This window comes from Cibotium barometz, chromosome 18 (genome assembly GCF_041138505.1).
Source record: "Cibotium barometz isolate CiBa-2024 chromosome 18, ASM4113850v1, whole genome shotgun sequence".
In the NCBI taxonomy this organism is placed as follows: Eukaryota; Viridiplantae; Streptophyta; class Polypodiopsida; order Cyatheales; family Cibotiaceae; genus Cibotium; species Cibotium barometz.
In genome coordinates this window covers 2771351-2843439 of record NC_141063.1, presented here as the reverse complement: position 1 = coordinate 2843439, position 72089 = coordinate 2771351, and the positions used below count along the sequence as shown (strand labels likewise).

At 39.1% G+C, this 72089-nt stretch overlaps 2 protein-coding genes and 1 long non-coding RNA gene across 8 annotated transcripts; all 3 read right to left on the bottom strand.

Moving 5' to 3' along the window:
* Nucleotides 1-18162: 18162 nt before the first annotated feature.
* On the bottom strand, nucleotides 18163-21574 carry LOC147628828 (uncharacterized). The gene is made up of 3 exons (XR_015267824.1): nucleotides 21463-21574; nucleotides 18734-18846; nucleotides 18163-18389 (listed from the first exon to the last, which is right to left on the bottom strand). It is a non-coding gene; the product is annotated as an uncharacterized LOC147628828 (long non-coding RNA).
* On the bottom strand, nucleotides 21468-23759 carry LOC147628827 (uncharacterized). 6 transcript variants are annotated; one of them, XR_015267823.1, is made up of 3 exons: nucleotides 22460-23759; nucleotides 22126-22231; nucleotides 21468-21914 (listed from the first exon to the last, which is right to left on the bottom strand). XR_015267823.1 is itself a non-coding variant. In XM_086811985.1 (2 exons), exon 1 carries the CDS (start codon nucleotides 23387-23389, stop codon nucleotides 22475-22477), a length of 915 nt encoding a protein of 304 aa, XP_086668111.1. In that variant the 5' UTR covers nucleotides 23390-23759; the 3' UTR covers nucleotides 21468-22231; nucleotides 22460-22474. The 6 variants fall into 6 exon arrangements, 4 of the variants coding, with proteins under 4 accessions (XP_086668111.1, XP_086668112.1, XP_086668110.1 ...); XR_015267822.1 differs by having other exon boundaries at nucleotides 22464-23759; XM_086811985.1 differs by having other exon boundaries at nucleotides 21468-22231.
* Nucleotides 23760-38459: 14700 nt separating this feature from the next.
* On the bottom strand, nucleotides 38460-39036 carry TOM6 (translocase of the outer mitochondrial membrane 6). The gene has a single exon (XM_086811982.1). It carries the CDS (start codon nucleotides 38899-38901, stop codon nucleotides 38731-38733), a length of 171 nt encoding a protein of 56 aa, XP_086668108.1. The 5' UTR covers nucleotides 38902-39036; the 3' UTR covers nucleotides 38460-38730.
* Between the last annotated feature and the right edge of the window lie 33053 nt (nucleotides 39037-72089).

Sequence of the window (72089 nt, the reverse complement as noted above, 5' to 3'; positions counted from 1 at the left end):
TCTTCTAAAATGGTGTTCGGCCATCTCATTGTGACATATCTTTCTGAATGTGTTTATCTCTTCCCTAGGCATTTCTAGTTGACTTGAGCTCATAGGAGTTTATTACTCCCTTCCTAATGTCTTACTCTATAAGTTATAGCCTGCAAACACCAATGCATTGACCTCCTCCAGATTAGTGCCTTCAGTCCCACTGGCCATATAGTAGGGACACTGTGTGGGGGATGGTGAATGTTTTTATCCATAGCCCATGTATGCATGATGTCATTATTGCAAAACCACATCATTTGACTAGTCTTCCTCCCTGTATCATGGGACCTTGTTGAAAAAAAGGATGATGCAAGTAATCGTTTTTCACATCCTACAATCACCTACATGCGGTCACATTTACTAGTACCTTATATGACCCAAACACTTTACTCAGCTATCCATTGGAGTTCTCCTAATTGCTCAAAATTTCTTGTGTGTGGGTGATTCCAGTATGATTTTGTCACTTGATTCATATCTTATGTCCACATCTTCATCCATAAAATTTATTTTCCTACAATGCCTACTAATAGACTTCCTATCCCTCACATGCACATTGTCCTTAGGTCTATGACTAGCATCATCATCCACATCAATCACATTTGATTATCATCTCTCGACCTGATTCTTGATCACCAGCCAAAGGAGTTAGGGCCTTGTACATGGGTGTACCTGTAGGTGCTCTTTACTATCCTTACTTGTATTAGGCTTGGAGTATGTGCATTTACTCTCTAAATCATATTTTCAAGACTTGGACCTACTCCAATATGCTTGCCCATCATGTATGAATTTTGCTTTGCACTCCGCAACAACAACAAAGAATTAGCCATGTTTGATCTACATGCACTGTTGTAGAGTGTTATTTTTTGTTTGAAACCCTCTCCAGCTAACCAAATCCCATGTTTAGACTCTAACAAGTTTGTTTGTGGCATACATGATAAGGCATTGCTCTTCTCCACCTATTCAATAGTTTGAGACATAATAGAAACATCATAAAGATGCTATTTTTTAAGACAATGAATCTTACACATAGCGAAATCATTACATTGCCCTAATGTGCAATGTGAACTTCCCACTAACTTAGCCAAAGTTCCATGGCATGTATAGCTAAATCTCTTACATTTCCACTATGCCACCTTGTTGAGGATAAGTCGACCTTTTGAGCTAGTGTAACATTTTTTGTTAACTCGGTCCGCCATTTCTCACATATGCTCTTATGTACATCTTGGAAAGCCTTTATAACATACTTTTTGGTATGTATATTTAGGCTTTGTGCCCAATTAAATAAACAAGACTATTCCCAACCTTTCATTTCTTGTCCTTAATTCTAGATTTCTCAAATGGCGTTCCAATTTTTTGGGTCTTCATCTACCACAAAACCAAAAAAGTCTTCCTTTTCAAATCCATGGCACCATAACATTATTTATGCACTCCCAAAATAATACTTGGAAAGTCTTATCCTCTTCTTTCATCTCACAAGTTGCAATAGTTAGAAGCTTCTTCAGGCCCAAGTCAGTGTGCTAAAAGAGATAATAACAAAGAACTACTTTTTCAAAAGCCATTATTACTAGCAATACCTTGGATTACTAGCACTACCTTAGATCTTCTAGCACATTATTGAATTCTTTATCTCCAAGGTCCTTGATCTCCCTCTCGAAATAATGAAGTTAGCACCAACTCCTTGGCAATATGCATCTGCACCTTCCTTGGACTAGCACTTGTATCAACTTTAATTGCTCTTTCAACCATTGCTTTACTCTTATCAAGCAATATCTTTGATGTTCCAACCTAGACACAATGTGAATGAATTTTAGTGTGTATTAGAAGGTGTGTTAGTGTATCATCACTAGGAATGACATAGTACGCAACATGCACAAGATGCCTTGCAATTAGCAGCTTTTTGCAAACAATAGTGACAATTGAACTTTCCATCATTAATGGCTAGACACCAACTGCACAAGTTTTCTTTATGCACCCTTTGAAACTAATGTCATTATGGGAGACATTGTTCAAATACCAAGGGCATGTGGTGTGTAAACAATGCATTTCACCAATACAATGGCTTATCCTACACATCCCTAGAAAGTTGACATTCGATGTAGCTACCTTTGCCCACATATGGCCATCGTACTTTTGATCCATGTCATCCATTCTTGCTCCAGAACCCATGGTGGCAGGAAACTCAAATATTACATCCCTATCATAGAATCTAGGAATCTCATTCACCTCTAACACCCATGGTAGATGTCTCACCAACTTTGTCAAAGTGTTCTCCTTCCTTATATTCAACAAGACTCCATGGCGCTTTTGGATTTCAAAGGAGAAAGTACTTGGTTAGGAAATTGGGTGCATAGAGGCATTGCATCTAATACAAATATCTTTTGTAACAAACTATCATCAAAATTGGTATAACTTTTAAGGTTTACATAATTAGGGGCACCAATTGATTTATTGTATGTGAGGTTACACATACCTCATATGTAAGAGAGATTAGGTCATCAATATGATATAGAGGTCCTTACCTTATATATCTTGTAGTGGAACAAGGGCAACACATGACTCTTCATCTGCTATGATTGTGACCACGTCTAAACCCTTGAACTGTGATGGAGCACATTTTCAAATAAGAAAATTCTTGTTTACAAAGCCCTTGCCATTGCTCAAAGGAACCCTCATCTCACATGTTTCATTGTGGGGGGAAATAAGCTTGGCATCCATAAGTGTAATGGTGTGAAGATGTGTGTGTGTGTGTGTGTGTGTGTGTGTCAGAGAGAGAGAGAGAGAGAGAGAGAGAGAGAATCACTAATACAAGAAAAAGAACCAAAACTTGTTAGGAGGTCCTAAATAAATGATTCTCAAATAGCATTTATGTTAGCGTTTACATTAGCTTTAGGGTTAGCATTTACATTAGCTTTAGGGTTAGTGTTAAAAATTTTAACTTTAGTGTAAAAAATAGGAAAAAAATAAAAATGTATATTTTTACCAAAAATTTTATATTTTTCATAAGTATTTTAATTATATTTTTGGTATTTTTTTAATTTTTCTTTTGAATGTTCTTGTAATTATTCGTTGTGGTTATGATGTCGTCCTTCCTCTCCCTCCCTCTCTCTCTCTCTCTCTCTCTCTCTCTCTCTCTCTCACACACACACACACACACACACACCCCTCTCTCTCTCCCCCTCTCTCTCTCTCTCTCAAACACAAACATACCTAACCTCTCTCTCTCTCTCTCTCAACACATCATGGAGTTGTTATTCAACACGTCTTGTGTTCGAATCTCACTCCCGTCGAATAGATCATATTTGGTCTCTTGGGATTGTTCCTACGACGTTAAAAGAGCTTCTTCTTCTTCTTCTTCTCCCTCTCTCTCTCTCTCACACACACACACACATACACACACATGCCTAACCTCTCTCTCTCTCTCTCTCTCTCTCTCTCTCTCTCTCAAATGCATACACATACCTCTCTCTCTCTCCCCCCCCCACTCTATCAAACGCACATACACACACCTCACCTCTCTCTCTCTCTCTCTCTCTCTCTCTCTCTCTCTCTCTCTCTCTCTCTCTCTCTCTCTCTCTCTCTCTCTCTCTCTCTCTCTCTCTCTCTCTACAATCTCTCAAACACACACACACACACACACACCCCACCTCTCCCTCTCTCTTAATCTCTCAAACACACACACACCTCACTCTCTCACACACACAGACAACCCTCACCTCTCTCTCTCTCTCTCTCTCTCTCTCTCTCTCTCTCTCTCTCTCTCTCCCTCCTGACGTGGTAACTGAAATGGCGGGCCACGTGGGAGCATGGTCGATGTGACAGGATGATGTGGGTGACATTACAGCTGATGTGTTAAATGGTTTAACGTGGCACATACATGACATTTAACGTGGCACATTAATAGCCACCTCATGTTGTTGAAGCTCGACAATATGACGTGGTTGTACATGTGTTATAGACAAGTGTGTTATAGCACATGTACAACAATATTAGGTGGCTATTAATGTGCCACGTCAAATGTCATGTATGTTGTAATGTATGTGCCACGTCAAACCATTTAATACATTAGCTATAATGTCACCCACATCATCTCCCACATCGACCATGCTCCCACGTGGACTGCCATTTCAGTTGCCACGTTAGGAGAGAGAGAGAGAGAGAGAGAGAGAGAGAGAGAGAGAGAGAGAGAGAGGTGAGGGTTGTCTGTGTGTGTGTGTTTGAGATATTAAGAGAGAGGGAGAGGTGGGGTGTGTGTGTGTGTGTGTGTGTGTGTGTGTGTGTGTGTGTGTGTGTGTGTTTGAGAGATTGTAGAGAGAGAGAGAGAGAGAGAGAGAGAGGTGAGGTGTGTGTATGTGTGTTTGATAGAGTGGGAGAGAGAGAGAGAGAGAGGCATGTGTATGCGTTTGAGAGAGAGAGAGGTTAGGTATATGTGTGTGTGTGTGTGTGTGAGAGAGAGAGAGAGAGAGGTTAGGTATGTGTGTGTTTGAGAGAGGTTAGGTATGTGTGTGTTTGAGAGAGAGAGAGGGGTGTGTGTGTGTGTGTGTGTGTGTGTGAGAGAGAGAGAGAGAGAAGTGAGATGTGTGTGAGAGAGAGAAACACACTTGTCTATAACACGCAAACACACGCACAAAAAAACTGACACCTCTCCTTTTGACCTTTAAAAGGAAGTTGGCAATATAATCATTTTTTTAGGTGTCCAAAATCTAGTTTAGTGGTTATTATGTTTAAAACTCTATCCTTCTCTCTCTCTCTCTCTCTCTCTCTCTCTCTCTCTCTCTCTCTCTCTCTCTCTCTCTCTCTCTCTCTCTCTCTCTCATTTGTAATGTTGTATGTTGTAGAATGGCTTCATTAACTTGATCTTAAAAAGCTCAAAAACTCAAGGTCATTAACATTTCTCAACCCACAATATCTAAGAGCATTGAGAATATAGGCCAAGTGAGATTGTGTCAAATTTGGTTCAAGAAACTTTTGTAGCATGCTCCTCCATCCCACAAAGCTCTCGAAAATGGGTTATAAGCTAATCAATAGACAAAGATAATGAGAACTTGCCCTTTGCTACTTAAAAACAGGCTGGTGCAAACTGAGATGTTGCAGGACTGGTTGTCTTCACACTTTGTGGATAATGAGAGACTTCCACCGACACCATTGAATAAGCTTTGTGTGAATCTAGCCATTCAAACTACAAATGAACATCTTTTGAAACTTGAAGAGAGCTTCAACAAGGGACGGTTATGTGCCATCAATGGGAGAGTTCATTGTTTTAGAGAGTTTTCATGGGGAAGGCCCCTAGGTCATAACCCTAAAGACCCAAGATAGAAAAGTGGGTTTTGGTGGCAACAAATGAGCATGTTTGATGAGAAGCTCAAAGAAACACGGAAGTGGACCCACCTTGTGTGAGGAAGAATTTGATTGTTAGGGGACGGAAACCAGAAACTTGTGTCATGGCTATAGTGCATGCAAAAAAGTAAGATAAATCTATACTTCTTTCTTTGAAATGTTTTCTAATTTGCTTTGAGAGCTTAAATATAATTTTCTTTATTTTCTTGGGATATGTAGAATGGTTACATTAAAAGGATATGTATCCTCAAGTTCAATGTTGCTTCATTTCCTTCACAAAAGAAGAAGAGACATAGTTATTAATGAACCTTGCAAACCTCAACACGTATATAAATATTTCGTAAGCTTAACAAGAGGTTCAATGTCTCGCATATGCAAGTATTCGTGAATAGGATAATTTATTTTTTTTGCATTAGGGTGACTCGTGTACCACACACACTAGGATTTTGATATTTTTCTTATGCAACGTTTCAGTCTTGCAAATCCAAATACTCTACTAGAGAAGCTAACAAAGGAGGAACACAAGTGGGTGACCACAATAGTTGCCAACCACCCGAGCAATAATAAAAAAGCTGACAAACTAAGTTTTTCAGTGTCCCAATGGCAATGTTGTCGCAATTTGTTTTTCAAGGTAATATTTGTGCATGCCTCTAGTATTTATGTCAAAGACTTAGCTTCTTTAGCTCCATTTTTCTTAAATTTTTTCATTTTGAATTGTAACTACAAGATGACTTCAAAAAGATGATCTAAATGAAAACAAGAGGATTACCTAAGGAAGGGGAACACTGAAGATGAGAAGTGTACCAAAATTACTTGAAGGAAACTAAGCTAATTTTTACAAAAAGGGCTACACATTTGCAGCCATCACAAATCTAGCTGGAAAGGACTTCTTTAATGTTATATTCAAGTATCATGATTGGCATGAGAAGAAATAACAATTCACAAATAGAGAAGTTGCAACTCATAGCTCGCTCCACTTGCCTCCAAATAAGTAAGTCCAATTTGCTGTGTAAAACATTGTATTTGCATGTACGAGAGTGTAATGTTTGGTTGCTCTATTTATGTAGAAAGAGCAAGTTGGTTCAAATAATTTGCTAAAAAAAGAGAATGCCATGAATACCACACACATGTACAATACAAGGAACTTGCATTCTGTGTATTCGTGTATTGGTCACTTAATAAGCACATCACTCGATATGAAGCACAAAATGGAAGAAGAGAAGTTGATCTTACGAGAGGTTCACCAAGAAGGAGAATCAAAGAGAATAATTCCCTTAAAAGATTACTTAAAGGATTTCATGTCAAAACACTTCGACACCACATTTGTATCATGGCACAAAGAAATGTAGTCCTCATTAGCATTGCCTCAACCCCACACCTCATGTGTAGGACCAGATAACTATATATAACTATGCTTAGAAAAAATGCTTTATTCCATGAGCTTGTGCACCATGTATAGGTATGCTAAAAGACTACAGTTGAGTTGTCCTATTTACTACCAGGTGGTGGGTATTAACGAAAGACATAGTTTTGTTCCCTGAGATTCACCGTCTCGCCAGTAGATAACTAGGTGTTGAGTGAGGTTGAGGATACTATAATATATCCAAAAGGCTGGATAGAAGAAATTGTCAAAAAAAGGGTTTAGGATTTGTGCCCATGGTGGTTAGATTATTCCAATGAGACATATCCCCCTAACCAGGAGGCCTTCTAGTGGAAAGGTATAGCCACTCCTTGCTCCATATGATATATTGCATGCACTGCATAATTTAGAATTTCTTTAACGTGATTATGTGATGCAGATTTACACAACCTAAGCAGTCTGGAGCCAAAGGATTAAAACAACCTACTGGCCATGACAAAAAAGGTCCAACAAGCGAAATATTGCATGTAAATGTTACAAGCAAGACAAAGATTACCACAATTACGAGATCAAAAGAAGCAAGTGGATAAATCAAAGGTACAACAAATACATGCATGAAAAACAAAGGTGGGAAGTCAACTGTAGAGAGAATTTCTTCCCAAAAAAAAGAAGAAAGTCATAGAAAAATAAAGGTTATCAACAATGAAGACAAGGAGGATAATGAGAAGGAAGAGAACAAGAGGACGAAGACGATGATGTTTTAATAAAGCATAATAGCACATCGAACACAACCTATGACACAGCTAGTTTAGACGTTTCTCCAACTTGTGATTGTTACTGACATTCTTTTAAGGCTATTATAATCGTTTCCTTTAATGCATACGTCCAATTGTGTAACCATGTTTTATTCTTGTATACTAGTGTTTCAAAACATATCACCAAAACACATGGCTATTTTGGAAACCATTAGTAATATAGCTGACAATATAATTGGGAAAAACAGATCAAGTAAGTGTATGTGAAACCTAACTTGTATTTTGAACATAACTATTTTTAGTTCCAACAAGATACATTCTAATGTTGACTTGTCACCCATAGGCATTATACTAGGTTGGCAAGGCTTAAACAAGACAAGAAATATAGGAAGCCAAAGGATATTCAATGATGTGGGTAAATTTCCCAATAGAGTTTCCTATAGAGAGAAACAATACTTTACACCCTCACTCGAATGTTTGGAAAAAAGAACTTATTGAAGGTGCATATGTACTTGCATGTGTTTCAATGAGTTTTTAAGAGAGAATGAAACCTTTGCTACCATTTATATTGGTCATCATTTTAGTGACATCGTGGAGACAACAAGAGCACATGATGTAGCTCTTCCACGCACTTTTTATCTTGAGTTGCAGGAGAGTTACCATCGCTTTAACGAGGTAGCTTTTGAAGAGGTATGAATCAACACCGAGGCACGAAAGATTCAGTTGAAGAATGAGCGTCATACTGTGGAGAAGAAAAATATGTATGTGAATGATTATGCCTTGAAGATCAAGGGAATTGTAGAATCTCGTGCATCTATTGGTGTTTCTATTGATGATTATGATAAGGTGGAAGTGTGTCTACGTGGTCTCAAGCCACAATAATACAAGGTGTTCAAGACATCTATTCAGACTCGAGAGAACATTCCCAACACAGATTTGGTGGTGTCAATGTTGATTATTAATAAAGAGAAAAATTTAGGTGAAGACCAACAGTCTTCACAAAACAAAAACAGTTCAAAGTAGCAGGCCTTCTACACAAGTTTAGGTAGAGGATGAGGTAAAGGTCGTAGATGTGGCCAAGGTGGTGGCCGAACAAGTAATCATAATTATGGTCAGCAGCAGTCCCAGGATTCGCGACAACAACACACACCAATTTAGAGGCAGGGGGAGTTAAAGAGGTCATGGTAATTGGCAAAGATAGCATAATGATACACGAGGCTATTTTTACTGTGGGGGTAAGCCTGGAGATGGAGGGGGAGAATACTTCTCCAATGACTTCTTTGAATTCTTGCAAAAGAATGGCATTCAGAGACAATTTACATGTAGATACACTCCGTAGATAGTAAAATGGAGTTGCTAAGCGAAAAAATAGACACATTGCAGAGAAGAATATGCTGCATAGCTATTGGGCTGAGGCTGTGCTATGTCTACAGTAGTTTATATCATGAATAGGACTCCTACTGTAGCCATACATGATGTAACGCCAGAGGAGAATTTTACTGGCAAGAAACCTGATTTGTCTCACTTGGATGTATTGCATATGTGCATCTACCAGATGAGTTGCGTACTAAGCTAGATCCAAAGGCAGAAAAATGTGTTTATTGGGTATTCCCTTGAGCAAAAGGGCTATAAATGCTATAATCATACTACATGTGAATTGAGGGTAGCAGGGATGTATTTGATGAGATGAGTAGCTGGTATGCTACTGAAAAAGATGTTGGGACTGATGTAATTGGAAATGTGGTTGCACAAAATTCAGTCAACAATCACAGTCATCATTGAGTGGACCAGGAGAGTCCTCATCCAGCGGTTCTGTTGATAGACCATGGAGTGGCAGGCTACATCATAATACTAGTCCTGGAAATGTAGCTGGTACATCATATAAAGGCAAAGAGAAAGTGGTTAAGGATTGGTGTGCCTAATATTTCTGCAGGGCATTCTCTTGATGGTGGAGAGTCTAGTGGCTCAGAGATGAGCCTTGATGAGAAGCTTGGGATTCCAGTAATGAGGACACCTGGTGTGAAGAAGCTATGGAAGCCATGAATGCAAAGTTACGAAGATCTGGAAGAGTCAAAAACCCTGTGCAGAGGTTGCCTGATGATGGTTATGTGGCCCATCACTATGCTTATATGGCAAAAGTTGTGCAGGTTGTAGATCCCACATGTTTTGATGAGGCTATTGGAAATGTGTGTTGGGATAAAGCTATGGATGAGGAGATGGATGCATTGTATGGAAATGAGACTTGGGATTTGGTGCCATTTCCTAAAGGCAAGAAAGCTACTGGTTTGTAAGTGGGTGTATAAGGTGAAACATAACAGTGCTTCTTGCTGCTCCATGTCACAACAACACTCCCCAATGAAAACATAAATCCACTGGTAGATCTCATGCCTGAGATGCTACCTGCCCAATGTGCATCTGTGTACCCATATAGCTCTAATGGTACACCTGCTGCATAAAACAATGCATAATCAATAGTGGCCCTCAAATACCAAAGTGTAAGCCGCACTGTTAAGATGTGGTTTGTGCGAAACCCGTATAAACTGGCTCTCTAAGCCAACACTGTAACTCAAATCTGGCCTGCTCATCGTGACATAGATCAAACTCCCCACAATCTTCATGTACATAGTGGGATCCTCCAACACATAACCTGCATCCGCACTAAGCTTGCCATTTTGATCTAATGGCATCGAGATTGACTTGCAATTAGCCATCCCATACTTGGACAACATGTCCAATACATACTGTCTTTGTGAGACAACCAAACACCATCAGGCGTACGAATGACCTCAATTTCCAAATAGTAGCGCAATCCTTCATCTCAAACTTTCTTTTGAGAAGACTTTTCACATGCTCAATCTCATCCAAGTTATCACCCCCAACAATAAGATCATCTACATAGATGGTGATGATCACAATACCTTTATCAATCTTGCACACATACAAAGAGTGATGCATCTGCAATATAAAAACCAATAGTGACAAGATACTCAGCAATCTTGTCATGCCATGCTTGTGGAGCTTGCTTTAGCCCATATAAAGCCTTACGAAGCTTACATACATACTTTGGGTGACCTGTATCCTCAAAACTAGGTGGTTGATCCATATACACTTCTTCTTGCAAGTCACCATGCAAGAACGTATTTTTTACATTCATCTGATATAAAAACCAACTTTAGCTGCAGCCCCTACAATCACAACTCTCACAGTGCCTTCTTTGCAACCGAGGCAAATGTCTCCTCATAATCAATCCCATGTTTCTTCGCATATCCTTTGGCTACCAATCTAGCCTTATACCTGCTTATGCTACTATAGCATCCCTCACAGTTGCCTTGTCGAGTACAGAGGTAGAGTACAGAGCAGCTATACGGTGGCAGCGTGTGAGGTAGTTTGGTTATGCAAGCTACTTTTGCTGATTTGGGGTTGCATGTGGAGAGAAAGGTTGTTATATATTGTGACAATCTTCAAGGTAATTTTAGAGCTAATGAAGCATGGTTTCACACACTGGTAGTAATAATCCGTTCCCATCCTAGAACTAAATCATCTTCCACAACAACAAGAACTTGCAAATTAAGGGGGTTAGTTTGCATGTAGATTGTTACCCCAAGCATGGCATATTTATATCTTATATTAAAGGAATCCACTCAAGATGAGCTTGTAACGTAAGTTGACCTAATAATTTCCATAGTTCTCAAGGATCATAAGATTATGTTCCCACCGTGGATAAAGTTGGACTTGAATTATGGTCATATTTCCAAATACTATAAAGCCTTTATTATCAAATCTTCAAAGATTTAGAGTAGAGTCAAGTTCAAGTTTTGGGGTTTCAAGATCCATGGGTTTAGTTGGTAAAGGTTCCATTTTTGGCAACAGCTTCTCCTAAGAGCATTGTGAATGTACTCATCTCACTGGGTGTTCCAAGGTGACAATTTGCATTGCTTGGTCAATAGAGTACTAAGAACTATTTATCCAAAGGCCATCCAAGATGATTTCTCCAAGGTCGGCAACCCCCTCAATGAGAATAGTGAAATAAGCCCATATTTCTATGTATTCCCCATTAGCATCTATCACATCAATGTTTCTAGGGGATGAGTGTGGGTTTTTTTCCCAAGGATACCAAAGTTTCCCCAAATATGGTGTTGTAACTGGCTTCAGGACTAATCACTGCCCTTTTATGTCAACATTCTTTCCATAGGAGATTCTAGCCAAACTTTGATAGGCTCCTTAATTGGAATCATGGATGTCTCAAATTCACTATCAGTTTCAGTTTCCCATTCCTAGATGTATTCCCAAAGAGTTTTTCTAAAGCGTAGTTTTCCTCATTTTGGCTCTCAACATTTTCTAGAGTAATGTGGTGCTTATAAAGTTGCACAATACGGAAGAAAACCTAGGAGAGGGGGAGAGACAAAGAGAGAGAGAGAGAGAGAGAGAGAGAGAGAGAGAGAGAGAGAGAGAGAGAGAGAGAGAGAGAGAGAGAGAGAGAGAGATCAGACAATGAACATTTTATTATGTAGCAAGAGGCTTTTACAATGGCAATAACAGCCAACAGCAATGGTGTAAAGAACAAGTGCTTGTGAATGAATGAACTGAATTAACAAGTGAGAAGGGAAGAGCCCTTTATATATTGAGAAGTGAAGCTGGCCAACAACGCAAAAATACCCATGACTAGACAAACATGAGAAAATACATGTGTCCAAATAAAAGGTCCAAATCCCAAAACATTGAGATAAACAAATTCTAACACCCCCTCTGAAACTCATAGTGTGCAAAAGTCTAAAGAAGATAAGCTGATAAAGATGCAACCATAGACACTCTAGTACTGCAGATAGCAGATACACCTCGGAAAGAGCACCTACCAATCTGAATCCTCGAAACAAAATGCCACCCTGAACAACAAGAAAATTTGCTTGGCTCCTGGTATAGAACTATGAGTCTACAAAAAACACCACTCCCATCATCCCCCAACAGTAGTAGGTAGTGAACACATCACGTCTCAAAAGACCTCGAACAATGAACTTGGAATGCATCCAATCCATAATCTCTGCTACATGAAGCAATAAACTTGGAACACATCCAGTCCATAGCTCCAGCTACCAAAATAAACTCGTCTTGTCAGATATTTTTCATGCTTGGAACTTCGACTCATGGTTCCCTTGCACTGGAAATGAGCAGTTTATTGGTAGTCCCCTCTCCCGCCCACAAACCTCCTCTTGCTACTAGAAGCACATGGGGAAAAACTATTTGTATACCATCCAAGTCCTCCCTAGCTTTTGCGGCATTCGGGACACGAAGTATCATCCTAGCCTGGACTTTACTGTTGTTCTTGCAATCCTTGGCCAAATGACCCTCCTTTCGACAAGAGTAGCAATGACATCGTCTTGTCTCTTGCACTATAGCAAGTTCCCGATTCTGTCACTAGGAGAGAATCTTACTTGCCCATGAGGAAACAAGGACAGATTCCTCCTCCAAAAGCGGGAACCCATATCCACAGCAATAGCACACCTCTGCAAAGCAAGCCTTTGTGCCACCGTGATGATCTCAACAATCCACCACCAATCTCCAAAACTTCTTCAACAAAACAAGTCACAAGGATCAATCAACCCCCTCTCAAAACTTAGAGAGAAAGGGGCTAAACAGCAGCAAATAGTCCACCAAAACACATCAGAAAGCATCCTCTAGAGGGGGAAAGAAGACGGGGAAGAAGAGGATCAGTCGAAGCCACTTGTTGGGCTGCACCATATGCAAACACCCCACCCTCCATTGTTGTCCAGGGCTACAAAAGATCATACCAAAAACCACCAACCGTCACATAAAATGCTCAAAGAAGATAAAAATGCAACCAAGAAGGGTTTAACGCAAGGGCTAGAGCACCACTCGAGGCAAAACGTTAATGAAGAAGAGGCTCCTAATAAAGCGAAATGCAGCCAACAACAAAACACACCCCACCAATCACCAACCAATGCAACCCCCAGATTGTACCTAGACTCCGGCGAGGAAACGCAGGGCAGGCGCAGTAGGAGATGAAAATGATGATCAAGAAAGGAGTGTAGGAGAAGAAAACGCAACCACTGTCAAAAATGCAGCAATGTCTTCGTCCACCAAAAACCACAAAAGAGGGAGTAAAAATGCACAAGTGGGAAGAAGGGACCTAGTCATCTAATACCATGATAAAGTTGCACAAAGCGGAACAAAAGATAGGAGAGAGAGAGAGAGAGAGAGAGAGAGAGAGAGAGATAGATCAGATAATAAACATCTTTATTATGTACCAAGAGAACTTTTACAATGGCAAAACCAACTAGCAGCAGATGGTGTAGAGAACAAGTGCGTGTGAATGAATGAACTGAATTAACAAGTGAGAAGGGAAGAGCCCTTTATATAGTGAGAAAAGAAGCTAGCCAATTTTCCTTAAGGAGCTCGCTGTCAAAACAGCAAAAATACCCATGACAAACATGACAAAATACATGTGTCCAAATAAAAGGTCCAGATCCCAAAACACTGAGATGCACAAATTCTAACACTCAGTGTGAACAATGGCACTATAGGTCTCAGTATGTTTATAGACTTGTTTAAAAGAAAGATCATGGAGGATCAGCTATGGCATTGGAATACCCTTTGATGTAAGCTTTTAGATCCTCGTACAAGTCACGATTAGATTGGAGGGGTGTAAAGATGGAAGCTACATCATCATAAAATAAGGTTGCATCTCCTAATGCAGATCTAAAATGAGGTGTAGCAACATCCTTCCTAACAAACTCTCTAGATCTTTCAATCTCATTGTCAATTGAATACTCATTTGTAGTATCATCTAAAGAATCCTCTTCTAAAGAATCCTCTTCTAATTTATCCTCATCATGGTTCGATGGATCTGTTTTGGTAGATAGTGTGTCCTCCTCTTGAAAAGAAAATTGGTCCTCCTCTTCCTATTGGTTTTGGGGATTACTAGTTTGAGCATGGTCCCTTGAGATTGTTGTTTGCTAAGGCTCTTTTAAAGAGCCTTGTTCTCATCTAGGGGTGGTGGATCGAGACTTAGTGCCTTGATTTGACTTTAAATTGCACTAGATAGGGTGCTAGACCTCATTTCTTCACCTGATATTTCTTGGATCACTAGCAAGTTCCTATTGTTCTTTTCCATGCGACAAGAAGGAATCTTCTTTTGAGCTCTTGTATAGCAATGTTCACATACATTGGGTCCTTGGTGTCAATGCTTGTACATTGTGTTGCTTTTACCTCCCATGGGTTTATGCTTTCTTCAGGTCTTTCCCTTGTCTTGACCTTTAGTCTTAACCTCTTCAATTTGTGTAGCTTTGGCTTTCTTGGTTTTAGGAAGTTGTGAATCTTTTTTGGTTATTGTTTCAAGATATTTCCCTCTACCCCTTGTGTAGAGTGTTCTTTTTTAGGCTTTTTTCTTTAGTTCACACCTTGGCATGCAAATGTGTAATCATATTTAGTGAAACCATAGATAAGTGTCCATTCTGACAAATTGAAGATATTGAGGGTTGGGTAATAAAAGGCAGCCTGTAATAAAGCATCTCTCCTTGAGAAGTCTTTGAACATGTCATCGATGGCACATCGTTCACACGTGGGTTATGTGGCATCAAGAACTATAGGTGCATTCCACACTAGGGAGTATGCAACCTTGTATGGTCCACGATAATAGAAACACTACACTATTTGTCTAACTACCTCCTTATAGTTTTTATCCCTAGTTTTGTATCTATTTGAGTCAAGAAGACTAAATGTGTGCATGGGGCTCCTTGATTTTAACGTGATTACTGTGCAATTGGTGCATGTGAATACATACAATGTGGGATATCATGACTGAAGCCTTGCAATCACTACTACAGTATAGAAAGCTTGGCTTAGGATACATGAAATGTGAATTGGGATGATGGTTCCCACAATGTACGCAACACATTAGGTCCATAAGAGAGAGATCATAAGGGGTTGCTAATAATTTAGCTCATACCCTTTCTTATAGTGACTTTCTAAGCTTTCAAGCAAGGCATTACATAATTGTGCTATGAACATCTCAAAGATTAATGTCTCTTTGATTCTTACTTTCACTGGTTTAGACAAGGAAGAGTTCATATTTAATGGTATCTTCCATCATGTTGTCGTCTAAATGGATTTGTTCTTTGCAACATTGATTAAAAGAATCTAGATTTAAGACTATAATCAAATTGTGCAAAGTGTTTTACTTTAGTCCCATAAGGAAACATCGCTTCATTAGTGTATCATTGAGTTTCTCCCAGTCCTCACTTTATGAATTCATGGTTTTCATGCATAAGATGTCATCGTGTACAGTTTCCTTAGGTATCCACTCTATCACGTAGAGCTTTGTTGCAGTACTCCACCTAGGGCCTTGCCTAGAGAATCCGTAGATAAAGGCAATCTCTTCAGAGTTTTGAAATTTACCTTAATCGTATGCATCAACATGATGAACCATCTACCTATTGGCCTTATCCACTAAGCATAAAGTTTGAGTGCATGCACCATAGTATGGCAATCTAGGTTTACAAATGTGCTACACATCACTGCTCAGACCTTTGCATGAATTAAACAAGATCATTAGACCCATCATATTTGCACATTGACTTGGAAATTTCTATGGACACAACTCTAGATGACTCTTTTGGGTCATGTGCAGGTCATTTGGTTAAAGCACCATGCAATCCTTATGGAATCCCCCATCCTAAATTGTTCAATATTTCTAGATCTTGGGCATCTAGGAGTTGTGAGGTTTCTAGGGTACCAGATTTTCTATGATTTGCAAGAAAGTCAAACCAATTGTTGTATTTGGCATAGGACTAGTCACCATGGGAATTGGCATCACCAAGGGTTTGAAACCTGGTGGCATACTTGGAGGCGTAAGATTGATCCAATGCATGGCAGACATGATTGAGAGTTGTACTTGAGATGTGGGTCTCAAGGGCTATTAGGTTTCAGCTATTGGATTAAGTTTCAATATTAGCACATTTAACTCCTTATATAGGTTAGCCATTATATTACGACCAGCATTCTCCTTTTTTTGTTTTTGCTTTTGCTTTTTGGTTTCCTTATAGCCCAAAACAACCTTTGTATACTTGGTCTACCCTCTATCAAGCTTGTTTTTACTTATTTTAGCACTTTTTTTTCTCGATTTTCGAGTTGACTTTTGCGATAGTTGGTCAAGGCTAAAACGATGAAAATCGACTTGGTCTATCTCGTAAACCTTGAGGCCAGTAAACTTGTTCTAGTGCTCATCTCCAAGATCTTTCAAGGCTCTTTAAATCTACAAACCTGTGAGAACAAGACTACTTTTTATACTCTCTTTTTTACAAGTACCCCATAGTTTTTCAGAGTGATTATGCAAGCTGTGATCACGCTTCGTGATTACATAACCATGATTTTTCAAACATGATCGTGATTTTTTTACCGTGGTCGTGCGTGATTTCTTGATTGTGATTTTTTTACCATGACTATAATCTTCTAGCCGCGATTTTTCAATGTGATTATGGAGCCGTGATCACACTCCGCGATTATACAACCATGATTTTTTGACGTGATTATGTAGCTATAATCACGCTCCATGATTTTTTCAACGTGATTATGCAAGTCGCATTCTATTATTATATTTTTTTAATGTGTGTGTGTGTGTGTGTGTGTGTGTGTGTGTGTGTGTGTATTTTAGGACCACCTGGCAAACACAGCTCACCTAGGCATCAATGGTTTTCATTTTGACTAGGTGCTTTTTTTAAAGGATGGATTTCAAAAAGGTATGAGTGAGAAACGTCAACACCCCACTTACACCCTCTTTAAAGCTTATGGCGCATTCCCTCTTTATTCATTACACATGCATTGAAGGTCTCTTACACATGCCATTCCAAAAGAGAGAAGATTCAAACCAACTAGTCTGCTTTAATTAACTCTGATAAGTTCTAAAAAATTATAAGTCATGAAGAATTAATCAAGGATTAACTTCCTTACTATTTTTTTTCTTTGTGGCTAACTCTTGGGCTCAAATTAATCATTAATTATGAATTAATTTAACACAACCAAACATATCATTAGACTACTTATGTGATTCCTAAACCATGTAATCAATTTACTAATCTAAGATTAATTATAATTTAATTTATTGCTATTTACTCTTGTGTGCAATGAAAAAAGAAAGCAAGAATCTCCAAATTGATGGAGTAATTGGATGTTCTGATGCACCCAAACACACTTAAAATACTTAAATAAGACTCATGAAAAATATTTTTTTCTTAAATAAAAATTATTCTTGATAATTATTAATCATCCCAAAGTCAATCCATTAAGAAAAATTAATGAAAATCAAGAGTTTTTTTATAAATCGTAGATTAAGCTACCTAAGATATATGTTAACACTAAATCACTAACATACAACACAAAATTTATCTAAGGAGCCAAAGCTAAGCAAAATAACTCTATATTAAATAGAGCAAAAAAATAAACTAATATTTATATTTTGATAGAAATGATGCAATCTAAACCTAACATCATATACTATGTGCATGCTATATGAACACTAAAAACTACTCTACACGCAATCAAAATAACAAATAAAGCAAAAAATTAAGCTACCAAATATTTTTTATGCACAAAAAGAGAGCAAAAAATCACCAAAACTTACACAAATCTCTATTAAAACCACTTCTTTTTTGTGAAAATGCACTATTGGGCGATGAGTTATATGTAGATTTGAAGAACGACATAAAAAGCCAAAGGATTGCTCCTCGGTAGTAACGCCAAAAATGTTTTGGCCCATTCTAATCACTCCTAAAAACACCTTTACAAGAGCTTACCTTTGTAAGAAATAACTATCATTGAGAATCTTTCCAATGGCTGAACTCGAGCACGCTACTTTGAGAGCTCTACACCTCCTTGGGTAGCAATTTCTGTCACTTTCTCTCCTACAAGTATTGTCACACCCTCACATTAGAATACGGGTCCTTATTCCTTCTTTTACTTCAAAGCACTTAGACACACTCACTAGCATATATTAGAGAAGACAATTAACAAGAGGATTAACAAGAGAGCAAGACTCTATTGCACAATGAGAGAGTATATTATAAAGCCATAAGTGTTCAGACACACTTAAACTATGCTCAATTAGGTGTCCCCAAGGTTCATAAGTGACCTATTACTTATACAATGTTTATCTCATAATTCATGCGTGAAATACATTCATAGGGAACTCATCTACCTTGTTGCCACACATCTTGGAGTGAGAATCACCATAAATATTCTGTCATACCATTTTCAGATACCCATCCAAGTTGTAAATTTAAACACCATTTCTTCATAGAGTGATCATGCATGCTTTTGGTATCTCCGTCTTTGCTATTTGATGTAGAATTATAGTAGCACCTATTGTTAACCCCAAAATCAGTCAACACCTAATGTAAAGAAATAAGATGTTACGAGTTACAAAAGACCTGAACACAAAATCAAGTTTCACCCCAAAAAAAAAGTGAGAAACTAAACATTACGAAAACACTCAAGATAAATTTAAAAGAAACTTTACAAAAGACTCTAAAAGCAATTAAAAACAAGTTTAAAAATCAAATTCTACTTGACAAAGTTTCACTTAATTTACGATAAAAACACAAAATGCTCAAATCCACGTCATAGCGATGAAAATGGGCGGAGAAAAACATAGAAGGTAAACGTAGGACTTCCACAGAGTAACTAGGATGGCAACAATGCTCAACGTAGAACTCTTTTGAAGCCGGGCAAATATGCATGATGTCTCATTGACCTTCAATGGTTCAAGTAGTAGTATTAACCCGTTGGCGCCCATCGCATATCTTTTACCATATCATGACCTTTTCCCACACCCCCTCCCTATTCCCCCATATATCTCCACCACCAGCATCCACTACAGCATAATATGATCTCGTGTGCACTTATACCAACATGCGACAAGACTTGATCTTTCAACACCTCATCTCTCATAGCTTCTTACTTCCACTATTTATGAGTCAGCTTTTTCATACACCATTTGTTCCACTGGAGTGGAAAGCCACACGTCTCCAACCTATAGGAAAAGACAAAAGGTTAAGGATCTTTGCATGAGAAATGTAGAAATCATTTCAGCATATTACCCGTTGAAAGAAAGGAGTATTCCTCACTAAGCACGAGTTGAATCTATACCTACTCTTTCGTAATGCAAAGAGCTCAAATGATTGGCGCAATCTTGAAGAAAAGAGATCACTTAACACCACCCATCATAGACCCCAACATATGGGAGACCCATGCACATGATATCTCTAATTAGGTCTCACTTTATATATCACACATCCCACTCCACCACAACCAACGCTTCAAAAGCCCTATTGAATCTACATAAATGAAAAGACCATCAAAATCCCCAGACAGAGAACTTTGCCCATGGATGGAGCCTTTGGCCTCTACCTTACTTAGCCAGCATCTTTGATAGGGCTTTGTGTAAGGGTTTCCCTCCCTCGTGGACCACCAACACCACTGTACCAGTCCCCTCTGGATCCTGGTAGCTAGTGTATTATCATGATTGGTCATAGTTTGGCCAAAGTTCATGGGGCATTGTTTGAGGCTAAGGAGAGAGAGAGAGAGAGAGAGAGAGAGAGAGAGAGAGAGGATAGGGGGAAATATTCGACCCTAATCATATCTTTCCTCTCATCAAGGGAGATAAGAGCACACAGACATTGAGTCTACTGCCACGCTATGGACTTTCTTAAGGCTTTTGATTCAGTGCCAAGAGTGGAGCTTTATCAATACCTGTGGGAGCCTAATTTTCCATCAAAAATGATATGGGTTGGCACAATTGCGGTCAAACAAGTCCGTCCACTCCCTCCAACTCTATTTGGATTGTACATAGAAAAAATAAACACTGTCAATTGCTAATCATTGGATAAGACAGCATCATCAATGTAAGCCTCATATTTGTTCTTGTGGTGGCCAGGGAGCTTTGGATGCTGCCCAACTCAGAGAATACTACTCTGCATTTTCGTATGCTCAGACAAGCCAAAGAAGGCAAATGGGCCAAAAACAGGAAAACATCACAGCAAAACCAGATCTTTATGCTTCTAAAAGGATCAACAAATATTGAGAATATATTGAGCAAGAGTCTGGAGGACAAACCACAATGACTTGGCTCAAGCACCAAGAGAACAGATGCATAAAGGAGATCTACTTTTCGAGTAAAGATTTTGGCTAAACTTCACTATAACATCAGATGTGGAGGCTGCTTATAATGCACTTGTAAAGGCTGCTTATAATCCCAATCAAATGCACTTGACAATCTTAACTAACCTTCAAAGTGTTGAGTACTGTAATCGATAGACCGTTTTCACCCGCACAGGTCTGCCACAATATAGCTAGCAGTTCCCTGCAAGGGTTGGCCTTCAAGGGCAACCAATTACATGCCTTTACTGCCAACCTCTTATCTGCCAGCTTGCATGCTGCCCCCACAACCCCCAAACAAAACACCCAACTCCCGATGCAGTATATGTGACTAAAAACCTTGTTAACTCTAGAGCTTTTAGCTTTATGTTCTGCATGTAGCTGCACGGACGAGAGGATTTCATGCACACCTACAGTGTCATTTCCACACCCTTGCTTAAAAACAAGTTCCACCAGTCCAACCACTTTGATGTAACAAAGTAGCTGTGAATCTAGGTGGAGAACGTATAGTCAGGTTCAGCTCCTACAAGAATGGAAGTGCAAAACCTGCACATTAACTATAATATGCAGCATAAGACAAGTCATTCTTCATCATTCCTTAGACATACATACTGGCGGGAAACAATCAAGATGCTGTCAGCATGTAAGATGCAATATTTTATGTTTTCAGTGAGGTTGGTTCTCTTTGGTGGACTCTTCATATCATCAATTATCACTAAGGAAGTAAAGGGAGAGGATCAGATTCTGTTTCATGCAACTCACTACAATGCAATCCAGTTTTATTTATGTACGCAATAATCATGCACTCGGATTTAATTGCACCTGAAAGTTGTAATCAATATCTGAATTTCAGTAGGATCTGCCAGAACCTCAACTTCCATGGAGAGAATCCAGTTAAGCATTGATACACTTGCTAGAAACAAACACGTGAAGGAAATTACAGCTCTTGAATCAGAAAGCAAGACCAACACGACAGGACAGGTTGCCTCAAGCCTCTCTCTAACAATTTGTTGCAGCAGCAAGGTGTGTCATTCTGTAGCATTCCTTGCAGCTTGTGAACTTCAATCTGCCTGTGAAAATAGGGCTCTCCAAAGACTTCCAACCATTCTCCTACAGCAAGGTGTGTCGTTCTGTAGGATTCCTTGCAGCTTGTGAACTTCAATCCGCCTGTGAAAATAGGGCTCTCCAATGACTTCCAACCATTCTCCTAGCTCCTGCTTTAACACGTAACAACACTGCGAGCATGTATGCTAACCTTGACAATCCTTGGGCGCCTGCCACATAACTAAAAGAATAAAAGAAGCATCCATCGAACACACCAGCATCGTTGACCAAAAGTCACTTCTAATCTACGGTTTACATCAATAATGGAGTCCATAAATAATCAACTCACAATTTCTAGCCTAAATTGACAGCAATAGCATAATAAACAAGTTTGTAAATTTAAGCGATTGTGGCTTGACAAGCGGTCTACATTAACGTTACCATCGAAAAGTTGGCAGGCAATAGCTCTCCACTGGGAAAACTTCTTGCTACTACGAGAGCAAGAGTCGTCTTGAAATGCAAGATGATTGTCAAAAGCAAAAAGTGGCTGTTGGAGGCAAAACATCCATAATAAGCAATAAATAGCTAGCACTTCTCACATTACGATAGCCAGTTTTTTTTCCTCTCGGCTTATGCCCTTTTATGGCCATATCTGATCTATCACGAAATGAAGTGGATGGATGCACACGATCAGTTCACAAACATAACTGAAAGAATTACAGGAAGAAGAACAGCTGCAAAAGACAAAATGTGTACAAATGCGTTAAAGGAAGACCTACGTCCTAGTTGATTAATCCTCGGGTGATTGAGCTTTCTTGCTCTTCTTGCTGCTAATTAGAGCCTTGCTGAACAAGTCCGCTATCTGTTTCTGTGAGTCCAGAACCATCTCCGTGCGCCTCAGGTCCATGTCGGCTCGGAACCGCTCGGTCTCTCTGTGCATCTGGATCTTCATCTGTTCCATCCGAAGGAAACCCTGTCCCAGGGAGCGGATAACCGACACCAGTTCCGCAAACGGGGCAGCCTCAGCCTGCCTGCGAAGGCCCGTGCTGCCAGGCTTTTCGGGGTTTCTGTGGTCATCCCTCTTGTTGAAGGCACTAGGGGCCTCACAGAGGCCGTGCTTCCTGTTGAGGGAGGAGTAAGAGCCATCGTTGTCGTCCAGGAGTGCGTCCTGATGATGATTATGATGATGACGACGTCGCTTGCGGTTGGAGAAGACCTTCGGAGGGGGCTGGTCCGAGTCCTCTCCATCTTCGTCCAAGCTCATGGCGGACTCGGCCTTCTGTAACTCCAGATCTGCAAATGGCAGGACGGCCTTGATGCCCCCGGCCGCTTCTGCAGCGGCGGCAGGGCCCCTCTCCATGAGGTCCATCCGCTCGAAGAAGGGCCAGCGAGAAGATCTGGGACCCTTGCGGAGGAAGAGTTGGCGCTCTGCTCTGTACTTCCGCCGGAGCTTCTCCACCTTGTGGCGGCACTGCACAGAGGACTTCTCGGTGGCGTCAGGGTGGCCTGCGCAGCGGGCGGCGAGCGACTCCGCGACCTCCTCCCAGTGGCTCGTGCGGAGCTGACCGCGCTTGAGGGCGTACCACTTCTGCTGGTAGGCGTCGATGAGGTTCAAGGTCTCCATGGGGGTCCATGTGCCTGGGGGCTTCTTGGCCAACTGCTCCTGCTGCTGTTCATCCTGCGGCTCAGCGTCATCGGACGCCATGGCTGACAAGAGAGAAGGTGCGTGGATGAAGGGGTAAAGAGCAGGGCGGGTAGATTGAAGGGGTGGTGAGCCGGCGTTAAGGCGGTGGCGCGTCCTTCAACCCCCATTGCCTCAGGGTGCTGCACACACACCGGGCCGGCCGCGTCCGCCCGAAGGAGCCAGTCAGTTTGGCTGATGGGCGGCCGCCGTCAGGTCATGTCCGCTTCTTGATGGGCGGAAAGGCACCATTAATTCTTACGTGGTGGACGTACTCCATAGTCTTCTTGATGGACCATTAATTCTTATTCACAGCCACGACATCTAAGGGCCAAATTCCCTCAATTCTATATGTGCCTCTCGTGTTCTTCCTCAGTTTCTCAGCCTCCCACGATTTGAGAGAGAGAGAGAGAGAGATGCATGTAGACTCTAATAAAGAGAGAGAGAGAGAGAGAGAGAGAGAGATGAATGCATATTGCTATTAGGAGAGAGAGAGTTTTAAGTTTGATTTTCAGCTTGCATAAAAGAATCCGCAAAGTGACACTTGCAACAAAAATACGTTCGATAAAAATATCATGATAGCTGGATGCTTCTATGATCTTTTGCTTTCCTAACACTAGTGGGCAACCCGTGCTTCGCACGTCTTTTGAGACTCCAAATTCAAATTCTACCAAACCTCTTCCTCCCCCTTCCCAAACCTCCAAATTCTTGCCATGTGTGGCAGTTTTGTGAAACTCTTCCTTAAGATAATATATAGAGAGATAATATAGAGATAAAGATGCCACAAAGTGACGGTTGGTAAAACATGTCATAGATATTAAAGTCCACCTATCTTTGCAACATTGGTATTAAGGTTGTAAAGGCCCCTCTCCCAAGGTATTTACATACACAAACTCACATACAAATGAGCCACAATCCCAACTATATAGCCTAATAACTAGTTTGCACAGCCATAAGGATTGTCTCCAATCAGTCTCTAATCCTAGTTCTGTGATGTCTAAGCACGGGACATAACATTCTCCCCAAGGAAGACTAGGAGACAAAATTTGGATATTGGCGTCTGAGTGAAGCAACATTTTTCCAAGTGTTATCTTCATCAATACAATCCCTCCATCTACTCAACCACTTAGAAACTGACATGTTTCCCTATGTTCCTCCACAATAGTCATTGGCTCATGGAGAGCATAGACAGATAGATCCTCAAGTCTCTAAGCTCCTGGTGGTAAATCAAGTTATCTCCTGCACCCATCACCTCTTTCAATCTGTACCAACATGAAAGACGGGATGCACAGGTACTCCATCTGGGAGAAGCAACCTCATTAATATTTTTCAAGATCACATAAGGTCCATAATATCTTTTACAAGACAACTTATAGAATTTTCCAGTCTACATCACCACATGAGAGTTTTTAGGGATTCTCAAGTAAACCCATTGGCCTTCTTCCATGACTCTAGCTAATCGCTTTTTTTTAATTAGCATAAATGTGTGCTTTGTCATGCTCTTTATGCTCTCTCTTGGAAACGGTAGCATCTCTTGCTTACTGTTTCAAGAAGTCAACCATAACACCAACTCAGACTTTCTCTAAGCCAATCACCCACCACGGAGCTCTAGGGTGATAAGACATACATCACCATAAAAGGGCTCATCTTATTACTTTCTCTAAGCCAACCACGGGGCTCTATGTCATGAACCATAGAGCTTGATTTCCACATGTACATAGGGGCCCATGGGCAAAAGGAGAAAGTGGCTATAAATAGGGCTTGGGGGACATTGGTAGGATCTTTTGACGCTTTTACTAATTTTGGTCATCTTGTACCTTTGGGCTCCATCTATGGAGATTTGGCCTTCCATGGTCAAGTTCATGGCTAGCTTGAAAGCCATCCTCTTGGTGAGAGGTTAAACACACTTAGGCTATTTGTGCATCTTCTCTTGCTACATACACTTATAGATTCTCTCTCTCGTATATTCATGTGATGAGATTCTCTCTCTCGTATATTCATGTGATGAGCCATTTGATCACTAATCTCATGATTAATGGATGCTAGATTCTTGCTTTGATGTGTTTGATTCCATATTTTACTCTAGATCCATTTTCATTTGGTATCAGAGCCTTGATTTTGATCCATTATCAAGGTTTTGGGCATGAGATTAGTCATTTTCTTGATAATTTTTTTAATTTTCTCTTGATTTCTTGGAGTTTTGGCTTAATCTTGCTTAATTTTTACTTAATCTTTGGAGATTAGTGGAGGGGAGGCATCATTTCATGTGATTTCATGTGATTTCATGGAGATTTAGCTCAATTGGACCTAATTTGGATACCCTGGACCAAATATTTGGAGCGGAGTACAAAAATTGAGGAAATTTTGAATTAATCGCTGTTAATCTCTTTGTTAATCATGTTTATCTTTTTGTGCTTCTTTTCCAAGCTTTCCATAGTCGTTACTTCTCATCTTTCCCCCGTTTTGCTCCCATTTGCTCTAGGGCTTTTGTTGATCTTGAGGAGAGGAACACATAGAGTCCCAATTTACATGCACTTTTCTGAAAATTTATTTCCCTTTTCCTTCCCTTTGCTCCAAACCCCAATCTCTCTCACATAGCTCACCATTGTCCATCTCCACTCACTCTAAATGGCTGCAAATGTATTCTATTGCTAATGAGGGCTAATTTTGGAGTTGCTATTGCTTTTTTTTACCATGAGGGTAGGCGTGGATGCGCCGTTTTCCCACGCAGCCTCACGGCCAAAAATCACATGTAGATGGTCACAAACATCAAGCCTAAGCCAAGGTTTATGAAGTGTGGTTGTTAGCCAAGATGTTTGGCATCTTTCTTGTGGATTTTGGGGAGTTCTTCATTGCTATTGGAGAGGGAGAAGAGGAGGTTTGAGCAGCCCTCAGAAATTGCAAAAATCTTCAAGATTTGGACCCATTGGAGACTCTATCAAGCAACAATCCAACCATTGAAGCTTTTGGAATACCATTGGTGAGTTGCTATGGCCATTTTCTCAAGCATTGGTGATTAATCGTCATGCTATGGACAAATTGGGGTTATTCATGGAAGGAAACCCTAATTTACAAAATTTTAACATTCCTACATAACTCATGATCCATTGTTGAAAAGTGATTACATGCTTTTATTGCTCACATCTTTCTTTAATCACACCCATTTGGATGTCATGTGGCCATTTGTGAGACAACTGCAAGATTCTTTGATGAATCCATGCATAAATGGATGAAGGAATGCATATGCTTAGATGCATTGATTGAGCCACATGCATGGAGTGGATGTTGGGTAATAATGAGAAGGCTTTTGCTATGGACATGATGCTTTTATGCATTAGTATGATGCTATTGAGCATGGGAAGAGCTTGATGTGTGATTAGAATCAATTGGTAATGCTACATTCAAATGCAAGTTGATGCCCTTGAATGCCATTTGATGCTAATTACTCATAAGCAATGCTTTTGGGAGTGATACCAATTGGATATTGATATCATTGGTATATGGTATTACCTCACTTGTGCTTATTGATTGATGTTGGATCTTTGGATGAATGGCGGACATTTGGAGCTATGTGGATAAGCATGAGTTCATGTATAATGGTTTATGAGTATATTGTAATGGACATGAGTCATGCCACATCCTTGTAAGTGATCCGTCTCATTTTCAGATTCAAGCTATATGCACCTCACAATTGTTTGCACTCACTTCAATTTCCAGAAACTAGATATGTTGGTGAGGGTACCCCGGGTGTTGGCGGAGAGGCCCAAGGGGGAGCATGGCTTGAATCCACTGTGCCGTGAGTGCCGTGGTAAAGCGGTACGGTGGAGGATTAGGTGTGGAGGTGAAGACTTGGCCTCAACCCGTGCCTTGGTTCGGACTAGGTACAGGGGTGAGAAGAGCTTGGCCGGGAGATCGGCAAGCTTCAACGTGCTACACCGATGATCTTCTTCGTACAATCATCCTCTTGGTTTATGTACATGGCAATGGCGCCTTAATATGGACATCTCATGGGATTTGATCTTGCATTATGCCATGGGAAACGTATGGTGAATGCTTGGAATTGCAAGGAATTTGTATGCCTTTTGGTGATGCAAGTTGAGGCACATGCTATGTAATGGATGGGAATTGATAAGAGGATTATGGATTTTTGCATTGTTACTTAAGAAAATTTGAGATTTAGCTCCTAAAACAAAGGAGACTATGTCAAATTTTTCTCAAAATTCTGGTCATACATGGACAATTGAAGCTTGTGGAGCATAATTTGCAGACCTTGGGATGCCAATGAGTTGCGAAAGGTATTGACATTGGTTTGGGAGCAAACAAAGATCAATTGGGTACAAAAAGGGTCACTTTGGCAAGAATCTGCAGATCACAAAAACCCTAATTCAATCCCAACCCTTTTGGACTGAATTAAAAGGGACCATATGAGCTCTTAGTGCTTCCTTAGAGCTACCCAACGAGCCCTTAACCTCCGCATTTCGATATCTCTTTAGGGTAGAATTTAGGATTTTTGCAGAAACAATAAACCCTAATTCACAGGGGTTTGAAGATCTTCTAGATCCAATTACATAGGCTTGTAGTACTCATCGAAGGCTTCGATTCAAGCTAAAAATTTTTGCATTTGGATATCTCTAGCTCAAGTTATACCCGAAATACCGTTTCAGCCTATAACCATGTAAACCCTAAAACAAAGAATAGTAGCACACCTCATCTCTTACCGGTCTTTGCACATTGGTCTAGTACACTTCATTACCTCTCCAACAAGCTTTAGATCACTTCAATCGGACATCCCTACCTCAATTTAGAGCCAAATTTTTGAAACCGAAGGTTTCCATGGGGCCGAAGCCAAAAGGGCGACCAAGGAATTTTGGATGCTCCGGAGGATACTCTTGGGCACACTTCAAGAGAAGGGGATACTTTTGGGCATACTTCAAGAGAAGGGAATGAGGAGTTGAATGTCGGAAGTGCCCATAAGCACACCCCACAATCTTCGCATACCATCCCCATCGATTCGATCATGCAAATGCTCATGGAAATGAATGCTAAGATGGATACGATGGCTACAAGGGTGGAAGTCAATGGTAGGCTTGAGAGGGTCGCTCGGCCAATGAGCCAACCTTCCTATGATAATGGTCATGGTGCTTTACATGAATGCAAGCAATTTGGGATAGCTTTTGAAGGCCGTAGGGAAGGCAAGCTACCCATGGTACAAGAGGTTTCTCCCAAGGTAACACATGAGCATTCCACCAAGAATGTCACTTTTGGATTCATGGCGGATGCTAGGCAGCCTTCTATGCGGGAGATGAAGCCTACTACATTCCAAGCGGGTTCTTCTCAATTGGATGGAAAGCAACATGCACCTACATTCAGACATGAGGAGTCAAATTTTGGGGATCCGAGGAGAGTATCTTTGAAACCCAAAGCAAATCAGTTCTCCATGCTTGAAGAGGAGGTGTATGATATGGATGATGTGGTTGAGCTTGATTGGGAACATATGTCATTCATTGAGAGACAAAGAGAAGCTCATGATAGGTGGATGGAAATGCGAAATTTCCTCAAGAGGGAGTACAAGGGTTTTACACAATTCCTTGGATCTTTTGTGCAAATGCAAAAGCACAAGCCCTCGCACCATCATGAGAATGCATCGTCAACCGTGTCAAAGGATGTAAAGGACAAGATTTCACTCTCTAAGTTCAAGGGTGATCATTCAGCCCCACATGAGTTGGAAGAATGGATGAATAAGTTGGATACATACTTTCAACTCTATCCGAGGAGTGAAAGGGACAAAGTGCATTTTGCATCCTTGCATTTGGAAGACTATGCACATCAATGGTGGAGACATATGCTCAAGGAAGGAGTTATGCCACATACTTGGGAAGAACTCAAGCATGAAATGAATATGACATTTGTGTCACCTTTGGTTCTTGACCGATACCATGAAGAATGGTATGAACTCACACAAAAGGGCATGTCGGTTAGGGAGTACATCAAGAGGTTCATGAAGCTCTCTATGTTTGTGGATGGACTCAATGAAGGCATGCGATTGAAGAAGTTTGTGCATGGTCTAAATTCATACATCAAAGCGGATGTCTCAGCACAAAGACCAAGCACTATCAAAGAGGCTATGAGGTTGGCGGAGCTATATGAGCCAAAGTATAAGAGGGCTCAGCCCAATGTACCTTTTCATAAGCCATTTCACACTTCTTCAAATGTGGGAAAAAGTCTACCTTCTTCTACATCCATTTACACTTCCGAATTCCATACATCTTTTGGAAGTGGACAGTCCACAAGTGGAGTTCATAATGATGCTAAGAAGAGCAATGGGTTTGTCAAGAAGCCTCCTCAACCATTCATGAAGATTCAACGGATGGATGATCCTAACATTGAGGAATTGAGGAGCAAAGGCCTATGTTTTAAATGCAAAGAGAAGTGGTCACCCGGGCACATTTGTAAATCAAAGAAAGTGGTGGCTACTATGATCATTATGGATGCCGATTACGATTCCAAGTCCTCATGATGTGGAAGAGTTTGAAGATTGCAGCGAGGAGACACATGAAGAAGACTTGGAGGGTCATTCTTTTGTCAAAGAAGAGTATGAGTTTCCTTTCGACCTCGATGGAAGGGATCATGCATGCATTTTAAGGGATACAAGAGGAGTATCTTGTCAATGAGAGTGCTGCCCATATTTACAGAAAATTACAGCAAGGAGATGGTGAAGAATTTCCTCATTATAAGCTTCGGAATGGTCTACTATGGCATAAGGATAAGGTGTATTTGGTTCCAACCTCATCCTACATTCCCAAGGTGCTTCATGAGATGCATTCTTCACTGCTTTTGGATCATCTTGGTGTTCTCAAGACATTTGACAAAGTGACAAAAGCTTCTATTGGAAAGGCATGTGGAGGGATGTCAAGAAGTTTGTTTTGGAATGTGTGTCATGCCAAAGGAATAAGGATAGTCACCAATTGCCAAGTGGTTTACTTCATCCTTTGCCTATTCCGGATGGAAAATGGACTCACATTTCCATGGACTTCATCACGGGCTTGCCAAAGACGAAGCATGGATGGGATCAAGTATTTGTGGTGGTGGATAGACTCACCAAATCAACTCATTTTATTGCTTCCAAGACTACTTATGGGGCCTCTCACATTGCCAAGCAATTTATGGAGCATGTATTCAAGATACATGGTTTGCCACTCAACATAGTTTGTGATAGAGATACCAAGTTCATGGGCACTTTTTGGAGGACATTGTATGAGAATTTGGGGACTCAAATCACTCCTACAACCTATCACCCTCAAACGGATGGGCAAACGGAGTGCATAAACAAATGGCTCGAAGTGTACTTTAGGCACTATTGTCACATGACATGCAAGCATCATGGGATGAATGGCTTTACCTTGCTGAATTTTGTCATAATTCAAGCAAGCATTTGAGTATTGGGATGTCACCTTTCGAGGCTCTTTATGGGTATCAAGTGCATGTGCCATCTACTATTGCCTTCCATGAGGATAAAATGGTTAATCCTTTAGCCAAGGAAGAGTTGGAAAGGATGAGACAGCTTCTTCAATTATGCAAGGATAATATGAAGAAGGCACAAGAAGTCATGAAGGCAAATGAGGATGAGCATAGACACAAAATGGAGTTCAAGAAAGGTGATTATGTGTTGCTCAAGCTTCCTAAGAAACGTCACAATATTCTCAAAGGGTCTTCCAATTCGAAGTTGGCACATAGATACTATGGACCAAATTAGCAAGGCAACAACGATGGGTGTATCCCTTTTTCCATCATACTTTTGAAATGTAAAAGCTTTGGTACCAGTTTTAGATTCCCATTTCGTTTTATTTACTTTAAGCACCGCTTCAACAGTTTTTATGAGCTTCTTAGTGTTGTTATCTTCACTTTCATCCCCATCCTCGCTTTTGCTCGAGTGAAATCATCCTCTTTTTCCCATGACTTGGTGTAATTTTTCCTCCAATGCCTCCCTCTTGAGTTGCTCACTAGCGAGTGTTATTTGCAAAGATTCTATACTCTCTTGCAAGTTAGATAGTTGAGGGTTTTGTGCCATCATTAAGTAATTATGAGGAATACTTATTTTATGTACAATATGAGAAAATTATGTACAAGATTTATGCACAATAACGGAGAAAAAGAGAAAGACCTTTTCTCCAATTTTAAGGTAGGCCATAAATCAAATCGCCGATGCACTACAGAACTGAAATCTTTCAGGAAACATATCCATAGACTTGATTTTGTACCTCAAGAAATAGCTTTAATGTTCTTGAAGCTTGGGTGTCACACTTGAGCCTTGACAAGCCTTCTTTGGTGAGAAACAACCCCAAAACGAGCCTCGGAGGAGAGATGGTGGGAAAATCCTCTTGTGACTATGGAGGAGAGCCCTTAGGTTTCTGGATCAAATCCCAACTGACCATTATAGAAACGCTGGATTGCAGATGAAACCCTTCAAGATGGGTATACATTCTGATATTTTGGACGAGTCGAGTTCATCCGTGTACGGTCAGATAACTATATGGTGTAGCAGATGAGGAGCAAGGTTGCTAGCAAAAGCCCAAGCAAGAGGCGTGTGCGACTGTCTATAAGAGAGAGAATGAAGCTTTGTTTTAATAAGCAGAAGGTGGCAAAGCTTTTTTTCTCTCTCTTTTTTTTCTTTCTTTTTTTGTCTATAGAGAGCTTTTGTCCAAAGTCGATTGCTTTTCTTATTCTGATGAAAAATCTATGCGTTGCTCTTGTGCTTAGACTTTCTTGCTCGTTGCTCTGCCAACACAATGAGATTTGGGCGTTCCAAATTGATGGTGATTATAGCCACAAAGAAGCTCTCAAAGCTCTTAATCAAGCCTTTTACGCCAAGCTTTAAGAACAATGAGACAAGCCCGTGAATCTTTCCCAAAGACTAATTCCCAAATGCATAAGCTAATTTGATTAAGCAGCACATAACCCATAAAGATAATTAATTAAATATAGATTAAGTAATGTGCCTTGATGAATTGCACATGGAGAGAGAAAGATTTTGATGGCAATAACACAAGCCGTGCATGCAAGATTAAGAGCAATTATAACTAAGTAAGAACACAGTCAATGGGTTGAATCTCTCCCCCACACATATGCCCAATATGCGTGAGTATTTCGAATGTTTATTATTATGAGTCCCACAATGCTTGGGCATGTCGTGTACATTTGCACGAGAAAAGTGTATCATACATGAGACATCTCATTACATGCTAAATGGGTTTGGTAAAAAATAGAGAAATACAAAGCATGTCACAGATCACTGGATATTTTTGGCATGAAGTGTTTAAGAAATCGGACACAAAACTGAGCATGAGCTCATCTGATCATCTTGAGTCTGATGGGATAAACTCACAAAATAAGATCATATGATCATCTTGAGTCTAATGGGGTAGACAAAGCATGTGAATCAAACCATGGAGAATATGTAGAGTGCATATGTCTTTATAAGATAGTCTAATTGGGAAGAGTATTTAAGTTTGCTTACAATAGTACTAAGAATTTTGCTTTACTAAGATAAGCCCTTTTATGGTGATGTATGGCTTATCTGCCCAGAGTGAAATGGATCTAGAGCAAAATATTGAATCAAACACATCAAAGCAAGAATCTAGCATCCATTAATCATGAGATTAGTGAGATCAAATGGCTCATCACATGAATATACAAGAGAGAGAGAATCTATAAGTGCATGTAGCAAGAGAAGATGCACAAATAGCCTAAGTGTGTTTAACCTCTCACCAAGAGGATGGCTTTCAAGCTAGCCATGAGCTTGACCATGGAAGGCCAAATCTCCATAGATGGAGCCCAAAGGTACAAGATGACCAAAATTAGTAAAAGTGTCAAAAGATCCTACCAATGTCCCCCAAGCCCTATTTATAGCCACTTTCTCCTTTTGCCCATGGGCCCCTATGTACATGTGGAAATCAAGCACTATGGTTCAAACCATCCCTTCCCAAAGATTTTGTCCTCAAAATCATACAAGATATTTACAATTGAATCGCAATCTCAATGTAAACCCATGGGAAGTAAAGAGGTCTTCAAAAATGCGCCTCGAATACATTTGGAATAGGGAAACCAAATGTAGTGAAGCCGACAAACTCCTTCTCCAAAAATAGCATGTAGGACTATTATGGCAGCCATGTTGTCGATGAAGCTTCCCTTAAAATTCTTCATGAAACCTCCATAAAAATGAGCTGCAAATGATGCGTAGCCGCACCCAAAAGGGTCCCACATATTTGTCATCGAGCCAAATGATCTTCCAAGTGTGTTGGAGTAGATTGGTAACCCCAACAATAGATCCAACCAAAGCTGTCCAGAAATTACAGCACATATAAAACCTCATGATATGCCCATTCGTCACATAATAATCATGCCACTTGATCAAGGAATACTTCCATCAAGTAAACCATGTTGTTGAACATACTCCATTGATTGCCAAGTAGCCTCATCTATGGGCAAGCGCTTCCATTTCACAAGGAATTCATCAATGTTCCGGTTCCTCAAAACCCTTGTCCTCTTGTCCACAATCCTCTCCGGCTCATAGATAATCTCTCCTTCTTCATCCATCGGTGGTAACTCTTCAATCTCTTGAGAAAGAGAGTCCACAAACCTCTTAAGGTTGGATACATGAAACACATTATGAATCCTTGTAGAAGGAGGTAGGTCAAGCTTATAAGCCAAATCACCCACTATAAAAATCTAAGAATTGGACCTATGACACGGGTGCAATTATTTTAGATATTAAGTATACTTAATTTTTTAATAATTACGAAGGACAAGAACTTTTCTTAAAACTTATAGGTATTATCGATTGTATGACAAGAAAACTTCCAAGGACATAAATAGATATGTCTGTATGTACGAGTCTTTATAGCTACAATAATGGATTCGTACTATATTCGGTATGCCCACTTCCAAGCTCAGGTCTCCAAGCTCACTTCGGTAGGTCCAAACTCACAACTCACATGTCCAAACTCACGGCTCATATCTCCAAACTCATGTTCACGTATCTAGGCTTATGTCTAAAAGCTTACATGTCCAGATTCACGTCTTTTTGCACAGGATTGTGCACTCATGTCCCCTATCGAGTGCTAGTTTAACTTGATTTTTAATGGTTTTTGTGATTTTTTAGACTTGATGGGATGAGATTAAGGATCCTAATTTTAGTTAAAGTTTTTAATATAATTAATTTTAAAAAATTAAAATTATTTTTTGATGGTTTAGCAAGCTTCTATCTACCAATTCCACAATACACAAATAAATTAAAAAATATGAAATGCATAAACAAAATTTGATAATTATACTTTAATTCATCCTCATGGAGCTCAATGCTCACGTTTTTGAAGTGGATTCCACATCTAATCACAATTGCTAAGCTAATTCATGGATCAAAACAATGAAATCTAAACCTCTTAAGTTCCAATTTCACACAAATCACCAAAAATTCAAGATTTTACCCTACTAATTGATAAACATAGAATGCTCTATTGCAAAATAAACTCCAAATCAAAATAAAAAACAACAAACACACATCCAATGCTCCAAAACCGTATGCGTTTCAAAGTGTGATCTCTTAATCAACACCATGCAATATTGGTTGTAATCCCAATAGTTTGGAATGGACAAAAAAATAAAGCTAAGTCTTAAGCTAGTCCTCAACAATGGTGGTAAATATATTCAAGTTAAGAGCTTACCTTAGCCTTACCGAAGCATGCGTCATTGGGGTTTACCTTAAAGCTGTAATCTGCAGCTTCCCAATGTGGATGCACTGGCTCGTCTTCACTCTGTTTGTCACACCAAAATGCTCATATGCCGAACGAGTGAAGAGAGCTCTCAAGGCCTAGATGGAGGTAAGAAGGGATAGTCCTTTGCGATGGTTCTCTCTCACAACAAGCAGAGAAAGAAGCTAATGGAAGAGGGAAACCTACAATCACACCTATTCAAGTAAACATCCATCTAACAAGCATGAATTCAAAGCATACAAGCAAGCAAGAAGAGCTAATAATAAAAGCTCACAAGTAAACTATTGCAAGAAAATGATCGTGTATTGCTTATTGTCAAAAATGGCTTATATACAAACAACTAGTTTCCGACTAAAATTTAAAATGGTCCAACCTCTATTCCTAATCTTAAGCAAGTATATACACCAAGTCCATAGACTTTTCCTATTTGACATTAAGCTCATGGTCCAACCTCTATTCCTAGTCTTAAGCAAGCATGTACACTAAGTCCATAGACTTTCCCTATTAAGCTCACGATAAGGGTGTTTTACATTTTCTAGCACCATCTTACAAAAGTTAAATGCCCATTTTGTGTGAGTAAGATGGTAAAGCACCATACAATAGGTCGAGCAAGCGAAACCATGATAACCAACGGAGTGGTTGACACCTTGGTACTAGAAGTGCAATAGCCATTCTAGCCAATGTCCACAAATTTTCTTCTTCCCACGAACAAAAGGAAAGATTTAGGGTTACCTCGTATGATACAATAGGTCCCATTTGTTTCCTAATTTTCATGCCAAAGCTCTTGTAAAGCATCCTGAGTATTTATGACCTTGCCCAATTTCACATGACCTCATCTGTCTGTCCACCATGGGAATACGAAGAGTCAAGATGTTCTCTAAGAAACATTGCATTTGCTATTACTTTGGCCACCCTCCCAGATTCTTAACCCCATCATGCCTTAGAAGAATTGTTATATACAAAAAAAAAAGGTACACGTAAAATTGATAAAACCAAAGAAAATTACCCTAAAAAGATTTTGATAAACCCTCAACCTCATAAAGATGATATTCAATTGTAATTGGCATGTGCGTCAAGGTTTGTTCAAAATGTAGCCACTCATCTACTTATGCCTTTTTCTACGGTCCATGTGTAAACCTCAACCTCATAAAGATGATATTCAATCGTAGTAGGCATGTGCGTCAAGGTTTGTTCAAAATGTGGCCACTCATCTACTTATGGCTTTTTCTATGGTCCATGTGTACATAATATATATCTTCCTTAATGGCTCCTTTTTATCTTTAGTTAATTGTATGGGAGCGACTATTAGATGTTAAATGCTACCTACCCTTGGTCTAACATAACTTCTTAAGTTTAGTTTACTTGTACGAGTAAAAAAGAAGCTTACATGATTTAGACCCTTTCCGTAATGCTAGAAGATAGGAGCTAGAACATTATAACAATATATCTTTGGCATGTACACAATATCACAAAAAACACAATTATTAACAGGAAAATAGACTGAGGGCTGCTTAAAGACTCGACAGTACTTCACATGTTATTAGAAAACAAGAAGCAAATGATGCTTCAAGAAGCATGATTTTTAAGTAGACTACACATCGCTAAGCATTTGATCTGAGAACTGTATTATGGCAAAACATTAGGTTCGCTTTGTACTTCATTACTTATTGAAGTGAAACGTACTTGCATTCTTTTTAGGATTGGACTCACCTGTTTCCTTCAAGGAAGTTCATAGGGGCTTTCTTTAAGAGACACGTGCCAATATCTTCAATTCATGCGAGTTTGCAATTCCATCTTGCCTTTCCATTGTGTTTCAAACAAAATCTTTTTGTTCATGGCTTGGTCATGAATTTTGAGGCTTTCAAAGTACTTCCAACTGCTGAACTGAGCCCACAATAAAATTGTTCCACAAAGAATATGAAGACAAAATTATCTCTGATCGGAAGGTAAACTTGATAGCTGGAAACTGAGGGCTTATTTGGCATGAGAGGAAGCTATCCCTTTTCAATCTGCACAAATAACTTCCACCACAGAAGCGACCTCACTTTGCAACATGCCAGACAAGCACAAAATCATTTCACCCTTTCCTAAAGATTCTTCTCCTTTTCCCTCACTGATTTGGATGAACTCATTACCTCCTCTTCCCTACTTAAAAATAACTCTTCTTACCTCCACACTCATACAAAACACCCGGCATTCAATTTTCGATTTGCACCAGTATTAAGGTTAAGGCTTTGCACCAGTCTATAGGGTTAAGGCCATGCATCGAACTCCAAAAACACATTTAAAACCTATGATTGTATTCCACCTGTCTATAAAGTTAAGGTCATACATGACGACTCCAACAACACCATTAAGACCCACTACAATGCAATAAGAATACACAGGTACTCACTCTGCCCTAGATCACAATCAGGCAAGCTCAACCATGGGAGCCCAGCTGGTAAATTAGACATCTGAATGATGAGCACTTGCACTTTCACAAATACAGAAGTATTCACTATAACCTAGATTGAGCCACCGCCCGTCAGTGTTAGGTGCTTGGGCAAGCCAGTATGCTCCTCATGCAAAAAAATCCTCACTCATGACCTCTTCAAAAGCTTCACAAAACAAAACTTAGGCCTAACCATTCCTACTAGATGCTTCAAAACGTTATGCACTTGCTGGAATCATATGCACCTTAGTGCCACACTTTACGGCTCCTATTAAGTGACAACTTGCACTTTATCAGGCACCTTAGTGACAGACTTTAGGACTCTTACTAAGTTACAACTTGCACACCTTCAGAACACTCTGGACAGGACCCTTGAGTGGATATGCTCATAGGCCTGCATATAACGTCAGGTACATGCAAAGCAAAGGGTGACCACCTCTTGGCGTATCCCTCTGTTGCTGGACTATGTACAATTCCTCCAATCAATACACCGCTCAAAAAACCACATCAAAGGAAAATTAAACAATAAACCAATCATAAAACTCCGTATCAGTAAAACAAAACCATATGGGAGATTCGCATCGCACCAAATCAAAAAAGTATCGTATATTCCAGGCAGGAAACATCAAACAGACATGGACTTTTTGCTATACCATGTTAAGAAAAATCAGAAAACTTTACTAAACCAGTGTAAGAAAACCGACAATTTACCATACAGGAGCCAGAATGCCAAACAAAGAGAATATAAATCCCTAACAGCATCATGGCTGAAAGTAGGATCGTGCACCATAATCAACACCGAACACGACGGCTCCATAAATAGACCTAACCCCATAAATGCAGTGATGGCGAGTACTATGGCTTAACTCAACATAAGACATACATAAGCATAAGAAAAAGAAACACGAGCGCCATTTGAAAGGTTTCGAGACACACAATACAAAAAAAAAAAACCCTGAACAAAACAAAGTTGCAGAGTTTCAAGACACAACAAACCGCACAGCATGGAGATCTGAGAGCATAATTTCAAAGCCCTTGAGAAAAGCTTCCTAAAACAAAAAACTTTGTGAACGGCTGGTGTTTTGTATTGAAGAAGCTACCATACTACATAGACAAAAGCCAATAAAAACCTAACCCGCATCAAGCTCCATGGCGATAGCGCTTCAGAAGTCAAGCTTGAGCTCGTCGGCGTCTTTAGAGTGCGTGAGGAGATGCATGGCGTAAGGGGCGGCTCGGATGATGGCGATCCATACCCCGAGCATTGTGAGGTGCCGCCGCAGCTGCTTGTAGGCCTCAGCCTTCTCGGGCCTGCGGGGAAGCGCACCCAGAAACATATCGCTGTGCTTGGATGGAAGCTTGGCTGCTTAGGGTTTTGCGGATATGTGAGACCATAAAAGTGAAGGTATATTTTGTGTAAAATAGAAGCTTGGATGGAAGCTTGGCTGCTTAGGGTTTTGCGGATATGTGAGACCATAAAAGTGAAGGTATATTTTGTGTAAAATAGACGGCCCGCCCCGCTGGTTTTTCCCACACAATATAATTTGGAAATACCTAATTTTTAAAGGTTATGTGCTGGCATTTCACAAAGGTCTAAGGTGGGGAAAAATCTTTTTCATATTATGAGGCGTTGTTGTGGAGAGGCACATACAGTGTCAGCCTCTATCCTCCGAGCAATAAGGTCCATGCAAAAAGGAGGAGAGGCACGTATAGTGTCATCAGCCTCTATCCTCCGAAGCACAAAAGGATCTGCCACATGTTCAACTTTTCCTTCTTGAGCAAACCTGAAGATGTTTCAGGTCCCATTCATGGTCAAAGTAGGGAACGTAGACATGGATGTCACGTTCAAGTGAACTCGTGCAGTTGGAATGTTCTAAAGGTGGTGAACCCATATGTGAACTCATGCAGAAGGAATGTTCTAAAGGTAATGAACCCATATCTAAACTCATGCAAAAGGAATGTTCTCAAGGCATGTTCTTCTTTAAAAATCTTGAAAGGAAAACATGGCATGGGAAATTTGCAAGCCCCAAGGAGGTGTCGTGACATGTAGGGTGAGAAGAATAGGGTGGAGTGGGTTTTGTAAAAGGTGTACCCTCCTCATATAAAAAGGGTCATTTCCAAACAATGAATGCAAGCAAGCTCTCAAGGCTCCCCATGAGTACAAGTCTTAATGTTATAACCTAATTGTGCTTGAGTCTATGCTAATTAGTTTAGTTGTTTATCATCATGTTGCATAATGGCTACTAATTAGTTTAGTTGTTTATCATCATGTTGCTAATTAGGCTACATCCACCATAGGATTAGAGTTTCTTAATCACCGTATACCATAGCCATTCTAGAGATACTCATGATTTCAACATTGTATTAGAGCCCCCCTCTCCTCATCATGAACTTCTCCATTCAAGTTTATTACGCTCTCTTAGCTCATTAGTAGTTTTTGGTCACTAATCGATCATTAATCCCACTAACCCCAACCTTATCTTCATCTCTCTCTTTGTGGATAAGATTTGTGAGGCTTGATTATCCTTATTCTCGTTAACCATTGGTCAAGCCCTCTTAACCACACCCTCTACTCATCAGGGCAACCACGCACACCTGACAGTTTTGCCAAAATCGACCTCTACGGGCAGAATTTGACACCGCCTACCAAACTGATCTTTTAGATCATTAAAGCTCCTTGCTTCACATTAGCTCAAGCCTCTTTAAGACATTGTTACCTATCATCTAAGGAGGCTACATACCAAATTTGGTGCCATTTCATCTAATGTGCGTGATGCAGCAGCTCAAAAACCAATCGCCTAATTACTTGTAATTTTCAGCATTTTTTAACGATTTGAGCTAAAGATTCCAACTTGGACCCTTTCTACTCATCAAGGGCTCTAAGGATATCAAGAAAGCCCCATCAAAAAGAATTTTCCTTTGCTCGATTTTGCCCTCCAAAGTCTGTTGATGTTAATCACTATTTTTCAACATTAATTACTATAATTAAGAGGGTAATTAGCAAAATTATTCTAATTGAATGTCAAAATTGAATTCCTCAGGTTTTGATTAACCTTTTTTTAGTGTCAAACCATCTCATTTAGCATTTGGGTCATTAATGGGAAGCATATTTTGTTTCACCACCAATTTGTGAGCAAATAGACACCAACGCTTTAGGCACTTTGCTGCTATGGTTCAAAATGCTTCTACGTGTAAGATTGTACCCTGCGTATTGATCGAGGGGGAGAGTATATGTCTAAGAAGTTTCATATATACATAACTGATAATGGGATAAAACACCAATGTACTTTGCCTTATACACCTCAGCAAAATGGTGTGGCTAAGCGTAAAAATAAGTCTCTTATGGAGATGGTACGTTGCATGGTCAAAAATCAAAAGTTACCTCATGGTTTCTGGCTAGAAGCTGTCCTGTGTGCAATATATGTTTTTAATAGGTGTCCTACAAAGGCTTTGCATACAATTATGCTTTTTGAAGTTTGGAATGGCAGAAAGCCCTTTGTGGCTCACTTACACATTTTTGGTTGTCTTACTTATGCACTTGCGCCTGAGTAACTTCGCAACAAGCTTGACAATAAGGCTGTTAAAAAGTAAAGATTACCGTATCTATCATCTTGCTACCAAGCAGATTCTTGTGTGAGTAGAGATGTATTTGTGGAAGATGCAATTCAACCCTTTTTTTCATGCTAAAAACAACAAAATGAAGTTCATAGGACATATTCAACACTCTCTTTCCATTGTTCAATGAAGGACACATTGATATATAGCATTTGGGTAATCAAAGGAATGCTGAAAATCTGCCCACACAGGTTACAAATCAGCATATTTTTTAGCCCACAGATCAGCCTATGGAACATAAAGGCTCGAATGTATAACGATTAGATATCAAAACTGCTTTCTTGAATGGAGATTTGTATGGGGAGGTCTATGTATCTTAGCCTCGTGGTTTTGTTCAAAAAAATTAGGAATCAAAAGCATGCAGATTAAAGAAAGCTTTATATGATCTTAAGGAGGCTCCTAAAGCATGGTACGAAATGTGGAAATGAGTATCTCTAGAATGGTACTAAACTAATTAGCATAAACTCAAGCACAGTTAGGTTACAAGATTAAGACTTGTAATCATGGAGAGGCCTGAGAGCTTGCTTGTGTTCATTGCTTGGAAATGACCCTTTTTATATGAGGAGGGTACACCTTTTACAATATATGCTCATGTGGGATAATGTCTAAGTGTGATGTGGCTGCATGCTCTTGATCTTGGTCCTCTACTCATACCTTGCCCTGAATGGTACCACATATTTCATCACCCCCCTTGGTGCCATGATGTATAGGCTATTTCAAGGTGGTTGGATGTGAATTACAAAAGTCCATCACTCCCCCTTAGTGCAGCATGCTACTTGAGGTGGTTAAGTGTGGTAATATAAGATGCCATCGGATGTATAAATTGCTACTCTCAAGTGGTTAGGTGTGAAAAGAAATCACAATACAAAGGACTAGGTCTACTCATCTGTGACCTCTTTACAATCATGGGCTAAGGTGGCGAGCTTGTCGATGTATCTTCGGTCTAGAAGAGATGCTCCTCGGAGATTTTCTCTTTTGCTTGATGAAGCCTCCACGTAGTTTGCCTCTTGGTTCTTCAATTTGCATTCTTCTTCTTTGTGCCCAAGCTTGTTACAGTGTCCACATTTAGGCTTGTGTTTGAGCCTGCATTCAACTTTTAAAGTGTCCTTTTCTTTTGATGATAGTCTTCTTTTATGTCCTTGTTGGTGTAGAAATCTTGTTCTCTTGATGTTCTTTTATGTCCTTGTTGGTGTAGAAATCTTGTTCTCTTGATGTACTATGTATTCCATTCTTTAACCGCTTCTCTTCTTCAAGCAGTGATGAAATACAACCCTCAAATGTTGGTTTAGGTAAATTGTTTAGAGTGGTCACTACTGCACCATATTCCTTTGGTATGCTTTTTATGCGTATTGTAAGTGCATCCTTTTCACCAATCTTTGCATCAATGTCATCTAACTAGATCATGATACTTTTCATTTTGCTTATGAATTGTGCTGTGACTTATGAAATTCCATTTTTAAGCCATAAAATTCTATTTTTAAATGGATTTTCTGATTTTTGGCCTTGGAACCAAATATTAGATTTAATTCATCCCATGCTTGTTTTGTCGTTGAAATCAATGTGATGAATAAGGTTAGCACCCGTGCAATCTAATTAATGACATCATCTTTCTGAGTCCAATTCTCAGTTGGATTAGCGATGCATTTTTCTTAATTAATTTCCATAGCTTCTTGTGCATGAGGAGATACTTCATTTGTATGGCCTAGGTATGAAATATATCCCCAGAGAGCTTCTCAAAATTTGTGATATTTGTATTTTGCAAAGGTCTTACCAGAGTACTACAACCTCTAATTTCTATTTCAATGGATATACCCATGTATGTTTGGAATAATCAACAATGAATGTGAAAAAATAGAGGTAGCCCCAATGGATGGTATCCTCATAGGACCACATACATCACTATGTACAAGTTGCAATTTTTGGACAGCCCTAATTGAACCATCTTTAGAAAATGATGCTTGCTCCATTTTTCCAAGAATACAACCCTTATAAACATGTTTGATAGGGGCTTGAAAATGTGGTAGCTTAAACACCATGTCAGGTTTATGCAGACGCATCAAACTGCCAAAGTTCAAGTGACCAAAGCGTGCATGCCATAACTTAGCATCACCCATTACCTTTGTGGCTGAAACTATACATATAGCATGCCTTTGTCTTTCATATGCATCTAGCCTGTAAAGGCCATGATATAAAGTACCAGAAGCAACAATTATATTGTTGTCAGTATGATGTTTGTATAAGTAACAATACTGCGACAATGAGAAGTAATGTGCTTATTAGCACCACTGTCAAAATACCAAACATGTACAGCTATTAACAGCCATACATACATCCTTATGCGAAGGGTTAAAACTACACTACACAATGAAAGCCCAATCATCATGTGCATAGTTTGTAGATTCTTTGTTTTCTTCATTAAATGCTGACGTATTAGCTACATCCATACCCGAGTCTTTCTTTTTCTCCTTCTCTAGTCATTTCCTTCACGTATTAATGTAGTGACAAATTTTCTTGCAATAGTTGCATTTGCCCTTTTTCTTTGTCTTGTTGCCTTCCTTGTCCGCCCCCGCAGGCTTGCCCGATGACTTTGATTTTAGCTTGTAACTACCATGAGGAAAGGATTTACCTTTGCCTCTTTGTTGATGATACTCCCACTTTGCTTGTTCCTGCGTAGGAGGTATACTATGGTATGGTAATGCACCATGTGAAACTGAGTCTGTGTCTATAGATATGCCTTCTCTATCGTGTTTAGTAGAGGAAATAGGATGTTTTTCAGTACCAACCGCAACCTTTCATAGCCCTTTATTAGCTACCAATACATGCCACATCGTATAGGACCATAACGGGTAGTTGGTCCCGTCAAGCTTATCCTAAGCGGATAACATCCAAAATACATCACTGTCTGCCATTTTTGATAATACCCAAGCAAGTAATCATGCAACCTACAAAATGTTGAGTGTTCCTTTGATGCAACCAAGGTGACTCTGCTGACAATGGAGACTTGCAAAGTGTATCAAAGAAATGCAGAGTATAGTGAGTAAAATTTTTACTCATAAGATGTAGAGATCGATGTTGTTGAAGTGAAGCCCGTGAGAAGATTCGGTGTGGTAAGTGTCTTTTGATGCTTTCTTGTGTATCTGCACACTCGTCTGTATGTAGATCTAACAAAACTACTCTAAAATCTGATGAAGGATAGTGTAAATCTAGTCCTCGAAGATGTCTGAAAGAAAAATGAAAACCGCACGAATGATCGCCAAAACACGCCCGGAATGAAAATTTGACTGAAAATTGTAGTACAATGTACTACATATTTCACGATCATCTTTCTCATCCCAAAAGATTTCCTTGCTCCGATTTAAGAAGACAAACGACTCAGGGTGAAGGGTAGGCAGCAGCACAGCAGAGACGAGGAGCGTTGGCTCTCATACCAAATGTTGGCAATATGGTTACACACACACACACACACACACACACACACACACACATAGTGGAAAAGCTCAAGCGATGACACAATGAGATGATAGATAGATAATGAATGTGTACTATACAAAGATGATAATTATACCCCAAGATGGGTGTATACTAGCATGGGGAAAAAACCTCCTAAAGAGGAAAAAAGTGCCCCAGCTCTAGTCCTAATGTGTTCACACACATCACTACCAAATATGGCTACACCTTGGTGGTCTAAGCCATAGAAATTCAAAAAAGAGAGGCCATAAAAGTGCATGAATTATGAAATAGTTGGAGCAATTCATGGTGGTTTGTAAGGTTTTATGGGGATACAAGAGTGTGCTAGAAGTTCATAAAAGAATTTCAGGAAAGTCGGGGCCTTGTTGTGTGAATGAGAAAACCATGCATAGCATAAGGGAGGCTCCTCTTTGAAGGTTGAGAGTTGTGTTGGGAAGATGCGTCGAGGTGCATTATTGAGGAGCCCTAAGTTCTAATGCAACCCCTCAGTGGGCAAGATATTATAGAAGGTGGTTTCTGAACATGGCATAGTCAATATCATAAAAGCTTTTATTTTTGGAATCTCCCTCATTTTTTTTTCGCACAGAGAGGTCGGGTCCCCTAGTTCACTAACCAATTGGTTTGCCTAGTGCACCATTGATGGTAGGAGGTTGCTTGGGTGGCCCAGCTCACTAGCGATGCGAGGAGGATACAATTGAACAAAGGTAAGGGGATGCTTCTATATCTCAATTCCCCTGAGGCTGACTCCTAGTAGCAAGCAAAACGGGTGGTATAATAGTATTCATTCCTAATAGTTTTGCAAGGACCAAGTATCCAAGGCATTTCCTCATGGTAAGTCTTTAGTCATGATGTGGGTATGTTTTTTCATGTCATTGTATGCTATTAGGACTATAGATGTCTTTGTTATGGTCATAAGTGTTCTCTCTTTAAATACATGTGTCTTGATATATGATGCTTTTCCACCAAAGAAAGAATTCATGTATCCAATGTCAAGATTTCCAACAACAGTTATTTGTAAGGCTCCGAGTAAGGTTGGCTTCCATTTAGTGCTAGGGAGGAATTCATGGATGCCTTTGCGAGGCTTTTGACATAGCTCGATCACTAACAGTGCATTCTCCTTCACAAAAAGGCTACACAAAGTTGCCAATGATTTTTATAGAGCCGACACAGCTTCCATACATGCCACCAAAAGTAGGATTTTCATGGCAATTTCTCGTAAAAGCTAATGCTTCTTTCATGGAGATTACATAGTTTCCATACTTGCCAACACAAATAGATTGCACACTTATGTAAGCTTCAAAACAAATCCAAGTGACACAAAACTAGGTTATATTTTCCTTGTAAACAATAGCAAAGAGTTTCCTTCTTTTCATCTTCATCACATTACATACGTTAAGGTTTCTCTTTCATATCTTTTACGAAGTAAAGTAAAAGTCTTTTGCAAAACAAAATAGAGTAACACAAAAACAACATTGAAGTTGCAATAACAGGATCTGCTAGCACGAGATAATATGTACAATGATAAAACTATAAAATAAGATCTCCTTGTCTTTATCTCTAGCATGAGATAATATTTACAATGATAAAACTATCTTGAATGAGGTAATATGTATAATGATAAAATTATCTTGATCATTAGTATGTAGTTCATGGGATGAAGTAGAAGATTATGTATATATTGTCTTCTTTATGGATGCTTCTCTTAATGTTTGTACACGCTTTTAAGAAACTTTCTATTCTTTAGAAAATAATATTTGACGATTGTATCTGGACTTCCTATTGAGATTAGTGTAGCTATTTGAAATGCTTGTCTGAAATTCTATGATAACTATTGAGATTATTGTACTTAGCTTTGAGAGTGTCTACTTTACTTTTGTTGTCCATTTTGTCTAGGACTTGACTTTGAAGTGTGAGTCAAACAGTTAACAACATTGATGTTTCGCTTCACTGATGTATCTTTTTTCTTTTGGAATACAGTAAATCAAAATCTCACTTTTCGCTCCTTTCTATTGTGTTGAAGTTTCTCCTTGATGTATATCCTAATGTTGAAAAAATAGCATTTTAATAATTGCATGTTTTCCCTCTATGTCTTTCGGCCATCTTTGGTGGAAGTCTCTCAGTTTGTATCATCTGTTTTGTTATTTAGTGGTGAGGTTGTACTAATAGACATCAACATGCTACTTCATCTCCTTATGAATGTTCTTGAATGGCTTAACATGAACAGGGTCTTCTTCACCTCAATTTTGCCTAGAAAGTCATCCCACAAGGTGTGGTGATTGATAACCCTTCTTTTCTAGTGCCTTAGCTTCTTGATAGTGTGAAAGTACAACCCAGCATCCATCGATTATTTCTTTGTTGGTTAAAGCAACTAAAAAGAAGTGCAAGAACCAATCTTCCCTTGGCCTCCCCTATAATACAATTGTTTACATGGTTGTGGTAGATTGTTGATGACTTGGGCTAAGACTTCATTTTTTGATAGTACCAAATGCACCAAGGCTTTGAAACCAAGGCAATGGTCAAGAGATCTCTATCAAGAGTATCTAAGGATTGCCAAGAATATCCTAAGATGGCCAACAGTCAAGATGTTATCCTTAGCTTCACTTAATAGCATTGAGCTCTACCTCAAGCTTCCTTGTTTTTATAAGCACTTGTTCATGAGTCTTACTTTGGAGAGTATTCATGTGTGGAGTAAGTTCAAATTCTCCAAGCAGTATTGGACCTCCTTGGTGATATGACTATGTTAATGGTTCTAATCCACTAGAGTCATCCAATAGATGGAGTAAGTATTCCGATGGGTTATCTAGAACCTAGATGCACATTGGTTTCTTGGACTCTAGCTCACTTTTAAGAACATTTTCTTTGAGTTGGTAAAGTGATTGATTTCTATGATCTCTAGAAAACTTCTAAAAAGCTCAATTTCTAGTAGCTGGTCCTCTTTAGTACTCCCACTCATAGTTGAATGCTAACACAGTGTTTTTGGTAGAATACTGTCAATTTGTTCATGGTGGTGTAGACTGAAGATTGCTTAGCTGTGGCCTTATCCATGTTGGAGTTGCTTGGCCCTATGTTACTTGGCTTAGTATATTCTCTATGTTTGCCTTTAGTTGTTTAGAGACAACCGCCTTTGCGATCAAAGCATTTTGTTTTCAATCTTCTTTGCTTTGAGCTACTCTCTCCTCCTCTACCACTATTATCCTCATAATCTATATCAAACTCAAAGTCCCCCCCCCCTCTTCTCAAAAAAAGCATCATCATCCTCACCTTTCATGGAGTTTGCCTCCTCATCCTCTTCCTCTTCCAACTGGTTCTCTTCCTTCTCTAGGTCCAAGACAACCTTTCATAGACTTAGCCTCCTCGGCTGCTTCTCTTCATTCTCTAGGTCTAGGCCTCTAAGTCCAAGACAACCTCACACTTTTGAACTTCGAAAAATAGTATTATCAGGTTCTTTCCATGTCTTCTCCAAAAATTTGACCAAGTTTTTTTTTAATTTCTTTTTCCATCTTTTTATTAAGTCAGCGCATTGGTATAAAGACCTCCTTCCAATGTTGTTTGCATAGATGTCTATAAAGACTATGGCCTAGAGAGTTAGGACTAGATTTAAGGGTGTCATATCTCTGCCATTGATCAATCAAACCATTGGCATTGTGATCGCATCAGGAGCAGAATTCTCGAGCATTCTAGTGTATTGTTGGCCACCATAGCCCTGCTTGGAAAATGTTCCTTATGGTAATATTTGTAGCAAAGTGGCCTCCATCTCACATGCACTTCACACATAATCGCTTCCCAATCTTCTTTTGCGGCAAGGGCCGTGTCTGTGTACAACTCTCCTCCTATCATTGCATGAATCTCCATAATAGCCTTTCTCTGGTCTTGATCGACGTCCTCCAAGAAATTTATAGTTGTCAAATAGGATCATGCCATTTAGATTTGTTGTGGATCTCCACGATTTCAGCAGTAAAGGAACAATTGTATTGTGGCATGTCTGTAGCCCAATACCACTGTCTCATGCATTTCCCACCGCGTAATTGATGGCTGTCCTAGTTTCTTTGACTCAAAGAGCACTCTATCACAAACTTCAGCCTTTTTCATGTTCTAATCCACCTCCTCCAATAAATTTTTTGTAGTCAACCCCTACCATTCATATTTGTTGGTGGTTTTGCAAAATCTAGGAATTGATCAAGAATTGGTGTCACCGATGGTTTCTTCAAATCAAGATATAATTAGCTCCAAAGTGAGCTTTTTTGGGTTTGTGGATAATCTTGAAGTGAAACTCTTAGAGCATCAATCCATCTCATTAGAAGCAACACCTAAAGTGAGATTTTTTGGGTCTGTGAATAATCTTGAAGTCAAACTCTTAGAGCTACAACATCCATCTTATTAGTTTGCCTTAAATTACCACCTTGTTGATAAGATGTATTACAGCTTGGTGGTCTACATAGAAATCAAAGAAGTTGCCCATGCCTAAACTTTTGAATACTAAACACCATCCTGAATATTTATTTGCAACATAAAAGTGTAGGTCTCCTATTGTTGAGTACTTTCGACTCACAAAATGAACCAAAAAATCTAGTGCTCCATCTAGTTGAGCAAGGATACTCTAGATTGCAGTGCGTGACACACTTTTATCTCTGCAATAAAAGTGTAGGTCTCCTATTGTTGAGTACTTTCGACTCACAAAATGAACCAAAAAATCCAGTGCTCCATCTAGTTGAGCAAGGATACTCTAGATTGCAGTGCGTGATGCATCCACATATACATGGAAATTTATATTCCATTGGGATGCTTTAGGATTATACTATGAATAGCCATCTCCTTTAGCCTTTGGAATGCTTCTTCTTCTAGTAGTCCCAAGTAGAATTTTAGTGTGCAACATGATCTTTACAAAATCAAGGATGAAGCAGCGGACCAAATGACAGTACTTGCATAATGTTAAATGTCAATGAAGTCATCTGCTTAATGATCTTCATTTTGGATGGCGAGGTGTCCATTCCTTCTTGGGAGATTTTGTACAGCAATAGCTCTCCTTTGAAGACATAGATTACACATTTAAAAGGATTATGGAAAATTCTCTTCTCCTTGTACTCCCAAAAATCACTACAAGACACTGCTGCCATACATGCGTTTGATACACGCGATAAGTTACGGGCGCATGTATGGTCACGCATGTATATGAGTAGTATCGAGCGCATGTATATTGGCATCTAAATTCGTGTGTATACTAGTTTCAGAAATGCGTGTATATACGTGCAATTATACACGCTTTATTACACGCGATAACAGAGAACTTTATTAAGAAAAACTCCATTCCTTTACAAAATTAAAAACCATTTTCTTTAAACCATCTCATAGTACATTACAGTATATATCATTACACAATCCCACTACATGCATTTACAACAATGTAATATATTCAAAAATAAATCATGAGATGATAATTAAAAGACAACATATACAATAGAAATGTCATCAATTTAGAACGATACAGTGATGGATTGGTTAGGGTTCGATCTCATCTTCAATAAGATCCATCCTTGCCAAACGATCAACATCAATATCCATTTGATCAATTTGTAAGGCTACGATTAAATTTATTCCACTATCGATATTCTGTCCATTGATAATGGTACCGATACCTTGATCATCCTCATCAACATCACCATCATCCTCAATGGTAGGGTCATCCTCATGATCATGAGAAATGGCATGCTCATCCTCATTATCATGATCATCTCTTATTTCTTGATCATTGATCACAACATCTTCATTGGCATGTTCGACATCATCTTCATTGCGGCTTGCTACATCCTCCATATGCTCCATATCAGTGAATGTATTATACATCACTTTGGAACGTGGTGCAATAGGGATGACGTACCACCATTTAATGTCATTCACCATTGGTGGCAGATAGATAACCTACTCAAATACACATACTGCAGTAATTAATTAGCATATTAAAAGTCAAGGGGTACGCGAGTTTAGATATATATGTACATGAAACACATTAGTAAAAAAATGCATACCTACTCACATTGTTGTGGCAATACGAGCCTATCTTTCTTTGTTTGCCAAAACTTTGTAGAGTCAATAGTTACATAGCCACTTGCATGGCGTTTTATCGTTACATTAGGCCCTTTTTCCACCACGTTCATTTGCCATTTGACATCCAAAACATACACAAAGAAGAGACGAAAGTCAAGCCTAAATATGTCTTGGATTGTGCCACAATAATCATCCATTTTTCCATTGGCTCCCTCAAAGCTACTAATGACACCGCAATCTTGTGTATTCCTCTTTTCATCAATTCTTTGTGTTCGAAAATGCTTGCCTTCACACCATATAGCATTGAACATAGTGCACTGGACCAAAATAGAAGCAATATTTGTGTAAGCAATGTGAATAAATATTCAAAGCAAATCACTTACAACTAATGCAAATCACTTACACCATGAGTCATTTGAATACTATCAATTTACATCTACTCACCTCTAAACCTGTTTGATTCCATTCTCCATACATGGAGATGTGATTCAAGGTAATTCGACACGCTCGTATAATGCATCTTTGACATCGATTACACATACACTTGATCCTTTGTCCCAACCACACATCACGATTACGATGATGCATTGTCTCATCCTCACTAGAACTGCTTGAGGAGGTTGATGACATCCTATGTACAAAAGAGCAAACACATAATCATAATCAGTTTTTAATGAAAGTATAAAAAGTCTCTATATCCTTTGTTGATCGCGTATAATAGCGCGTCTCACTGTTTTAAATCACGTGTAACAGCGCGTCTAGCTGTGTAAAATCGCGTGTATGAACGCGACTGTTTATTATACATGCGAATATACACGTGCTCCTACGCGCGACCACCTGTCTATACCTAACACATAACCCGCCGCCTTCTCCAAAAACCATTTTCAAACTCCATCTTTCCTCTCCTTCGTCGAACCGCCAAATCTTCCCTCTTCCAACAGAGAACTAAAGCCAAGTGCAAGGAGTAGTCACGGGTACAAGGAGCAGACACGGGTGAAGGAAACCAGCCGAAAAGAAGACTCACTTTTCTAGAGGTGAGTCAATTTGTCCTTTGTCCTGTCTCTTTCCTTCCATTTGTTTATGCGACTGTCTCTTTTCCTTATGCGATTGTCTCCGTCCTTCTCTGGTCGCGCCTGCTTCAGTATTTTTGTGAACGATAGTGACAGTCTGGGCTTTCTTTTTAAGAAAGATTTGTCGATTGTCTGTTGTTTTCGAAAAGGTTTTTACGCAGGCGGCGTGTACGAGCGCGTGTATGTTTGCGTGTACCCTGTTTGCACAGATTGTTCACGCGTAGATACACGCATTTTTGGATGGGTTTTTACACGCGACTGTGTTTGTTCTTAAAGTTCACCCATGCTTGTGTGTCTTGCTTGTCGATCCAGCTCGAGAGATGATCCCATCTGCATATGGCTTGCCTTCACAAAATCATATGTGCTAGCTTGCATGTTTGGTCCTCCATAGCATAGAGATTGCCGATCCATCCCCTTCATGGATCCTTCATGTATATACTTTTATTTTTGCAGATTCTTCATGGATCCAGGTTCTTCATCCGATCCATTTGTGTACGACACTTGGATGATGGAGATGCTAAATCATTTTGGGTGCCATCCTGGTCCAGTTGAGCTTACAGAGTACATGTATGCCCATCCCCCTCCTGGATTCCCTGGTATGGTCACCTAGCCCCGAGTATCCATGTCACTCCACTGCCGTCTATGCCTGCGAGTCTGGCAAGACGGCATGCAGCTTCTCCTCTTCCATGCCCACCGGGGAGACATACCCCATCCCAAACACACACTCATGCACACCCTCCCAGGCACCGTCACGTCAGGGCTCACAGCCACCATCACGTACTCCCTCACAGCAGCCACAGTCACGTACACAATCCCCCAGTCGTGACTCCACCCGCAGTACAGAGGAGAGAAAACGCCGCACTAGGACGAGTGGGAGTGGAGGATGCGGCAGGTGCTTTGGTGGGGGAGATAGTAGGGCATGTGGTGAGAGAGGAGATAGAGGGAGAAGAGTTAGAGGAGACACTGAGGATGAGGAGGAGGTGAGAGAGGTGGAGGGAGTGATTTACTATGATGTGACGGCGGATAGGGGCGGGGTAGTGATGGATGCAAGGGGGGAAGATGTAATGGAGTACATGCATGGGGTAGTTGCAAACTTGTACAGAAATTGTTTTATTAAATTTAAATATAAAAATAGCCGATTAGTTGGGGAGGTGATAGATGCTGTACATAGTCGGTACCCCAATCCTCCACATGAGACATTCTCGGATGTATGGGGAAGGACGCGAATAAGGGAGATCTTAAGTAATAAAAGATCTCATCTTAAGAAACTCGCGTACGATGATGGGCTAAATGTAGCTGCGGGTGGCTATCCTGCCGAGAAACCTGCCCACTGTGCACAAACGCGAGTGGAAGGAGGCAAAGAAACAAGTAGAGGGTGGCGTGAAGAGCAGGCAGCATGTGGAGGCACGACGGATCCAGATGGAGACCATTGGATCTTCGCATTTCGGATCTGGCAGCGTCGAGTCATGGGAGGTAGAGTTCGTATCTTGCCACTTTATTGGATTGTTTACTTAATTCATTGATTCTATGATTGTTTTAATCTTACAAATTGTGTTGATTATGTTACAGCGACCGACGGGTTATGGGGAGAAAGCCCACAGCCCACGATACTAGGTATGCTCGCCGGCATAGCAGACGTGACATGTGGGCCCTCTTCAGAACCGAGGGACGTATTACGGACGCGCAATTTGAGATGGCCATGAGACCATACGGTCGACAGGTACTTGAAAACTCTAAACGAATGATTTTGGTTTATTGAATTACATATATATATATACTTATATACGATATATTACTTGAACAGGCATAAGCTGTTGCTGCACCTGCTGATGCTCCTGCCACTGATGATCCACCCGCTGCCACTGCTCCTGCTGGACGTGAGCACTACTCATCGGACATGTATACCGATGTGAGCTCATCTGATCATGGAGGGAGTAGCGGGTCATCATCTGGGTGTGAGTAGTACTCAGACTTATAGTATCACATTCCATATTGAGGATGTGGTTGTATATATATTTTTGTAACTGAAGCCATGGGCTTTTTTAGGCAAACCAATTTGATTTTGTATATATTTGTTTATAATTAAAGCCATGGGCTACTTCGACATATGGACTCCCTTGTATATATGTGTACACATAAAATTTTGATAGTAATATTGAATCGTGAATTAATAGTATTACATGGACACGAGAAGAGAAGCTACCCCAAGAAGACTGAAAGAAGACATGGACGCGTGGAGAGAAGCTGCCACGACAAGAAGACTGAAGACAAGAGAAGATGTGAGGCTCCAAAGAGTGAGGAGCCATGTGAAAATCTTTGAGAGAGAGAGAGAGAGAGAGACCCCACAACCCAATGTAACGTGCCCCAACAAAGTAAAACCACCTCTGAGCCACCAATGATGTAGGCCACGTGGTAGATAGATGTATGTGTGAGCACTTTAGTCAAGATCGCGGGCAACTATAGTAAGCCTTGGACACATAGAGAGAGAGAGAGTGTCAAGGACTATGAGTTTAGGGACTCGAGGCACTGGTCGCAGGCTATCAAGTAAGAGAGAAACTTGATATAGGGTCCAGGTGTGCTAAGATAACTTGAGGGGAGGTGTGCTAGGCACTAGTCTCGCGGACTATCAAGTAAGGGGAGGCAAACTTGGTATAGGGTCTAGGTGTACTAGGAGCATTCACTTGAGGGGAGGTGTTGAAAATACAAGTGAATAGGGTGTGTGCGGGAACAAGCCCTTGGTTAGAGGCTATAAAAGAGGATGTGTAAATGTGAAAGAACCTGTGAAAAGGTGAGAAGAATCTACTGGGAGAGAATAAAGGGTAGCATGAGAAGATTTAGGAAGTGTGGAGATATTCTGGGAAGTGTGGAGATATTATGGGAGATATTCTGGGAAAAGTGAAGAGGTGGAGAGAATCACGGAAAAGAGGTGGAGTGAATCATGGAGAAATCAGTGGGATTTGATGCTTGATGTAAACTCTATAAATCGAGGCATTGCCCTAATGAGAATTTGCTGGTTTTTGAGTATCCATGCCTACATTAATCTATTTATTAATTACATCTTAATTATTTGCTAATCACTTTGTTAATGATATTGATTCTAGTGTTTGATCCACCATAGCTCATCACAATGCCCTAATTTCAACAATTGTGAGGCCAAAGGCACTTACATTTATTTGCTTATCAAATTGATCTTGTTGTGCAAGTGATTAAACATTCCTAGATGTTGATTTTAATAAGGTTAATATCCCATCAAACTTAAACATCAAACTAGTTTGACTCTGTTAGGTGTCTAGAGGCTAGCACTGGTGCAATCCATAAAATTGTATAGATAGAATTGAAATTATATTTCCTATACTATAAAGCATATAGAGTGTTGAGAAAGAAAACTTGGGCTTTCATATTTGGAACTTTCATATTTCTTTAAAAAAACTTATATAAAGCATACAAAGTTTTACAATAAGAACTTGGGAATTCTGATTTGGAAATTTTGAAAATTGTAAGGAGCTCAAAATGACAGCTAATGCTAGAGCCAAGAACTTGTTAGAATGTCGAGAACAAAAGTTCAAAGAGAACAAATGTATGCAACAAATTAATGCAGGATAGCCTATTTATAGGTTTGGTCAATGCCACATATCATTGTGGGTTTCATACCCTTGCTTCCTTTCCTAATTCGCTTTGTTGCCTTTGCTACTTCTCAGCAATGCTTTGCTATCTCAATCTATCCTTTTTCCAAATTATGATCTCTGCAAACATTGCCATGGGAGCTTCATTGTATGCATTTGTATTTATGTACATTTTTAGTTAGATAAGAAAAATAAGAATGAATTAAAATACATGATAACGATGTTGATTATTAATCAAGTCTTAGAAAGATTTCAAAATTGAGACCATATAGCTCTTTTGTTAAACTTGGGTTAATAAAGGCAATGACTTGCTCTATCATTAATGGGAAGTTTCAAATGCCATTGGTGTTTTTTTGAGATTTTTCAAAGTTGTATAAGATCGTATTTGAAGTTTTCTTATCCGTGGGACAGTAACTCTTGAAAACAAGTGTTGAAGATTCATGTAATATATAAAGATTCCCTTTGAATGCTTGTCCATGATTGCTTGTAACCTAGTGATTGCTTGTAACCTAGTGATTGCTTGTACTTGTAACCTAGTGATTGGAAAATGAAATTCTTATGTTGCTATTTGTACAAGAATGTAGATCATTAAACATGTATATACATAAGTATATATGTGTGTGTGTGCATGTGGGGGGATGTGTGTATTATTATACACACGCAAACAAATATACACGCATACGTGCATGCACACACTATATGTATGTATGTATGTAGAAGTGCATGCAGGCACAAACACTATAATGAAGGGATCATAACCAAGCTAAGATATGGGAATGGATCTAAGCCATATCCATGAGAAGCCATGTGTTAACCCACACATGAAAGGTCATAGGCTAGCTCCCATGAAATCCCAAGGGTGGAAGTATCATGTACTCTAAGAAGACAAGATGTCTATCATGTCAAATAATCAAGAAGATATAAAAAAGGGTACAATAGTCCTAGGGTTGGTGCCTTTTATAGTCTCAAAGCCCACATGCCCTAACACCACATGTGTGAATGTCCCTAATCCCCATGTGCATGTGCATCCTAAAATCCCTTTGTTACAAGCCATCCCCTCCTATAATAATTTTGTCCTCAGAATTGAAGAGTGTTCAAGCATAAAAGACACATAGAGAAGGCGATAAATAAAAGCCAAAATAACATCCAAAGCTGAATGTCAATGTCATCATCAGGGGCTATAAGCTTCTTCTTTAACCTTTCACTTCTTTAACCCTCTACAATGGCATTTAGTTTGTTGTCGTCATTGTAGAGGTACAAAAAATTAACACCATTGACAATCTTGAAAAGAACAACTATCAGGCTTGGAGATTCAAAATCAAAATATTCCTTCAAAAGGTGGCGATATAACTATGCCATAACTCTAGTACTCCAAAGTGGTTGTCACCACACAACCTGTCATCCACTCGCGGCATATCAACCATAATCTTACAAACCATGCCACTGACATAAGTGCGGAAGTTATTACCCAGGCAGGTCATCAATGTCGATGTAGCACTAGTTGAGCTTGATATCTCAACACTTCCCCTTGATCTCAACTCCACACATTGTACTCCAAGTAAGCTCCTAAACATGTGGAGCTTCTCTGTTCCCAATGACTTTGTGTGAAGATGTTAGTCGCCTGATCCTGTGTCTCCTGACATATACCAGATCTACATCACTTGCTAGAACCTTCTTCCTCATAAAGTGATACTGCACCTCAATGTGCTTCATTATAGTATGGTATACTAGATTACTGGCCAATTTTATGCTACTCATGTTGTCACAATGAATGATAATTTTCCTATCCACATGGACTCACCCATACCACCAAGTAGCTTCTAAAACCAAGCTACCTCACAAGCTGCCATAGTAGGACCCCTGTACTCTGTCTTTGTACCGGGAAGGCAACTGTTGACTGCTTCTTATTGCTCCAACTCACAGTAGCACTCCCAAATGAGAACATAAAACCACTTGGTAGATCTCCTGTCACAACACTACTAGCCCAATCAACATCTGTGTACCCATGTAGCTGTATCTCTATACTAGCCACATATAGAAAAGTCCATAATTAATTATGGACTTTATGTACCTGAGAATCCGTTTAGCTACATACAAGTGTGGCTTCCTAGGGGCCTGCATAAACTGACTCACATGTCCAACAACATAGCTTAAGTCTTCGACTTCAATGAGTTCATGTGGAACATAAGACAAATCTTTGACTTCAATGAGTTCTTGATGAGTAATTGTGTTATCCTCACCTCCCAGCTTCTCTTTCAGTCTATTGACATGAAAGATTGGATGACCTTGGACATGTGGAGGTAGTTTTAATTCATCCGCAAAACTGTGCCAATCTGGCGTATAACTCGGAATGGACCATGATATCTAGGAGATAACTTTGAGCACTTTCCAGTTGACAAAGTCTAAGAATCTTTAGGAACTTTCAATAAACCAGCGCTCCTGGCTCAAAAGACTGAGGTGAGTGTCCCCTATCAGCATAAAATTATGCTCTATCCTAAGCACTCATGATAGAATCCTAAGCTTGGTTCAACATTTCTTGCATATCTCGCAAGAAATCCCTTGATGCATCAAACTCAATGTCCTTAGACCGACATCAACAGGTGCCTTGGGTTGATACCCATACATAAGCATAAACGGACTATAACCAGTAGCCATATGCTTAGAACTGTTATAGGCAAATTCCATTATTGGAAGATATTTTTTCCAACTCGATGGTTTTCCAGAGACATATGCATGAAGCATATCCTCTACAATCTGATTCACATGCTCTATTTGCCCATTAGACTACGGGTGATCAAAGGAACTCGTACTCAAAGTAGTTTCCAATTTCTTGAAAACTTCCTGCCAAAAATGAGCTGTGAACTTAGAGTCTCGATCGCTCACAATATCAGAAGGTAGACCATACAGTCTAAACAGTTGCTCGACAAATTGGTAAGCCAATTGTGATGCTTTAACTATTGCCTTTGTGGGTTAAAACCTAGCCATCTTTGTCAATCTATCCATGATTACCCAAATGGCATCGTGACCCCTACTGGTACATGGAAGTCCCATAATGAAATCCATGGAAATGCTTTTCCACTTTCAAGAGGAATATCCAAAGGGTAATAATCGAGAAGATTTAAGGCTCTCTGCCTTATTAATCTGACACTGATGACACTTGACCATATAATTTTGAACAAAATCCTTCATTTTTGGCCAATAAAGGGTCCTTCTAACCAAAGCCAAGGTACGCTAGATGCTCAGATGTCCTACCGATGCTGCATGGACCTCAGATCTATATGGCACGATACATTAAAGAGGACCCCCAACGACTGAGGGGTGCCGATTTTGGGCAGGGGTGATCCGGGCCATTGGATCCTTGAAAGTAAACTAGGGCCAAAAAAGACTCGGCTTGTGAAGTAAACTAGGGATCGTAGTTTACTTCACAGGTCGAGTTTTTAATGTGATGTCGTGCTTTGCCTCCCCTAGATTACAAAAGAACTAGGGTCCCAAAGTAAACTAGGGCCACCCCGCACAGTAAACTTGGGCTTCCCATATTGCCTAGTTTACTCCAGTTCTCGAGTTTGGACATAGAATTTTTTTTGCGTAAGTCTCAAAATGCAAAAGAAAGGTTTTGAACCCACGACGTGCCACTAAGGAGGCCATAGTCTTACCACATTAGGCTATAATTTATGCTAGCTAGCGTATCCAGCCCATATTAATATATGCTTTTGTTATGCGGGGCAGCCCTAGTTTACTTTCGAGGATTCGACGCAGCCTGGATTACCCCCCACCCAAAATCGGGCCCCCTCAGTCGTAGATGCCACTTGGGGGGCCTCTTTAATGCATCATGCCATATAGAGCTGAGGGTGCATCATGGCACTCAAATATAGGATCCTCAATTTAATTTCTAGCACATATGGTATGCAAACCTTATCATTTCGAAATAAAAGACCATTCTGAACAAAAAATTGGTTGGCTTTTCCTTGATTCACCAGGTTTTTATCTACCTCAAAGTTGGACCCTAATTTTGCCAAATTCCAAAACTTTCCAAAGAAAATATATGTACTGCATTTTTTTGTGAGTGAATCGTCAAGTTAGAAGTAATTTCCGTGAAGCTAAGTTCATTAACTTCACCAATTCGACTCAACACATCAACAATGCTATTCAAGCTACCTTTTCTATATTTAATCATGAAATCAAAGTCTTGCATCAATTCAGCCCATCTGGCATTTCTACCTTTCAAGTCTAGCTGATCGCAAATGAATTGCAAAGACTGGTGATCTGTCAAGACCGTAAACTGAGACCCGTAGAGATGCTGTCTCCATGTCTTGAAAGCATAAATGATTACATACAACTCTTTCTCTTGAATTGGGTACTTAGTTTGTGCATCGTTGAGTTTCTTAGTCTCAAAGCCCACAAGCTTTCCATCTTGGAATAAAGCTGTGCTTACCATAAAATCACTAGCATCAGTCTCAACAATGTAAGGCCTATTAGGATCTGGTAAGGCTAACATAGGAGCATCTCAAACTTTAGATTTCAAAGTATCGAAAGTTTCCTGTAGCTTCTCATTCCACTCAATCAAGAATTAGACTTCTTATTTTTACCCTTAAGAAGGTTGGTAAAAGGTACTGTCAACTTCGAATAATCCTTAATAGATTTTCGAAGAAATACCACAAAACCTAAGAGAGATCTTAATTGCTTGACCATACGTGGAGCTGGCCATTCCAAAACCTTTTGGATCCAATCCAAATCTATACTTAAGACATCTTGAGAGATCTTATGACCCAAGTATAACAATTCCTTTTTAAAGAAATCACACTTAGATAATTTACAATACAGTTTCTCCTTCCTGAGCCTTCCTAGAACCTCTTTAAGATGATCCTCATGCTTAGCCAAAGTTTTTTTGTATATCAAAATATCATCTAAGAAAACCACCATGCATTTTCCTAACAGATCCCTGAAATATATCATTCATCATCTATTGGAAAGTTGCTGGTGCATTAGTGAGACCAAAGGGTAACAATAAAATTCATAATGGCCATAACGTGTCCTAAAAGTAGCTTTAGGAACATCTTCCTCTGTAATACGGATCTGATGATAACCAGCTCGCAAATCAAGCTTTGTGAAACACTTAACTCCTTGCAACCTATCAATAAGATCATCTGATTTAGACAATGGGTATTTGTTCTTAATTGTAACCTTGTTTTAAGACGTTTGTAATCAATACACATCCTCCAGGTACCTTGATCTTTTTTCTTAACTAGGAGAACTCGTGCACCCCAAGGAGACTTACTTGGTCTAATTTGATCCATCCTTAAGTATTCAGCTAGTTGCTTTGCTACCTTGTCTTCCACCTCTCGTTTAGGAGGTAATCCATGAGGCAACTCATCAGGAAATACATCTTGAAATTTGCTATTAATGGAATTTAACACTTTACTTTCTCAAACTTTCAAAGAAATAGTGTCTACATCAAATTGAACATATGAAGACATTGGATCCATAAACAATTGGAAAAGTTCATAGTTAAAAAGATTTTCCATTAACTCAAGCTCATTAATAAAATTTTCCTTGGGTACAACAATGTTTCCCTTGAGAGTAACAAGGTTTCCATTGTGATGGAAAGACATTAAATGTTTGACCCAATCAACAAAAAAATCCTTATTTTTGCGATGAAATCATTCCATCCCTAAAATGATGTCTACATGACCCAAGCTCATGACATGAAAATCAAGTCTATCTGAGTACAACTGGATGTCTAACGATAGTTTTCACACCTTCTTTCCCAAAATTGGACTTGTCCTCCAGCCATCCTCACCTTGTATATGTGATCATTATATGTGGTTTCCAGCTTCATCCTCTATACCACAATGTTGTCAATAAAATTGTAAGTATTACCAAGATCAAACAAAATATGAACCTGATGTCCATATATTGATTCATAAACACGAAATAATTCGTTTGGACAAAAAACGTCTTTACTAAAAGTACAATCTGAACATTGGCTTCCTTCAAGATGTGTAATATTGACTTCAGAAAATTTACCTTGAAGGTCTGTAATGTGTACAAATTTCTTTGGTATAAACTTCTTTGGTGCCACCTTTTGTCCAAGTGCCGAAGGTGCTGTAGTTCCATTCAAAGGACAGAATTTCTTCGTGTGTCCCTTTTCCTTGCATTTGAAACATGTGATATTATCCTTGCTCACAAATTTATACTTCTTGCTGTGGCGGCTGTCAGAATTTTTTGGTTTTGGTGTGAAAACCAAATTTCTTTTTTGTCCACTATTTAAAAAAGTGAACGTGGATTTCTTTTCATTAGATGATGGTTTTGAAGTGTTGGCGCCAACCATAGTCTTATGAAAAACCTGAGCCGCATGAATAGCATTCTCAGCCGTTTTGACCTAGCACTTTTTAATCTCGTATACTGATAGTCACTAGCTAGACCATTGATGAAAATCCCACACAAGGATGATCATCAGACTTGGCTTTGGCAGTCAATTGTCTAAACTTCTACACATAATTGTCAAAAGACTGATTTTCCATGCTATTTTTAACAATCTTGGCAATTATTTTGAATTCATCCTCTGGTTGGAAAAACTCTTTTTTGAAAGCTTCCTTATAACTTTGCCAAGTGGTAGGAATGGAATCTTCTTTGAGATCCTTCCACCCACCAAGTTAATGCCTTTCCTCAATAACCCCTATGCCATCTGTAGCCTTTGTGCATCAATGAATGGATGAAAGGCAAAATGGTAGTCCACCTATTGAGCTAGGCATCTACACATTCCTAAGTCTTCTCCTTTTTCTCACTGTCATACACCTTTGTGCAAAGGACATAGCAAATGCTTTGGTAGGAGCAGGAGGTGCCGCTAAAAGAGCTTTTTGCAAAGTCAAAATCTACATCTTTAGTGACTCCATCTTGTCATGGTATTTGGCAATAGTTACCTTTAGACGCTCTGTTACTTCTAAAAATTCACTCTTTCCAACAATCTCCTCTTCTTCAACTTGGAATTTTAGATATTCCCTATGTGAGTTGGGATGATCACTCATCTCATCGACATTATCATTGATTGAGAAGTCAATATGAGCCATGGTAGTAAAGTTATTCAAAAATCACGATTCACTCAAACCAACTTCACTTGCCTACTTTTGATTAAAATAATATAGTAAATTAATTTGCTAGAACTAACTGCATATAAGAAAAAATGCTTTAATTGGCATGGTCGGCGGGCAGGTTGAGGACAGATGTAGGTACACATGTATCATGCAAAGGGAAGGAAAATGGAGATCAACATTTTGTGTCTGATCTGTCAGCAAGTCACTCATATGTGGATGGTGACTCTAGGAGCTCTGAGCAGAGCCTTGATGAGGAGCTTGGCATTTCGTATGTGGTTACTCTTAGTGTAAGGAGAACTAGGGTTGTTTTAAGGACACCTGGCAATAATCCAGGTGTACGTAGGTCTACAAGGATTAGGTACCCTATTGATAGGTTGAGGTATGATGGATATACAGCCCATCATTAAAGCAATCTAAGAATTGGAGCCAACATTGGATCCACTGCTCTCCACGTCGACTAAGCACTTGTGATTGCTGCTCTACATGTGGTGCAACATCACCACTTCTTACATCTACAGCTTCTGTTGCCTTTCATCATCACTGTTGGTGCATACAAGCTACTCATCTCATCAAAGATAACATCTTTGCTTACTCGCATCTCACGAGTGGTAGGGTTATAACATTTATAGCCTTTCAACTCCATAGCATAACCAATAAAGATGTAGTTCTCTGCCTTTGGATCCATCTTTGTTCTTATTTCATCAAGAACATGCATATATGCAGTACATATGCAATACACCTAAACACTTTTAAGTGAGACACATCCGGTCTTATGTATGTAAACTTTTGTTGAGGCGTCATACCATGAATAGTTGCAGTGGGTGCCTTGTTTATGATGTACACACCAATTGCTACTGCTTCTGTCCCAAAAATAATGTGGCATATTCTTTTTAGCCACCATCAAGGCATGTGCCACTTTTGCAATGTGCTTGTTTTTTCTTTCTAAAACACCATTCTGTTACGGAGTGTACTTGCATATAAACTATCTCTTGATTCCTTGTTCATGGGACCTTATATACTTCTTGAAGAAATAATTAAAAACTCACAAATACATAAAAGATTAAGACATCGACTTGAATCAAATATGATAAAGCATAAAACAAGAGAAATAGAATATCATCACCATCAAGACACTATTGGGTGAAATCTCCCCCCTCATGCGTGTAGCTCCATTTCCACCACATGAGTGTTTTGAGAATTGTATTCAATAAATTACCCAAGAAGTTATTACTAGTGGTGCGTACAAAATTGGGCTTGCTTTTCCACTTTTACAAAAATAGCTCAAACACTAGAGCTTGTTCACACACTAAGTGCAAATAATCAAAACTCTTCTAACTTATGTGCTAGGAATATTATAGCAATGCCACCTACAAGCATGTTTAAATAATATGTACAAATATTTTGCATGTGGCCAACAAAATACTACGAAATAATAATGTTTCAAGATGATATAGACAAGATTCTCCATATGCGATGCGTGCACTACTCATCACCTATCTCTCACAGACGTAAACATCTTAGTTGTTTCAATTAATTGCCCTTCTCTACAACTAATCCCAATATGAAACGTTGATAGGCACAAACACAACATACACTTATCACTTGTTTCACTACGATGAGAGTATCATTGATTGTTCTTGTCCAACTTTTCATTGATAATTTGATTGAGTCCGTTAGACATGTTTTCCTACAACAATCAGAAACCTGCAAACAAACAATTTCTGTATGCAACACAGTAGTATCTTCTATGACTACTTCTGCAGCAGCGATACTTTAGCATAACTTTTAGGTCACTAGATTTGATAAGAGTACATGTACATACACCCAATGTCAACAATATACATGTGCAAACACTTTCTACACTCCCAAAATGCACAACTACACTACAATAACTAGATTTCAACCATAGATAGTTCTCAACTAGAACTTCCCGAAACTACCAAAAATACCTTGCAATAGTGACAAAGCAGAGACTGAAATGCACCCAAAACATGACTTTGGCTGCAAAACAATAGTACAAAGTGTTGTGTACCACATAGGCACCTCCAAGCATGTGAAGACGACTCCTCAATCGGAGATGTGTAGCTCCCCGAGCTACTGAGGGGTGTTGTACCTAAACCAAGAAGGGAAAGAAATGATGATGCTCTTACCTGTGTACTACTTCCTTCCTTGCTTATTCTTGCCTCTTTCTTGCCTCCTTATCTCTCACATGAACTGAAGATTTGATACCATAAAGAGAATGTGGGGTAGAGGGAGAGCTTGAGTTCCTTACAGAGCAAACACACACACTCACACAAGAGAGTGCAAGACACAATAGAGATATAGATGGCTGAATTTTCTTCTTTCTTCTTCTCTTCTCTAAAACCATATATCTAAAAGATGGATGAGGTGACCATGGCGGCACAAGCCTAGCCCATGGTAGGACCCATCACATGGAGAACCATCAACCTTGCAAGTACCCCCAAAGAGCTTCAATGCCAACATCCCTCTACTTTAAATCCATTTTAATAGAACCGTACCTTACCTTGGCCAAAGTATTGCCATGAAGAAGCCCAATCTCTAAGCATTAAGCTATAGGATCTTATGCCAACAAGAAGGTATGGCTCACCATTTACCCATGCAAATCATTCATTGGTGGTCTTGGTGCACTCATTCCACTAATCAAAGGGCATGGGACACTTCTACCAATAACCATGTAAATTTGAAGGGCCCTAGCCATTTCCACAATAGAAGTGGGCCTCGCATGAAGAACTTCGACATCACACATGCCTCGACAAGTTATCCATCACCATATCTTAGATTCTTTAATAGAGTCTAAGATATTGTCTAGGCTGGAATGACCACTATTATTGTTTGTTTGAGAGAGTATTCTATTCGAAATGGTTTTCTCTTTCGAAAAAGAAAGGTTAGTGTACCCTATGTAGATGGTGTGAGGAGTTGCATCATGTTTAAGTGTTGCCTTGTATTGGGCATCTGGTTGTATTCAAGACTGAGTAGAGGATTGAGCATGTATGAGGAGTCGCATCATGTTTGAGTGTTACCTTCTACTGGGGCAACATTTGGTGTACTAAGGAATGAATAAGAAGATATTGCTTTTGGCTTAATCTAAAAGCTGATGTTGAGTAATATGTTCAAATTGTCAGCAATGCCAAGTCAATAAAGCTGAGTGCTTTTGAGACATGGTGGCTTGTTGTATCAACTGAAGATAATTGAAAAGAAATGGCAAAGTATTTTTATAGATTTTGGGGTTGGATTGACACATAATTTGAGGGGGAATAATGCAATATGGGTGCTGACGCACTAAGATTGCAAGATTTACTACTATGAAAGAGACATCTTGAGCTCTACAATTTGCTCATTTGTTTTTTGAGAAGTTGTTTAGTCTTTATTGCTTACTAGTTGATATTGCAGTCTTTATAGCTTACTAGTTGATATTGTTAGTGACATCCTAAGTTCATTGGACATTTTTAACCTGAGGTGTTCAAGAAATTGGACAAAAAGGTGAGTATGAGCTCATCTGATAATTCTGACTCGGATGGGACAAACTCTTGTGAGATAAGCTTATATGGGTGATCGTTTGACTAACTCACTAAGATGGCAAGATTTGACCGTTTGATTGATGCACCAAGAAGGCGAGATTTGATCATTTGATTGATGCACTAAGATGGTGAGATTCACTCCTATATGAAAGAGAAACCTTGTGCTCTACAACTTGCTCCTTTGTTTTTTGAGAAGTTGTTTAGTCTTTATGGTCTAATAGTTGAGCTTGTCAAAGTAATCCTAAGTTCATTGGACATTTTTGACGTGAGGTCTTATAGAAATTGGACACAAAGCTGGGTATGAGCTCATCTGATCATCCTCAGTTGGATGGGATAGACTTGTGATGAGCTCATATGGGTGATCGTTTAATTGACTCACCAAGATGGCAAGATTTACTCCTATGAAAGATAAATTCTCAGCTCTACAACTTGCTCATTTTTTTATTGAGAAGTTGGTTAGTCTTTACAGCCTACCAGTTGATATTTTTAGTGAGATCTTGAGACAAGTCTGTGAATCTTTCCCAAAGACTAATTCCCAAATGTATAAGCTAATTTGATTAAGCAACACGTAACCCATAAAGATAATTAATTAAACATATATTAAGTAATGTGCCTTGATGAATTGCACATGGAGAGAGAAATATTTTGATGGCAATAACACAAGCCGTGCATGCAAGATTAAGAGCAATTAAAATCAAGCAAGAACACGGTCAATGGGTTAAATCTCCCCTCCCCCCCCCACGCATATACCCAATATGCGTGAATATTTGGAATGTTTATTATTATGAGTCCCATAGTGCTCAGGCATGTCGTGTACATTTGCACGAGAAAAGTGTATCATACATGGGACATCTCATTACATGTTAAATGGGTAGGTACACTTGTACCTCATGCTTACACTTTCCAAGTTTGAAATGCACGACTTACTACAATTACTAAAGTGTATCAATTAATACAAAGACCTTAGGCTTAAATATTTACATCATTTACAAAGCTTTCACACTAACAATCCTAAGAGGTGTTTTCCATGCTAGCTTTTCGTGAGCTATCCGTCGCATCCATTCCTTCAATTCGAGTCCTCTTCACCTACATTAAATCACGTTAGCATTTGCATAACATCATGTAGCATCCCATACACTACATCCTCGTGGCATGACACACACTGCACCAAGAAATGGCTCCAAGCTCACATCATTTACAATAGTCATTTAACAAGGATCAACCTTTAACACATAAATGCCAGCATGATGCCCTAATATTAGGCATCCCCAAATATTGGTAAAAAATAGAGAAATGCAAAGCATGTCACATTCCTCTTGCTTGAGTTAGCAGTTGACCTCAACTGCAGGATAAATAAGAAGATAAAATTGAAGGATAGGTACAAAAGAAACTCTAAGGAAACCATTTAGCATCTTGAATAGGTTGATTTTTAAAATGTAGAAGATATTTTACATAAGTCTTACTAGTTCTTGTAGTAGTGTTTTGGTGGACAATAATGGAATGAGGTTCTCACAGTTCTTCATATTTATCTAAAAGTGGTGGATCATCATAGACGGGTGTAGATGGAAGTGGTCCCTTATAAGGTTTAAGTAAGTGAATATGAAATGAGTTGTGAATGTGCCAATGTGGTGGTAAGTCTAATCTATAAGCTACATCATTGATTTTATGAATAACCTTGAATGGTCCATAATAGTGTGGAGCCAATTTAACAGCTGGACAATCATCACAACACTTTTTAATCTTCATTTTTCAATATGCAAAGAACTAAATCTCCTACTTTTGGAGTTAGTACTTTTAGCATATTTTAGTTGAGCCTTATGAATGGATTCCTTCACTTGTTAATAGATTTCATCAAAGTTTGTCACAAATTCATCAGCAACTTCTACTTGACTATCTACTCTAGTGGATGGAACAGGCAAAGTTTTACCGTACATGACTTCAAATAGACCTTTTCCGGTAGCACTATGGGTAGTGTTGTTATAAGAAAATTGCAATATATGCAAGTATGCAACACTTAGGTTGAGAGTGGAAATAAGCTCTCAACAAGTCTAAAATGGTGGAGTTAGTCACTTTAGTTTGTCCATTAGTTTTTTCAGGGTGGAAAGCAGTAGAGAAATCTAATTTAGTACCTAAGTTAGAAAACAAAGCTGTCCAAAAATGACTACAAAATTTAGAGTCACGGTCAGACACAATGACTCCAGGTAAACTATGGTGTACAAAAATTTGTTTGAGAAAAATATCAGCAGCCTGTGGAGCACTTAAAGTTTTCTTACAAGGCACAAAATATGCTTGTTTACTAAACCTATCCACAATTGTTCAAATCATGTCATGATGTGCAACAGTAACATGAAAACCAGTAATGAAGTCCATAGAGATTTGCTCCCATGGTTCATTTGGAATGGGTAAAGGCACAAGCAATCCAAAAGACTTATTTTTAGAACTCTTCACTCTTTGACAAGTATCACATTCGTTCACAAATTTAACCGCATATTTGTGAGGCTAGAAAAATTTTGTTGAAAGCAAATCTATGGTAGCAATTTGACCTCGATGTCCCATAAAAGGTGGTTGGTGTGATTCTTCCAAAGCTAGATGTCTAAAAGGAGATGCGACACAAAGCCATTTTTGGAAGTACAAATAACCATCTTTTATGGAAAATTAGGCCATAGGAATAAAATTGTTATTACAAATTTTAGTCCATTGTTCACAAAAATCTATTATCACTTTCAGATGAATTTTTCATATCTTTAAATGAATCAATTTCAAAAGCAAAAATGTTATCAATCATGGGTTTTTGACTTAAAGCATCTGCTACCTTGTTTGCCTTCCCTGGGTGTGGTATTGAATCATTGGTTGAAAGCTTTGGATAAATGAGGCCCACTTTATGTGATTTTGAGAAATTAATGGTTGAGTGAGAAGATGTTTTATGCTTTGTTGATAAGTTTTTATCAAAATTTCAGAGCCCATAAGATAATGTTTCCATATTTTCAAAGCATGTACCACAACAGTCAATTCGTTGTCATCATAAGTACTATAGTTCAATTCATTAGGTTTAAACTTACGACTTTCAAAAGCTATGGGATGATTATCTTGTATTAATATAGCACCACACCCTTTTCCACTGGCAGATTCAGTCACAACAATAAAGAATGGCCTTGAAAAGTCAGGAAGTTTCAACACAGGTGCATTAGTGAGTGCTTCTTTCAAAGATTGAAAAGATTTTTCTTGGTTTGGCCCCCAATGAAAAATTTTAACCTTCTTTAAGAGTTCAGTAAGAGGATTTGATTTATAGGCAAAATTTTTAACAAACTTTCTATAGAAACTACACAAACTGAGGAAGGACCTTAGCTCATGTATATCTCTAGACTTTAGCCAATTGACAATATACTCAATCTTTTTGGGGTCAACCCTAATACCCTTAGCAGTCACAATACGCCCCAAATATTCAATTTGTTCTTGAAAGAAAGTGCTCTTCTCAGGATTTGCATACAGTTCATTTTCCTTCAAAAGTCGAAACACTTGTTTTAGATGTGATTCATGTTCCTTACGTGTTTTGCTAAAGACCAAGATATCATCAAAAAACATAACCACAAAACTTTAATACTTCAAAAATATCATATTCATCATACGACTGAAAGTGGCTGGTGCATTAGTTAGACCAAATGGCATGACAAGAAATTCATAATGACCAATTTGTGTATGAAAAGCAGTTTTGAAAATATCCCCCTCACACATCCTCACTTAATGATAGCCACATTTTAAATTGATTTTGTTGAAAATTTGAGCTCCCTTAAGCTTGTCCAAAAGATCATCAACTTGTGGTATTGGGTCTTCTCTCATGGTCCCCCCTTTTTGGCCTGAGAGGGGGTGTGAAGAAACAGCACTTTTCCAGCCCTAAAAAGGAATTTTTCACAATACTTTATATATTATATTTTTTGAGATTTTTTCAAGTCTTGGTTACTGGCTGACTCCTGTATGGTGCCCGACCAGCACCCCTCTATGTTATAAATAGCACAGCCTTTGAAGAGGGTGAGGAGGCACCAATCAAGTAGATGGTTGATTCATATGCCAAGGTGAAGGCAAAGCTTAAGCCAAAAAGTGTTGAAAAAGAATCAAAGAAACCACAAAAGAAACTATGAACACGAGGTCAAGAGTCACCTTCTGATGCTAAAGGAGGTGGTGTCATAGGAGGATTTGGGTCAAGCACATCAGTGCCAATTTCACTTTCAGATACCACGTTGCCTCTCTATTTTTAATAGACAAAGAAAAAACTATCGAGTAGTTTCAAGATGAGGTTATCTAGTTTTGTTTAGCGGGCGCCCTTGGGTTTAGCGTGAAAACATGAATTTTTTCAAGAAGAATAGCCAATCTCTCCTAGTTAGCCAAGGAGTTTCACTTCAAGGTCTTCTAATGAAACAACATATGCAAAGTTAGGCAACTAAAACTATGATTTGATCAAATATCCAATAATTGCAAATCCCCTTTTCTTTGGGAACCAAAATTGTATACAGGCCCTATCGCAAGGTTTGGACAGGTACACTAAATGTGAGTAAATTGTCTATAACTTTTACATTATTACTCATATGATGTTCCCACTTTTCATATCACAAATTCTAATAACATAGAGCTTAACTTGATTTATCGAGTAATTTTTGATGTGTTCAACTATTTTCTATATTATTTAAAAAGCATTAGAATTATTAAAAAACATACTATTTTGTCCTCCCACCACATCGACCATTTAAAATACTCAATTTGTATGGATATAGTGACGATTAGATTGGGGAAGATTAGTAGAATGTGGATCTAAAGTAAAATTACAAATCTGATGGTTGGATTTTTGTAGATTTACTTTGGAAATTTTGTTATGATTGTTAGAGGCCCATTAAATCAATTGTAAGTTAGTTCTAGAAAATCAATTATTGAACCTTTCAATCTAAAAACTCTAGGGATCAATATACTTTTTACCATGAATTTATTTAAAAAAATTTAGCTTAATTTGAGTATGGGAAGGTCCATTTTCAATCCTCCCAAGTGAAAATTCCCAGATTGTGTCCACTCTCCCCTTTTCAAGTCTAAAACCAATCCTAGTTAGGTTTGGAAATCTAGGCTTGGTAAACTTCAAAGCCTAGATATCATGCCATGTATGAGGCTTGGGTAGGCACAAATCTTATATATGCATGCCACTTTATGTCCACATAAGCTTCGAGAGGATCTACATAAGCACCTTGCCACCTCCACCCTTCATGTCAACCTAGTTGACTTCCCACCTCATCATCCTAGTCATCCATTAATGCCACATCTTCTTGCCACCTTTGCTGCATGCCACCTCACACTTACTGACATGGCATGCCATATTAGCCATAATAGTGCCACATGTCAAGAAAATGCCATGTGGCATGCACACTTGTGACACGTGGCACCGCCTTCCCACCTTTCTATTTTTTATCAAAAATATATTTTAAAAAAAGTTAATTTAGTATATTTTTAGTATTTTTCAAAAAAAGAGAAATAAAATATAAAAATTTAAATAATAAAATATGTATAACTTATTAATATAAAAGAATTTAAAATCACTAATTTTAAAGGATTATATTTTAAAATTAGATAAATAATATTATTTTAAAGTTCATGTTATTTAATTTAAAAATTTTAATTTTTTAAATTTAATATTTTTTAAAAATATTTCATGTGTAGGATAAACTTTTAAAAAATACATTATAAAAGAAAATATAGTTATATAATTATAAAATAAAAGATAAATTTAAATACATTATATATCTAGTAATGATAAATATTTAGACTTGTAAATATTTTTTATTAATAATATTGATTTTCAAGTAGATAATAGTTTATCTTTAATTATCTTTATGTTTATCTTAATTATCTAATCAATCTTAGATAGGAAATCCAATGAGATTTGAAGTGGATAACCTATTTTTCTTATATAAACACACATCTCTACTACTATCCTACACACATCTCTAGTACTATCCCGTCATTGAGCCTTCATATTTTTTTCTCTCTTAGCTTCCTTGAGAATGGGTTCTCAAAGTCTTAGGAGTTAGAAACGTGATAGG

Excerpts from the sequence above, each read along its gene's own strand:
- LOC147628827 (XM_086811985.1), bottom strand. The coding sequence starts at position 23,389 with ATGGCGTCCGATGACGCTGAGCCGCAGGATGAACAGCAGCAGGAGCAG.
- TOM6 (XM_086811982.1), bottom strand. The coding sequence starts at position 38,901 with ATGTTTCTGGGTGCGCTTCCCCGCAGGCCCGAGAAGGCTGAGGCCTAC.